The sequence below is a fragment of the Beta vulgaris genome, chromosome 8, assembly GCF_026745355.1.
Source record: "Beta vulgaris subsp. vulgaris cultivar EL10 chromosome 8, EL10.2, whole genome shotgun sequence".
Classification (NCBI taxonomy): domain Eukaryota; kingdom Viridiplantae; phylum Streptophyta; class Magnoliopsida; order Caryophyllales; family Amaranthaceae; genus Beta; species Beta vulgaris.
The window spans coordinates 56,235,381-56,295,799 of NC_079209.1; the positions used below are offsets into that span (position 1 = coordinate 56,235,381).

The 60,419-nt window shown below is 33.7% G+C and overlaps 5 protein-coding genes across 9 annotated transcripts; 4 read left to right on the plus strand and 1 right to left on the minus strand.

The window, feature by feature from the left end:
* Positions 1-7,601: 7,601 nt before the first annotated feature.
* LOC104902032 (TBC domain-containing protein C1952.17c) lies at positions 7,602-13,036 on the minus strand. 5 transcript variants are annotated; one of them, XM_010689689.3, is made up of 9 exons: positions 12,611-13,036; positions 11,850-11,942; positions 10,643-10,747; positions 10,426-10,560; positions 10,240-10,338; positions 10,007-10,135; positions 8,887-9,069; positions 8,562-8,678; positions 7,602-8,021 (listed from the first exon to the last, which is right to left on the minus strand). In XM_010689689.3, exons 1-9 carry the CDS (start codon positions 12,809-12,811, stop codon positions 7,845-7,847), a joined length of 1,239 nt encoding a protein of 412 aa, XP_010687991.2. In that variant the 5' UTR covers positions 12,812-13,036; the 3' UTR covers positions 7,602-7,844. The 5 variants fall into 5 exon arrangements, with proteins under 5 accessions (XP_010687991.2, XP_010687992.2, XP_019106964.2 ...); XM_010689690.3 differs by lacking the exon at positions 10,643-10,747 and having other exon boundaries at positions 12,611-13,035; XM_019251419.3 differs by lacking the exon at positions 10,643-10,747 and having other exon boundaries at positions 10,426-10,564; positions 12,611-13,033.
* Positions 13,037-17,892: 4,856 nt separating this feature from the next.
* LOC104902033 (ethylene-responsive transcription factor WIN1) lies at positions 17,893-20,485 on the plus strand. The gene is made up of 2 exons (XM_010689691.3): positions 17,893-18,065; positions 19,838-20,485. The coding sequence occupies exons 1-2, from the start codon at positions 17,986-17,988 to the stop codon at positions 20,406-20,408; spliced, it is 651 nt and encodes a 216-aa protein (XP_010687993.2). The 5' UTR covers positions 17,893-17,985; the 3' UTR covers positions 20,409-20,485.
* Positions 20,486-32,802: 12,317 nt separating this feature from the next.
* Positions 32,803-38,086, plus strand: LOC104902034 (SPX domain-containing protein 2). The gene is made up of 3 exons (XM_010689692.4): positions 32,803-33,426; positions 34,050-34,179; positions 37,448-38,086. Exons 1-3 carry the CDS (start codon positions 33,136-33,138, stop codon positions 37,885-37,887), a joined length of 861 nt encoding a protein of 286 aa, XP_010687994.2. The 5' UTR covers positions 32,803-33,135; the 3' UTR covers positions 37,888-38,086.
* An 8,338-nt stretch (positions 38,087-46,424) lies between these two features.
* On the plus strand, positions 46,425-49,744 carry LOC104902035 (peroxidase 25). The gene is made up of 4 exons (XM_010689693.4): positions 46,425-46,681; positions 47,475-47,654; positions 47,818-47,980; positions 49,113-49,744. The coding sequence occupies exons 1-4, from the start codon at positions 46,481-46,483 to the stop codon at positions 49,532-49,534; spliced, it is 966 nt and encodes a 321-aa protein (XP_010687995.2). The 5' UTR covers positions 46,425-46,480; the 3' UTR covers positions 49,535-49,744.
* A 2,212-nt stretch (positions 49,745-51,956) lies between these two features.
* LOC104902037 (carbonic anhydrase, chloroplastic) lies at positions 51,957-60,066 on the plus strand. The gene is made up of 10 exons (XM_010689694.2): positions 51,957-52,238; positions 53,128-53,180; positions 55,077-55,223; positions 55,350-55,398; positions 56,521-56,637; positions 57,012-57,065; positions 57,924-58,009; positions 58,257-58,362; positions 59,319-59,477; positions 59,807-60,066. Exons 1-10 carry the CDS (start codon positions 52,038-52,040, stop codon positions 59,846-59,848), a joined length of 1,014 nt encoding a protein of 337 aa, XP_010687996.2. The 5' UTR covers positions 51,957-52,037; the 3' UTR covers positions 59,849-60,066.
* Positions 60,067-60,419: the final 353 nt, after the last annotated feature.

The following is a 60,419-nucleotide window of genomic DNA, read 5'->3' on the forward strand; positions in this document are numbered from 1 at the left end:
CGGGCCCGCAATGCGCTGAAGAATTGGAGTGAAAAGCTTAGTCGCCCAATGCCATCGGGCCTCTTCGCCCGATCGGGCGAGACACCGAATTACGACTCGGGCGATCTCGCCCGACCGGGCGCGCAACGAAGTTTGGGGAAGTGAAATACCGCCCGATCGGGCGGCTGCCCGGTAAAGCGGAACGCGTTTTTCTGACGGGATATAAATACACTTTTATATTCTAGGGTTTTAGACTACGAAAATCACTTCTTTCTCTCTGTAATCTGTTCTTCTCACATAATAAAATATTCTCCCTCTCTCTGCCGTGGATGTAGCCAAATTGGTGAACCACGTAAATCTTTGTCTTTTTTATTGTTTTTGCATTCATAATTTGTTTCTCTCTCACGTCCGTTATAACAAATTGGTATCAAGAGCTTTGGTGATCGATCTGTGTGAGAAAGATGTCTGGGATGAATGTCAAAATTGATAAATTTACTGGGAGGAATAGTTTTAGTCTGTGGCAAATCAAGATGCGGGCTTTACTGAAGCAACAGGGGTTGTGGGCACCGTTGGCCAAGAAGGCAACGGATTCAGTTACCGCTGAGATGGAAATTCTGGAGGAGAAAGCCATTCAACAATTATGTTGTGTCTGTCTGACGACATAATTACTGAAGTTGCGGAGCAGGACACTGCTGCTGGTCTGTGGTTGCAGTTAGAGAGCTTGTACATGACGAAATCTCTAACCAACAAGTTGCTTTTGAAGCAACGTCTGTTCAGCCTGCGTATGCAGGAAGGTACGTCTTAAGAGATCATTTAGATAAATTAAATACCATCTTACTAGATCTGCGAAATATTGATGTTAAAGTAGATGATGAGGATGCTGCTTTAATTGTTGGTATCTTTGCCTATGTCATATGAGAATTTTGTGGATCCTTTATTGTTGGTAAAGATAGTCTGTCGTTAGAAGAAGTAAGATCTGCTCTGCATACTAGAGAAGTCCGTCACCAGGCTTCTGGGTCTAGTACAGAAAATCAGGCATCTGGATTAGTAGTTACTGGAGGGAAGGGACAAAAGAAATCTGGTAAAAAGAAAACGAACTTTAAAAATTCGAATTCTAAGGGTCCTAAAACTACTGATATCTGTAATTACTGTAAGGAGAAGGGGCATTGGAAGAATGATGTCCTAAGAAAAAGAAACAGCAGGATAAAAGTGAAGGTTCTGCTGCTTTGGCAGAAACTGGAGGTGATTCTGAGGAAGATCTGGCCCTAGTAGTTAATAGCCAGTCACATTGGGGATGTGTGGGTTCTTGATTCTGGGCATCGTATATAAGTCCATGCAGGGAGTGGTTCTCAATTACAAGCAGATAGATGGGGCAATGTTTCTATGGCTAACAGTGCTGCCTGCAAAGTAGTTGGGATAGGCTCTATAAGGGTGAGGACTCATGATGGTACACTCTGTACCTTGAACGAAGTTAGGCATGTTCCATTAATGACAAAGAATCTGATATCTCTGAGTCTTCTAGATAGTAGGGGTTCAGTTTTCAAGGTGAAGGTGGAGCTATGAGTGTCTACAAGGGTTCAAAGGTGGTTCTGAAAGGTATTAAAGTTGGTACCTTATATATTCTTCAGGGGTCTACTATGACAGTTCTGCTGCTGTTGCATCATCTGAGATTCACAAGGAGGAGTTGACCAAGTTGTGGCATATGAGACTTGGGCACATGGGTGAAAGAGGGATGCAAATTCTGTCAAAAAGGGATCTTCTATGTGGGCACAAGGTGCAGAGCCTAGAGTTTTGTGAACACTGTGTGTTTGGGAAGCTTCATCGCAGCAAGTTTCCAAAGGCGGTTCATACAACTAAAGGTACACTTGATTATATTCACTCTGATTGTTGGGGACCTTCCCGAGTTGCATCTATTGGAGGTCACAGGTATTTTGTGTCATGATTGATGATTATTCAAGAATGACTTGGGTGATTATGATGAAGCAAAAAGTGATGCTTTCAAAATTTCAAACAGTGGAAGGTTTTAGTGGAAAATCAAGTTGAAAGGAAGATCAAAAGGCTGCGAACTGATAATGGTCTGGAGTTCTGTTGGTCTGAGTTCGATGAGTTCTGCAAAATGAAGGGATTGCTCGCCATCATACTGTTAGAAACACGCCACAACAGAATGGAGTTGCAGAACGCATGAATCAGACACTTCTGGAGAGCAAGGTGCATGCTCTCAAATGCTGGGATGGCTAGGATTTTGGGCAGAAGCTGTAAGTACAGCTTGCTATCTGATCAATCGGGGACCCCATACAGGTATTGACTGCAAGACACCTTATGAGGTGTGGTCTGGTAAGCCTGCAGATTACTCTTTGTTGAGAATTTTTGGTTCTACTGTCTATTATCATGTAAATGAGGGAAAATTAGAACCTAGAGCTAAGAAGGGTAGATTTGTGGTTTTGGGATTGGGTTAAGGGCTATAGAGTATGGTCACCTTCTAAAATCGTGTCATACTTAGTAGGAATGTTATATTTGATGAAAATTCCATGCTTAACTCTCCTGTAAAGTCTACTATGGGGTCTGTCAGTGGAGATGTTGATAAACAGGTGGAGCTGCAAGTCACTCAGGCTGAGAGTGAATCACAGCACCAAGGTGGAGAAGATCAACATGAAGAAAGCATAGCCATCTGAAATTCATCAACCAAGCATAGCACTTGATAGAGCTAGAAGAGTTGGTGTGGGGCCTCCAAAGAGGTATGGTTTTGAAGATATGGTGGCCTATGCACTTCAGGTTGCTGAGGAGGTGGAGGTTGAAAATCATGAGCCATCCACCTATAAGGAAGCTGTTTCTGGAAGTGAGTCTACTTTATGGCTTGCTGCAATGGGAGATGAGATGGAGTCTCTCGATAAAAATCAGACTTGGGAGTTAGTCAAACGTCCTAAAGAGAGAAGATTGTGACATGCAAATGGGTCTTCAAGAAGAAAGAGGGTCTTCACCTACTGAGGGGGTTAAGTATAAAGCTCGGGTTGTTGCAAGAGGGTTCACACAAAGGGAAGGGGTAGATTATAATGAGATTTTCTCACCGTAGTCAGACATACTTCCATCAGGGTGCTACTAGCAATGGTTGCACATCAGGATCTTGAACTTGAGCAACTAGATGTGAAAACAGCTTTCCTACATGGGGAGTTGGAAGAAGAGATTTATATGACACAACCAGATGGGTTCCAAGTTCCGGGAAAAGAAGACTATGTTTGCAGATTGAAGAAGTCCTTGTATGGGCTAAAGCAGTCTCCTAGGCAGTGGTATAAGCGGTTTGACAGCTACATGATTGAGTTGGGCTACAACAGAAGTGAGTATGATTGCGTGTGTACCATAACAAGTTGAGTGATGGTTCTTTCATATATCTGGTTCTGTATGTAGATGATATGCTTATAGCTGCTAAGGCTAAGTCTGATATTCAGAGGTTGAAGGGTCTTCTCAGTGCTGAGTTTGAGATGAAAGATTTGGGTGCTGCAAAGAAGATTTTGGGGATGGAGATCTATAGGGAAAGAAGTCAGAAGAAACTTTTCTTTCAGAAAGGTTATATTCAGAAGATTCTTCAAGGTTTGGCATGACAACTGCAAAGCCTATAGACACTCCAAGTGCTTCAAATAATCATTTGTCTGTGGCTTTTGCACCCAAAACTGCTGAGGAGAAGGAGTACATGAGTCGGGTTCCTTATGCTAGTGCAGTAGGGAGTTTGATGTACGCTATGGTTTGCACTAGGCCGGATCTTGCACATGCAGTCAGTGTAGTTAGTAGGTTCATGGGTGATCCTGGTAAGGAGCATTGGCAGGCAGTCAAGAGGATTTTTAGGTACCTAAGAGGTACTTCTGATGTTGGTCTCATTTATGGGAATGATACCCAGTGTTTAGTCACTGGTTATTCGGATTCTGATTATGCTGGAGATGTTGACAGTAGGAGGTCAATGACTGGTATGTATTTACTCTTGGTGGTTCTGTCGTTAGTTGGAAGGCAACTTTGCAGGCTACAGTTACTTTGTCTACTACTGAAGCAGAGTACATGGCATTGACAGCAGCTGCTAAAGAGGGAATATGGCTAAAGGGACTAGTTAGTGATCTTGGGTTGCATCATGATCAGGCTACTGTTTACTGTGACAGTCTGAGTGCAATATGTTTAGCTAAGGATCAAGTCCATCATGAGAGGACTAAACATATTGATGTGAGATACCATTTCCTAAGGAGTGAGACTAGGATTAAGGTGAAAAAGGTAGGAACTGCTGATAATCCTGCTGAATGTTCACCAAGCCGGTTCCGCAGAGTAAGTTTCAACATTGTTTGGACTTACTCAATGTTCGTGATTGTTAATTGCCCTCCTTGGGCAATTCTGGGGTCCTTAGGGACTAATCTGGTCTGGTTGTCTTTTGGGACAAATCTGGTGTTTGGGAGATTCTGGGCGTTGTGATCAATGCATCTGTGTTTTTGGTTATTTGAGAGGATTCAAGTCAAGGTGGAGATTTGTAGAAATATGCCTTGAATCATTGTGCATCGAAGTGTTCGAAATGCGTCAAAAAGGCTTCGGTTCCGCCCGATCGGGTCGGCGAGGCCGCCCGATCGGGCCCGCAACGCGAAGAATGAAGTGAAAATAGTCGCCCGATGCATCGGGCTCTTCGCCCGATCGGGCAGACACCGAATTACGACTGGCGATCTCGCCCGACCGGGCGCGCAACGAACTGGGAAGTGAAATACCGCCCGATCGGCGGTTCGCCGACCCGATCGGCGGGCCTGCCACGGCGGTCCGTAAACGCGGACGCGTTTTTCTGACGGGATATAAATACACTATTTATATTCTAGGGTTTTAGACTACGAAAACTCACTCTATTCTCTCTTTAATCTTCTCACATAATAAAATATTTCTCCTCTTCTCTGCCGTGGATGTAGCCAAATTGGTGAACACGAAATCTTGTTTTTATTGTTTTTGCATTCATAATTTGTTTCTCTCTCACGTCCGTTATAGCAAAAATAGAATTGAAGATCAACGTCGGTCTAATGGTTGTAAAATCCTCTTTTCACCTAAAAGTTTGATTCTCACTCTTTAAGGATCTCCAAGTCCCCCCTTCCTTATAAGAAAATTCACCTTACTTTATAAATCAAATCATTATTATACTTCCTTCTTTGTTAAATAATTGTTACGTTCACTTTTTCATGTAACATATATAATTCACATATTTGATTATTAATATCTTTAACACAAGTAAAATTTATACTCCATTCGCCCCAAAAATGACATTATAAAACTACACATTAAGACAAATCTAAAAAGTTCCCACATGAATATCAGAATAATTTTTTTTATATATCTCAATGACAATATTTGGTCAAATATTTTATAGTTTGACCATAAAAAATAAAACGAAAACTATATTTTGGGAGGGAGGGAGTAAAAAGTTGGTATTTCGAAAGTACAAATTAAGATAAAACTAACAAGATCTCCACATAACTATATTTTTATTTGTGTAATAGCGAGAAAATAGAGTCAAAGTTAGTTAACAAAATAGTGTCAATTTACCCAATATAACACTTATTTAGAAATGAATGAAGTATTTATATTGATGAATAATCCCAAACCTAATTTTTATTTTTCCTATATATATATATGAAGTGTTACATACATACTATCAAAGTGGACGAATATACACAAACAAAATTGTTAGAATAAAATTTCTTTCCTAATAATATAAACCATACATTCTTATTTGGAATCCAATGGTCATGGTCATGGTGATGTTAAATTTGAAGTACATGAGCTTAATTAAATCATTTTAGATTTGAGGATTTGAATGTAATACTAGTAGAAATAGTATAAGGTGATTATTAATCTTTGATGAAGTCAATTATCAAAAGATCGATATTGACTGAGTACAGATTCACATCATGATTCATGTACCATATTAGTTGGACTAATAATTAACTAATTTTGTGAGTTTAATTTACATATATATCCCTCAATTGCAAAGAACTCACAATATGGAACAAAAAGTCACAAGTAGTAGTTGGAATAAAGCATTTTATTTCAACAATATTCCCTTGTACTTATGCAGAGATTGGGGATAACAAACTTTCATCATTAGATTAAGTGACTTGTGCATTATTAAATACTTACTACACGAGGATACAACTTGTAAAGGCGTAAAAACAGCCTCTGATAAAACGTATACATGTAAAACATTCAGGAACTTCCAGCTTTTGAGCTTATTATTATATGTGGCAGGTGACATTTAGGTGAACAAAGTATTCTTATCTTGCAGGATTATGATTAAATGCTTCATTATGCTGTAATCTTTTGAAAGACTAAAACTAAACTTTTTAGGCAAAAGCTAACAAGCGCTCATGAGATTTCAAACAAAGACGACATCATACTCGGGATCTTTAGCTTCATGTTTAGTCTTCCTTGAGAATGCGTTTAATTATGTTAGGAACGAAAGGTTCATGTTAATGTCTATGATGATATGCGTCCACCTATACTCATAACATATCATTTTCTCCATAAAAAGCTCTAATGATCGGGTAGGTATTGTCGTATTATTGAGTAGTAATGGAAGTCTATGAATAAGAAAAGTTTGTTTCGAGATAGAATTTCATTACTATATACTTCCTCCGTTCTATAATAAGTGAAACATTTCTCTCTTTTATGTAAGAGCTTTTTAAAAAAGTGTTTCACTTATTATAGAACGGAGAAAATATATAATACTCTAGGGATTTTTCCTTAATTACAAGTTGCACTATAATTTTACTACTATTGTCGTCTAAAACTACACACCAAGAAGATCGTGGACAATTTCTCTTCAATAAAATGTACTAGTGATTACAATGTTGAAGAAATGGCTTTTAAAGTCAACTTTTTTTTGAGGAGAACTTTTAAAAGTCAATTTCTAACTTGATCACAAAACTTGCCTTTTGCTTTGGCTAAAATTTATTTTCCTGTTTTCAAACTCTTTGCTAACTGCTATTTTTGGTGTTTAAAATTTCCTATAACAAGTTCAGTAGAGAACTTGAGAAAAGATGAAACTGAGGTCCACTTCAAAATGAATTTACAAAAATACCTTATTTTTATGTTTTCACATAACATTTTTGCTGAATAATCTAACACGCCATCAAATGTCCTTTTTAAAAACTACCGTTGGGCCGCCACTGAATGGTTATTCACTCATAACCAACCTAAGGTGGGTAAAGCTCCCAACACATCCTCTTCCACTCCCAAGCTCTCTTGGTCACCACCACCTCCAAATTTCCACGAAATATCAGGCGCTAGGATAATCTATGAAGGAAGAGGAGCGAACAAGTTAACGGACCATATAACTAGGACTGCTGAGGGGAGAGCGAATGGACTCTCTATCATATGTATTTTGCCGACCCCTCCCCCGGATTGTATGAATATTTATACTATGGATCGTCAATGTTGTAGCAACGTTACCAACTTGGATTCCCATATGGAATCCCAAAACTCTGTAATACTCTTTTAGTAATTAAATCCCCTCTTTCTACCAAAAAAAAAGGAGTTAGAAAAGCTTTTGACGCAAGAAAAATAATTGTCCGTCTTTCCAAAAAAAAAAAATGGCGTGCAAATGAAATCTGATAGCGTAAAGAAAATTTAATGCAGTAATGACATTGGGAAATACTTGCCATCCGTTGGTTATGAAGGAAAGCTTGAATTGTCCAGGTTGACATATAACATATGGCTTTCATAGAAGTTCTGAATCACTTGATGTTGCCAAACTGATGCAGAGTCATGTAAATACAAAATAGAGCTTATGCACAAGTTCTGTTTGGCGTGATGCAAGCTATATCAAGACATAGAAACAGGTACGTACAAGGTATTCATTGCTAAGAAACACGATGCGTGGAGGTGTCAGGAACGACATCTCTCGCTACCTGAAGAAGGTGTTCAATGTCAACCTCGGGATAGTGCAATAGAAGATACAAGTTTGCTGCAAAATCGCCACTCAGCAATCTATTCTTCACGCATATTAGCATCGCACAACATACACATAGAAGCATGTCCTGGGCAAAAAGAAAGCAGCATTTTATTAAGTAGGGTTGGACTGTTGGAGTGCTAGACATGGTCACGGACACACGGGAGAGGATGCTTAAATGCATACTTCCTGTTTCATCATAATAATAATGGGAACTTTGTTTTTCCATGGTCCCCACTCCTCGTCATACAACTTTAACCATTGATATAACCATGTAATTAGCATAACATCATAATCTTTATTAGAAAAGGCCCCTATATTTCCACGAGCTCCCAAAAGAGCCCTTAGCGTCACCTCCTAAATTACAAAGATGCCCCGATCTGTGGATTCTAATCCAATTATCAGTGTGGGTTTATCACCCATTACATGGATAAGATGATTCGCATGGATATGTTTGCCCTTTTTTCCCCTTCTTTCAGTCAGAGTGTCGTGGTAAGGGAAGGAAAGTGAACAATTCATGTTAACAGGAAGGGCAAACATATCCAAACAAGGGCTAGTTCCTGGTATGAATATTTTTGCCATGTATAGCCCACTCGTTACTTGAAAATGAGAAAGAAATAGTACAAACCTGAATGCCAGACGGATTGCTTAAAAGCGAGTCCCATATTCTCAAAATGGTATTCAATGGAAATTCTTGAGTCAATAGCAATGTGATCCATCTGAATGCATAAAATTGTGGATCAACCTGCCCATTCAGAAGCTCAAAATCAGTCTATAACCTCATGCTGGTTACTCAACACATATTGACATATTATACACCAAAAGTTGTTTTTCCCACTGTAAACATCCATCAAGTCTAAAACCTTACGTCTGGAGTATAGCTTTAATATTTTCATAAAAATCTTCTTGCAATATTTTTCAATCCCCTGTTGCAATTTATCAATATAGCTTACCTCGGTCGTCAATTCAAGATGCTGCCAGAGCTCTTCATCGTTGGCTTTTAGCATCTCTTTGAATCTTGATAGGGTCGAGTGGATTCCCACGGAACTATTATTATCTAACTGTTGGCAAAAGTGATCCACTGAATCACTCAAGAGTCGAACAAAGCAAGCAAAACTATCAGCTTCTGCATTTTCCTGCATGGTAAGATATGACATGATACTCAGAATATGTGAACTTCACCAGCAAATCAGCAATGGGAATAAAGAGGTAAAACAATAAGCACATCCATCAAGGCAGTGAATAACGGACTCTAAGGTCTTTGTAATATGCTTGAGCCATCTTCTACGCTTATAGTAGTCAAACCCCAAATAGCCCATATGCACAATGTGGGGACTCCAGAACACTAGTTAACAGTTTGGAGAATTCACTACACTTTTCTCCCTCAGTTTCCACCGTGTCTTTCACTATGACTAGAAAGCCTTGGCAATCACAATTAATTACAGCCTTCATTCCTTCAACATTGGATAAATCAGGGCCATCGGTGGAGATGTATCATATGTGGTCTCACCAACCAAAGAGATGCCATGTAACTCTTCTTGCGGGCCCTACTATTTCCTAAACTTCCTCATCAATTTTGAGGAAGGGTTTTCAAGCATGACTTGTGAGATTGGCAGAAAATGATAAAACATTGGTGTCATAATAGAACAGGGCCAAAACAGGGATGAATGAGGTTCTCGTCATATTTCCTGATGGACCCATAATTCTATCAGATCATTTTGGCCCTGTTCCATTATTAAGTGTGGCTGACACTTGCAAGCTGCTAAGAAGTAGTAGGGAAAGTAGTAGGGATTTCACTCTACTTATATTAAATTGAGACTTTACCAGGATGGATACCTTGAGGATAACTTAAAGCGATTGTATAAGACTGAAAACCTTGGGTTGGTATCATATAAGGACTTCTGTCATTAGCCATCCCCACTAGACCTAGATGGTCCGCAAGACCACCTATATAAAATGCTCAATGCTTAAAAAGAAGATCAAATGAAAGTGGTAGAAAAGGTGCTCTTTGCATTAAACAAGGTTGACAACAAAAGTGCATCTATATCAAAAGAAAAGGGTAAATGTTCTTACAGCATTTTCTGCATCAGGATCAGTACTAAATACATAGTACATTGGTGCCAAAACCTCATTCATCCCTTGCACATAATGAGTAGTAGGATTGAGCTTAGCGAACAAAAGAAGAATATTCCTCATTGACTCCTGAATCAAGTATAGACAAAAAAAAGTATATGGCATTTACAATGATTGTTCAAGACAGGTTAAGAGGTTATAAATGGGAAGCATAGAAGAAGGGAGGCTCATACCTTATTTTTCTTGCTCGATGACGAATCACTCGAGAAAAACATCAACTCTGGGTGTGTACGTTGCAAATCCCGATCAATTTGCTCTGCAATCTCTGTGTACTGAAAGCATACAAAGATATCAAAATCATAAAGCAATAAGCCCGAGCATGAAGTATATCAATCTCAAAACATCAGTATGGCAGTTACCTCAAAGTATTTGTGCCAGACACTAGCTTCTCCAAGGCTAAGTGGATGGTCTTGATCAGATACATCATGTCGTCTAAGTGGTCCATCTCCATGCTCTCTAGAACTTGAAGTCTCTTTTCCACTTGAAATTTGTGACTGACTACATAAAAGCGAAACTGTAAGTTTACACTTCACAGTATGCTGTTTAAACAAAAAAAACCTCCAAACAGAATCTTACAGGACTTAGTAGATATTCTTCTTTTAGCTCTAAATATCTTAAACGATGTTCAGCTAACACTTTCTTCCATAAGTGTCTGGAGGGAGGTAGATAGCCCAAGAGCAGCTGCAAGCAACAGATGGGAGTATGAGGCCTATTCATATTGGCAACTTGAGGGTGGGGGGGTGAAACACACACACACAGAAGAAAAAAAAACACAGCTCATACCATTCTAGTGCTTGTTTGGTTGACTAAAAAAGCATTGGAAGTAGAAGTTCCTGGTAAGTGAAAAACTGTAAAGTTGTTGGTTGAAAAAAATACAAGTGCAACTTTCTGAGAACGAAGTTAATCCTAGGCCGGCCGCCCCCTAGGTAAGTGGAAGTTCTTATGGGAAGTTCTATTTCTCATGATCGACCAAACAACGTCTCCAATTTCCTGGGAAATAGAACTACAAGTCAAAAACAATTTCCCAGGAAGTATGACCTCCTATTCTCCTATGTTGAACCAAATGACCACTTGATATTATAAAGATGCAACTTAGACAAAAGAAAAGAAGTAAAGAAGTTATTACAAGCAATTCGACATTTTACAATTGCTAAATTAATGAAGGGACCTCAGCGATGCTGTCGAAGAGCCAACCAATTAACACTGTAGAACATTATTTTTGAAAACTACAAGTGTCAAAAAGTGATGAACATATTCTAAGATAAGTGTCAAACAAGCACCCTACTCTACCTGTAATGAATCAAGACTATAAAAGAACGTATTCCCAACAACTAATTAAATAGTCCATGCCTATCAAGAAGTCATAGCTAAGATGATAAGATAAGACCGAGCTACAAGCCTGCACCCAGTGATTGGTGAATGGGTAACTAAATCTTAAAATTTACCATAAATTACTAGCTAAAGCACAGCACAAAATTTTCTTTTACTGAATGAAACCTCATCTTCCATGACACAATTACCAAGTTATGGAGAGGAAAGAGAGTTCAAACTACCAACACTGAAACAAGAAGAACCAAGACATGCTAATGGTCAAGCAGCAAATTAAACAGCATACCTAAAGTACCATTACATTAGATTAAGAACTTTCTCGCTTTAAGCTTAGAAAAAGGATTAGCCTATCATGTGAGCTAGCTAAAAATTTCACTTTCACTAACTATACACTAAAATTATACAACACCAAGTAATAACAGGTAAATGTAATCAGCATGTCTAAAGCTCTAACCTTCCAAGTTGTTGCACGAAGACTTCCTTCATCCGGTATCCCTGTACTAGCTATGTTTTGCAATTTCTCCAAATTAATTACCTCTTGTGTCAACTATCCTTCAATATAAACAACACCCTTGATCAATAACACAAAGAAATGTAAACAGAAAAGACACATTTTCACTAACAATCTAATATCCCATCTTTCGTGTAACGTGTGGGACGTACAAATGATGGTATGCAGCATCACAGTAACCCCATATATACATTATCAATAACTTCATTGTTGATTTTTGCTTGTCAGTATCCCATTACAACTTTAATAACCCTAATCAATAATCTCATATATGCATTATCAATACCTCAATTGAACAGTTTAACAAGAAGTTTAAAAAATACCCTTCTACATTACTAAAATTTCAGCAAAAACCATCATTTTTCTCCTTAGGATATAATTGTCCACTCAATACAAACAAAACCCTCAATCAATCCCCTAAAACAAAACTTCTATCAAACTCCTAAATCAACTCATTTGATAAATTTCAACCAAAAAGTACAGTAAACCCTTAACATTAATGAACTCCCTCTATTTTTTCTATCAATCTCACCTTCCTGTGGGCTCTTCCAATACACATATTTAAACTTAAATATCTTCATTATACATTAAAACAATAATAATTAAATATTAATAAAGTACCACGAAACAAACAATAGCCCAACACGACTCTATGATTTCTTATAAATTGAAAAAAAAAACACAAATGTGATTTAATTTCTGACCTCGTACTCAAGATCAGACCTTTTGTCATCATCCTCCACAAAATTTTCCAAATTAGAAGCAGACCCGGGTTTATGAACCCGGGTTCGAACCCTAACACCTTCACATTCCTCCTGATGAGGTTTATATGTGTCCATCTCGAACCCGGGTTCGGATCCTGAGTTTCTGGGTGGATTTGAGAACACTTTACGAGCTTTAAGCATGACTTGGTGCACGACTCAGTGAGTCAGTGTTGGGTGAGCGAGTTAGAGGTAAACAAACAAATAAAAATGGGTTTTTGGGTTCTTGTAATCCATCACTCGGTTCTTTACACACTATCTCTCTGAAGACTGGTAGGTTTTTCAGTTGAATGGTAGGACTTGGGAGGGAAACTTGTTTTAGTTAACGAGGTAATGTTGGATCATGGATGTCATTTCGTGCAATTAAGTGGTATTGCTCTTACTGCGATAAAATGTGCAGTCAAATTAGAGGTGATCATGGCCGGTTGGGTCAGGCCGGGCTTTAACCGGAAAAAATTGTTCGTTTCGGGTCAAAGTGTGGATCGGCCCAGAAAATCCGTGCAAAAAATCGATATTTTGGTACAGGCCTAGCGGGTTTTTCGGACCGGACCATGATTTGGCCTATTTTCCAAACCTAGTTTACCCGTAGCCTAGATTTTTTAATCCAAAAAAGCGGATCGATCGGGCCCGGCCTAGCCGCGGGCCAAAAAAATTTGGCCAAAATTGGGTCGAGAAAATCTTGATCACCTCTGAGTCAAATAAATCGTATGTGCTCAGATTTTCGTTCCATAATACTCCTTCCATCCTATAATATATTGTTAACTTCTCATTTTTCACAGGAATTAAGGAAAATGAATTGAGTAGTAAGATTTCCAAAAAAAATGCATCTAATGAAGTGCTTTTTTGATACTTTTGTATTGAAACTAGTTCTTTATTTTCTTTTTCTTTTACACAAAATCAAAAGGCGATAAATGTTGCTTGGAATGGCGTAAAGTAATATATGGGGTTACATGTTTTGAGAGAAAAGTAAGGATATATTGGAAGTTTGTGTATAAAATAAGGATAATTTAGTCCAAACAAATTGATAAAAAAGAAGATAGACATGACATTTTGGGACACCAAAAAAGAAATGTGAGCATTATATTATGGGACGGAGGGAGTATAGTATTTGTTTCTTTTTTGCATGGTTTTTTAAGATATACCTTCGACCTTTAATATGTTCAATTTCATATTATGAAACTACATATTGAGGCGAACCTAACAATGTCCTTAAAGTTTGACCTTGAAAGAGACAAACAAGCACTATATTATGGGATAGATGGAGTATTAATCTATGGTTTGTTTGACAATTAGTGGATTATTGTTAGCTGTTAGCTGATTGTATTAGTCGATAGCTAATAGCTTGTTGTATTAGCTGGTTGATTTAGTTATTGTATTAGTTTTTCGTATGAAGGTGTTTAGTAAGTAACTCATAGTTAATGGCTACATAATTGTGTAAAATGACTAGATGTGAATATGTGATCATGGGCTAGGTCAAGTTGGGCCAAAAAAGGGGCTCAATTCGGGGTAAAAGCCTAAGGTCGATCGAAATTCTCTCGTCAAAACTCGCTAGTTCGGGTTGGGACAAGCAAGCTTTTCTGACCAGCCAAAATTTAGCCTAATTTTCGATATTTAAGTTGTCCGTGGCCCAGTTTTTTGCCTCAAAATTGGGTCAGACTCGAGCCACGGGCCTAAAAAGCGTGCCCCAAATCCACCCGTTTTCGAGTTAGGTTGGGCCCATGTTGATCACCTCTAAAGATGACCAATAATAACATGTACATAATCTATTGTTGTACTTTTAATTTTTTTTTTTGGTTAATGTAAATTTCGAAAACACTAGGATATAAATGTAATTTGGCAACTCATTTTCAAAGCTTCTCCCCAACTTTTTCAATGAACCCAATGAGCTACTTGAAATCCTCTTTACCAAACACTCGAATTAGAGGATTGACTAGACAAATCCTCTAAGGTCGTAGTGTCTTGGAAATGTTATTCATTTGAATTCCTGATTTTAAATTTAGGAATTATAAATCCCAATATTGAATTCCAAACCAAGTGTTCGAGAAATTCATAAATTTTCAATCCATTATTTCAAAACCATTCATCAAATTGTATAAAATTAAATCCAATATGAAGATAATTTTGTGATTGAAACAAAATTAAAACTCATCTTTCATTGTTACTTACATGAATTTTTTGACCCATTTGATAAATTGAAATACAAATAAAAATTAAAAGCTTTGAAACCAATATAATAATTGTATCAAACTGCTTCGTTCAAATATAATCGTCAGCGAATCCAGGTGGCTTAGAGAATAAAATGGAATATAGGGGTGAGGTATAGAGAGAGATAGAGCTGGATGGTGGTGGAGTGAGGTGGCAGAAGACAGCTGGTGGTGGGGATGGTGGTTTAAGGAAAAAAGAAATAAAAAGTTATAAATGTAATTTTAATTTTTTTAGGCAATTTCGATCAAATAATTTTTGAAATGATGAATAGAAGTTCGGTTAATAAAATACTTGATTGGCAAAGGTATTACATTATTTGCACATGTGGTGGAAAAGTTAATATTTACTTTGCTTCTACCTTTTTTGTGGTGAGACAAAATTATATAGCTTAAATTGAAAAGATCTTGACATATGATGCCAAATGAACAAGTACCATTCGAAAACTATTCTAATAACTGTAAAACTTTCTTTTTCTTTTGCATTTAATGTATTTCATAGAATTGTACATTGAAAATAATAATTTAGATGGAGGACCATTTACTTAGGTATGTGTGTATGTGGTAGATACCATTACATATATTGTACTAAGATGGGTGTATGGGGACGTTGTTGGCTCACAAGGACATCCATAAAGCTTATAATTATAGTAACAACTTGTTTGTTTGGAAGTGTGTACTTGCATGAGGGTTACTACACATATAGTTTGGAAGAGAGGTTAATCATGCCAACAAGAAATAAAAAAATAAACTAAAATAATTGAGACACGAATATATTAAGATAAACGGGAGAGTGTAAAAAAATGAAATTGATAGAACGAAGGAAAAGAGAAAGAGGTTTCAAGTATGATAAAATGATTAAATTACTCTTATAGAGATGTAATATTATGCTGAGTAAATTTTATCTCCATCTGGCCATGTATGATGTACGAATATTCTCTTTAGGTCAACGTTTCTCCTTTCCAACACTAGTGGAAACTTTCGAAAACTTTCATAAACTTTGAATTTTCTTTTTAAAATAGATAGTGGATTGAAATGAGACCGACATAGCTTTTTGTTTGAAGGTTTGCAAGGTACTCAAGAGGGCGTGAATAGAGTATGTAGGAGAATTGGTGCAAAATTCAAATTCTTTCAATTTAAAGAAGAACTAGTTGGGCTGGCTACTGATCATGGAAACAACATAACTTAAATGCGATGAACAATTCACCAAATTTAACGACGTTCAACCAAACATGGGCCTATGTTCTCCTATCCTAGTTCTCTTATTAATCAACTCAGATTATACCATGAAAAATGCTCACATACCTATTTCCCTTACTCCAGGGAAACAACTCACGTCACACTTACTCAAGTTAGCTATTTCGCACTTGACATCTCAAGCACTCGCGAATGCAATCACTAACGCTACCCAATCTCTAGTGTTGGAGATTCAATACAATGAATTTATTTTAAACACACTTTCTTACCAAGCAATTAAAGAGTATTTTAATAATCTCTAAGGAATGCACACTCTATATTTTAGGAATATGCTAAGTTTTTCTTTCTGTGAAAAGCCTTCAAAGATGCACAATAAAATTAAGGAGACGTCAAAAGTGAATTATAAACCCTACTTAGAATTTATAGGCAAAAGCTTGACCATAAAGCGTGCCCTAGATCAAGATGCCTAAAAGATAGGATAATCTTGAGTTACGGGAAGTATATCTTGAATAATAACTTAAAAAATAAGATATTATCTAAGATATGCCCACGTTTTAAGGTAATAAAAATATTGAATAAAGGTTTCTAAAAGCTAGTAATTTTTTTAACAAAAAATATCTTAAAAAATAATTCTTCGAAAATCTTTTTTGAATCAGCCAGCTCAATTACTCGACAAAGTAATTGGTACTCCGGACCTGTTACCCTATTCAGTATTGTTCTTAATATACAATCAATTGGTTCTTATATTCAAAACTACTGTTTCACACTAAGAACAAGTTAACAATGGAAGCAATATAGTTCCGCTAGAATGTTACACACAAACATTTCATGGAGACCTAAGATAAACTCATAAAACATCCTATATATACTATCTTCATATACTTCAAATTTTGAAACTTCCCCTGAATCAACAAATCAACACTTGTCATTCTTCGAACATCTTCAAGAGGGCCTCCGACCTTTAAGTCTTGGAATGGACCCGTTTGCTACACAAGTAACAATATAGCATAACAAATAAATAGTCACTGATTGTTTAAGTATACAGTCATGAACAATTAATATCTCAGTTGTTTCCTAACAACTCATAAACACCTATAAGAATTAAAAAATATTCCTTGCTTGATTGTCATTATTCAAAACTCATAGACTCAACATTGTTATTTGTTACTCGAACTCTTCCTTCTAATAACTTACCTTTTCCTTTTCTATGTATTTAAATCTCTCAAAGTAAAGTCTAATCTACTTTCACAACTTTAAAATATTGTGATTCCCTAACATTCTCTCGAATTTTCTCGATTTTAAAATTTGCATTAGTTTTCCTTTGTCCACATATACTACCTCCGTTTCAAATTAATAGTTACATTTACACTTTTCACGCATGCCGATGCACTACTTTGAGCCTTTATATCTCTAACTTTGTATTTGTAAAAAATATAAAAAGTCGATATTCTAAAACTACATATCAAGACAAATCAAACAAGACCCCACATGACTATATTTTCTCTTAACCATAACTCACAAATGATAGTCAAAGGAAAATGTATAAATAGTGTCAAAAGTGAAAGTGTAACTATTAATATGAAACGGAGGTAGTATGTCCCATTTCCGTGCGACCATCAACTCGTTGAGCTATCGTTTTCTCATGAAAACACATAAAATTTCCTTTGCGGGAATTTGATCGTCTATATTTCTTACGACTGAACTATCATAATTCATAATGGACAAGAAACTTCGTACTATCCAACCAAGTTGATAGTAGTTTTTGGCCCTCGTCAAGGAGTATAGGAGAATCCGTCACTAGTTTTCTTATATATACTCAGTACTCTTGTATGCTCTACCCAAAACACGTCTACCAAGTTATTCATTTTTCTATGAACTTTCTACACTAAATTTAAAGTAATAGTACTTAAAAAAAAGAGGATGGTACCTTCTCAAAAATATAGAGGAGTTAGGCAACGACAATGGGGAACTTGGGTATCTGAAATTCGCCATCCTTTACTGTAAGACTTTCTTTTACTTTTGATAAATACTCCCTATGTATGTCCTGATGTAATTGTTACGTTATTTTTCTATCTTGAACAAATTAGCTTTTTTAGTGAAATTTTTGAACTTAATTCAGAACATAGATGAATTAGACTAGGATCTTCTTCACCTGTCAATAGTATTGCATTGTGATCAGTTTAGTAAAACCATATAGGTTGTCGTAATTTGTTCAAAAATTGGTAGTCCGAGAGAGTGTGTGTGTTGGTAACAGTATTTGGAGTATTGAAAGACTCCAACCAAATAAGGGGACGCTTATAATTTCACAAATAGAAGAGTAAGTTAGTATCAAAATACCGATAAGTTGGTACTAAATAGAGTTAAGTTGGTATTACATTAGTACAATTTTGTTATCAACTTGACTCTATTATTTAGGTACTATATTGTTGGTACTAAAATCAAGCTAAACTTGACCTAGTGGTAAGTAAAGAACTTTCCAACTTCAAAGTTGGGGGTTCGATCCCCCACTAAGAGCATTTTGGGAGAGGGTTTTCCTTTACTATCCCCCAATTTCAAAGTGTTTGTCGCCAAACCCAGGCCTGGTTAACCTACGACAGGTGCCAGTCTGGTAGGGGACTTCATCTTACCATGGGGTCCCCCTCAAAAAATATATTGTTGGTACTAAAATACTAAGAACCCTTAGATCCAATGGTATGACTTTCTATCTCTCACTGTCTCACATGGAAGACCAAGGTTCAAATCTTGGTGGAATAAAAATTTAAATGTTGGAGGGAAGGGGAATTGGAATTGTTGGGCCTTTGAGTGAGTGACCTATGCGAGGGCGACCCACAGTCCCAGAGGAAATTCTTCTTACTAAAAGTTCCGAAAGAAGGCCCCCGAAAAAGTTATTGCTAATACTCAAATACGATTAAGTTGGTACCAAATTATAATTTGATACCAAATTGACTCTATTTTGTTTCCAAGTTTGTTGCCAACTTTATTATACATTAAGTTAAATTACGAGCATGTCCTTGTTAGAGTCTTTGGAGACTCCAACAAAAAGACGTTCATATAAGCTCTCATAGAAGTAATAATACAATTTGTAAGCCTTCTTTCTTTCATATACTATTTTATTTAGATTGTATCTTGGGTGTACCATGTCACACCATAATGTGTTGTGTAACATATGTAATGACATATATTTTGACAAGAATAATGACATGAACTATATATACAAATAATGACATGAATCTCATGAAATTTTGTCATATATTTCATATCATTTGATTTTTTTTTTTTTGCAAAATAAATGGTGGTTTGTAGATTATTACACTATAAATTATGGTGTAACACTTTCACCCAAGAATTTATGTTCTACCTATCCGAAATTGATTGCCACGTCAACCGTTTATTTTGACTTTTGAGGTGACATCTTTATTTGGACGGTATGCACATGTGAATAAAATTAGGATATTCTTCTTAAAATAATATTATAATATGTTATATTACTATATAATTAAGCTAAGTATCTATTAGAATAAATATATATTTCCTGTAAATAGCTCATTGATATGGAATTTTGTTGCATGACATTATGGATATCTTCATTGAGCATGCATGTGTAGGCTAACTTTTTGGATATCTTACACTTATCAACAATCTTACTGTTTTCCATTTGATAATGTTTTGGAGTATGTCTCTTAACTTTAGAAAAAGGTACATGAACAAGTTATGGAGTTTTTTTCCATGTACTTTAATTAATGTCTTTGTTTCTTGCATGTGTCTCGTCAAGTAAGAAGAGAGTGTGGCTAGGCACTTTTGATACAGCAGAAGCAGCAGCAAAAGCATATGACCAAGCTGCAATTGTTATGTGTGGAAGAAATGCTAAGATCAATTTTCCACCCTCTCAAGAAATTGGTGTACACAAAGGGCTTAATAACCTAGCATCATCTTCCCCCACTACTCATGAAAGCTTATCCCAAGTGCTTCATGAGAAGCTCTGCAAGTCCAATGGGATTCCATCCTCTTCGCTAACATGTCTAAGGCTCGACATTGAGAATTCACATATCGGTGTTTGGCAAAACCGCATTGGTCCAAGTCCTAGCTCGAAATGGGTCAAAATAGTTAAATTTGCGAAAAATAAGGATGTTGAAGTAGATATTGATCAAGAAGAGAGTATTAACAAAGAACAAGAGAAACAAGAAAAACGAATAGAAAATATGCCAATACTTCCATCAACTAATGGTGCTTTTGGGGGAATTTATGATCAAGGTCATCATTTGTCAATGGATGAAGAGGAGAGAGTTGCATTGCAAATGATAGAGGAACTCCTTAGTAGAAATTATTGCTCTACTACCCCCTAATTAGTATTAGGTCTTTTACTTTATTGTCATATACTATCATTATATATATATAACTTAATGGGACTTTATTAGTTTCATATATGTCTATAAGCACGGGGCAGGTATATAGATTTAAGACTTAAATTAAATCACAAAATGCATTAATGCACTTACTAGCATTGAGTTATAGGAAATAAGTTTATGGTTGGTCTTTTTCAAATTGCTATGTAATTGTATATATGGAGGATTTCTTTTAATAAAAGAAAAGGTAAGGAAAAAGAGAATTAAAAGGCTCTCCAATCTTTACACGAGAGGAACTCCTAATAAATTGTTAGCAAGATCCTATAAACGGCCCATGTTAGAATGGAGTTCTACCTTCTTCCCTTTGTTGGCTAATAAACCCATGGCCATAAGGATGTGAGATTTGAACTTTTATCAAGTAAATTCCATGGTTGGGCTGTAGAAACAAAGAAACAGAGGAGGGCCCAAGAGTTGGTCTTCTGAGAATAAAGAACTACAAGGCAATTGCAAGGATCCAATCAAATATTAAGGCCTGGTAGTGCCAAGTCAAGACTCATGAGTCATGACCCAATTCACTATCGCAACCCAAAAACCCAATAAACTTCCGGGGATGGACCTACTTTTCTTCAATCCATCGATAGGAAACTTATGATCTTCTATGCTAATCTAAGGATATGTTTTCTTCAATATAAAACAACTGAATTGAATTGAACTGATTGCAACCGAATCAAACTGAAATAAATTAAATCATAACTAATAAAAATGATAATTGAAGTTGAACTGAACTGAATTGAACCGATTGCAACTGAACTGAACTGATTGCAACTAAATTGAACTGAACATAAAATAAATCGGAGAGAACAGGCCCTAAGAATCCATGATCGACTAACACACGCGAATTCTGGAAAACTATAGGCATTTTTTTTACCATTGATATCTTTATATACATGCATGACGATATTAGCAGTTAGATGTTGCTCTTAGAACCTTGTAAAAGCAATTGTCTCATGTACAAATTCAAGCAACATAAAACGATTATTTTATTTAGCTAAAACTTTTTATATAATATCTCACATGCATAAAGTAAATGATGTAATTAAAAAGGGAACTAATGAGTAAGCAAATTAATATCAAACGTAGAATATTATTCTACGAAACTTAACAAAAAATCATTATACAATACCCTCATATTCTACCTCTCACTCACGTGCAAATACTCTGAACATTTGTGAAAGGCGGAATTTTAAAAGGTACAAGTTTACATCCAGTTTAATAAACATCTTGATAGAAATTAGAAAGTATAGTCATTTTCCGACCTTTACCCTATACAACAGGTTTTAATTATCTCAATCAGATAGAGTATTTAGAATTTTAGATACAAATATAGACATGTATAGGGAAAATATTAACTTATATATGGACTAGAGTATCCCATCATTTTGCATCTTACCAAATGCCTAAAAGATTTGTTGTAAAAACTTTACTTAACCGCCCAAATTTGAAAATATATAACCATCAACATCATGCACCGCAAAACCTCAGTCATTGGTGAGTGGTGACACCCATTTGGTTGATAAAAAGCGACAAAATTCAAGATCCTATAGTAGTATTTTATAATGCTTGATGCAATTATATGATATAGTATTACAGAGTATGCACCTCTTCAACAATGCAAAGAGCCGGTTATTACTTATTAGCAATGAGCCAATGACCCATTAACATTTTTGTGTATGAATTATGATTAAATGATTCATATGAATGAATGATTACTGAAGCTAATATAATGACAATATGTAGATGTAGAACTTTTATCATCTTTTGATATAGAGTCTAACAAACTGATACTACTTATAAGCTAGAGCGGATCATTTTGGCGTGGCCCGATTTTGGGCAGAATTTTTTGGACCGCGATCGGGTACAGTCCAGCCCGGTTTTTTGGCTTTGGGCAAGCCAAAATGATTTTTTAGTGTTTTTTTTGTCCGGTCCAATTTTGGCCCAAAAACCCCGCTAATCGTGGCCCAAAATAACGGGCTTTGGGCACAAAATTTTGGCTCAGCCCGAACCCGACCCATGATCACCTGTATTATAAGTCAATTGGGGTATTTTTCAGTTTCTAATTGGCTGAGTAGTTTAACTAGTAGCTTTGATGCTAGTCATGCGCTTCTTTTTCTTCCACATTTTTTTTAAAAAAAATTGATAAGAATAATTCCTTTGTGCTGCCCTCACACAGGACCCCCACCAAGAGGCTCATTACAAGCCAGACACCCCCAACCTCCCTTCCCCTCTTAAATCCTAAACAATGATTGAAGTAGAAATTGAACCCTAGACCTTACTAGAGAAGATGGGAAAGCTCACCACTTGAGCCAACCTCAATTCCTCCTTCTTTTTCTTCCACAGGTGGCAATCCGTATATAGGGTTTTTCTTAATATGAAAACTAACTTGCATCTTGTTCTCTCTAAAAAAAAATGTGTATCGCGGATTTTAAATTATTTGATTCAAAACTATACGTGAAACTATATATACAATTCGATTTTCACCATTTTAAATTTGCTTTGATCTAAATATTACCCATCTCAAACTATCCTACCAAATCAAGTTGGTTCCTCGCCGTATTTATATGTCAAAAAGAGGTATTCATGGTATTCACCTAATCCTAAGATTCCGTTTGCCACCTTTATAATACAAGTATGTTCTAACTTCTAATGATGCATTAAGAGTTCCCCTCTCTCGAACAAAAGAAAAAAAAAGTATGTTCTAATGATTCTCAACTCATTTGTTCAAACCACCATTCACATGACATTATCCTGTCTTCATCCTTTGCACAACAATTGATATGATATATTGATATTATAAGTTATTTATGTCAGCAATTTTGCTCTTTCTTTTCTTTTGTAATGGAACCTTTATAACACTCCTCATAACATGTCATATGTGTATAGTATGTCATCAGTTCTTGCCTATAGGAATGTAATTATGAATTAGTTCATCTAATTTTGATTACTTCGTTTCGCACATTCTATCAACATCCTTGAGAATAAGCTATAACAATAAGTATAATAAATTGCAGCAAAAGAAAAAGAGTTTAAATAAGTAAAATAAAATGAGGATAAACCTTAATGGACTAGCCCCAAAAGTCCAAGAGAATTTCTCGCAAGAGCCCAGCAATAGAAAGCCAACTCAGCAAAACCAGTTCAGTTCAGTTCATGGGATTAGCCTTATCATTTTAAGGTCACGGGATCAAACTCCACTAGAGGCTCTTTGGGGTTGAGGTTTTCCTTACCATCATTTTATTCATTCCTCTCTTTTAAGGAGTCTGACCTGCAAGTCTGATTTGTTAAACTTGAGTGAGATGCCTTTTTCAATAAGACTATTCATCTTACCTACTTTTAAAAAATATATATACTTCCTTTGTTTTAATTGAAACGTTCGCTTTTTTTCATGCAAGCCAACGTGCTTTTTTAATCATTAATATATTTAGTTGTGTACACGTAAAAAAAATAAAAAGTTATAATTTGATAGTATACATCGAGACGAATCTAAACACGGTCACACTTGACTATGTTTTTCTTTATATAATTGCGATAAATTGGAGTCAAAATTGATTAATGAATAGTGTCATTTCACCAAATGTTTTATTTAAAACAGAAACGGATGAAGTATGACAACTTTTAATATAAATATACGGTTATTTCACCAAATACCCCTGACAAAAAAAAAAATCACCAAATACGTACCCTCACTTTCTCAAAATTCACCAGGTACCCGACCTTTAAAAAATTCACCAGATACCCCTAATCTTTAAAAAAATTACCCAAAGTGTTCTTTTGACTAACGGATGTTAGTGCTCCCGTAACTAATTAGCTAACTAATCCTAAATAAACCTAATTAAACATAATTAAATCCTAAATTCTCCTTAACCCAACCCCAACCCCCAACCCCTAGACCCACCACCCAACCCCATCCCCGCCCACCCCTCCTCCTCCCCCTCCCCGGCAACCCCCATGCAGACCCCCTTTCCCGGGTGTGGGCTGATGGTGGTCGGGTATGGTGGGGGATTTGCATGGGTGGAGGGAGGGGTTACGTGGGGCGACAACAGGAGTGTGGGAGGGGTTGCGTGGCTGCTGTGGGGGAAGGGGCTGGTGGGGGTTGTGGTGGTGGTGTTGGGGTTGGGGTTGGGTGGGGGCCTGATGGGGGGTTGGGGTTGGGTTAGGCCTAGTTAGGGTTTTTAGAGTTATTAGGGGTAACTTAAGGTTTTCTAGTGTTAATTAGAAATTTTTAGGATTAATTAACGTTAATAACTAACGGAATTAACCGTCGTTATCATTAAGGGCATTTGGTGAATTTTTTAAAATGTTAGGGGTATCTGGTGAATTTTGAAAAAAATGAGGTATTTGGTGAATAAATATTTTTGTGAGGGGTATTTGGTAAAATAATCGATAAATATAAGATTAATTCAGATCTAGTACTCACATAAATGTATGAATTAATTTTAATAGGAGAAAAAGAAAAATACACAAAGGCAAGCCAATTGAGAATGTACTTTTTAGAGAATAAAGAAGTGGCCCTCGAGTTAAAGACATGCATTTTGGTCCTTGGAGAGAGAGAAGAACAGAATCAAAATAAGCATATCCCACAAAATGCCTTAAAAAGGCACATTTCATGCGTCCAAATTTGGTCCAAGTACAGAATTTCTTATTTGTACCCGCATTTTCATATGTTTATGGGCCTGGTAACTTTAAGATATGCTTCTCGCTCAAGGCCAAAAAGACATGTTTATTATCTAATCTTTTATTTGTTTTTAGAACTTTTCTTTTTCATTCCTAGACCCTAGTCCTTTCAAATTTCAATCCAAGCCATTGATCTAAATTTTTGTTCTTTAGGGGGATGATCAAGGTCACCAAATCCACATGACTCATGTGATAAACTTAAAATATCTACATATTTATTGAATGATTCTATTTTGTTGAAAACTAATGAAGATTGTAGGTTGTATTTCTATTTCCTAGCATGTAAATACACAGATATGTTCGACAAAATTAATTGTTGAAATAATTGTTAGTTTTAGGAGTAGTGTTAGTAATGAAAGTAGATGTTGGATTAATTTTTCGAGATAAGGTGGCATGGTGTTTTAAATTTAATTTTGGTAGCTTTTATCAAACACTATTCTAAAGTTACTTATGTTGTCATTCTTGAAACCCTATTTCAAAAGTTATACCATTCGTCACTACTATTGTCAAACACTTAAAACTACCCCCAAAAGTGATGTCGAAAATGGCTATAGTGATCCAAAACTACGCACAACCAACAACCTAATTAAAATCCCACATTAATATTCTATTAGAAAAGCTCGTTTAATGACCTAAAATTTGAGTTTCTAAACTAAGTCGGAAACAAAGTTGATACTTAAAAAAAACACCTATTAAATATTAAAATTTTAATTCCGTATAGCAAATATTTTTTATGACTACTTCCACATTTATATTTCTTTTTGGAATACACTCAAGGCAATTAATATTGACACTATTATACTTCATTAGCATGTAATATAATATTAGTACAAATATGTAATTTAATTATTGTTTTGAGATTTGCTAAACACTATCCGTAATTCATTTTTAAATTTTGCCCTATAAAAAAGATTATATATATATTGCCACATCCTAAAAATAAGATTGTCATGTAACAATTAACACTTGTAGTTAATAAGGATGGCCCACATTAAATGTTATAAATTTCCTTTTAAACCATCCCCCCTCCAAAGAAAAAAAATCAACTCTCCAAACTTCCTTTGTCTCTCCTACTTTTTTTTTTAATAATGGGTAAGGAGAAATGTCTTATTGGATCTCGCAAGTTAGGCTATATTCAATTCACCTTATTTTTGTTTATTTCAGATCTAATCAGATCAGATCAGATCTAAAGAAAAAATAAGTTCAGATCAGTTCAGATCATGCTTATATTTAAAAAGCATTATTAGTATTAAATATCTTTCATTACATATTAGTAAAAATTATAATAATTGAATATTAATAAAGAACTCATTGAGACGAATCAAACAAGACCCCACATGACTATATTTTTTCTTATATATTGAGAAAAATCTAAAAGATAAGATCTTGTAAATCAGATCAGATCAGATCAGAAAAAATAAATTCAGATCAGATAAATTCAGATCAGAAAATTTCAGGTGAACTAAACATAGCCTTAATTCAGTCCACCTAATCAGACAAGACTCTTGAGAATGAAAGAAAGGATAAGAAAATTTTAGTAAACCTTATTATTACTCTCTCTCTTCCAAAATATAGTTCCCATTTCCATTTTTGGTGTCTAAAAATATAATTCCCATTTTCATATTTAGTTTCACATTTTTTCGTAATTTTATCTAGAAAAATCGTGTCCCATCATTGATTTGCTTCTTGAATTTTGTTTTTCCTTTGTTTATTTAACCAAAATGTTACAATTAATGCTCTTTCACCAATTATTCTCCACTTTCTCTCCTAAAATCATTTTTTCCATACAACATTTATTTATATAAATAAAAAATGTTTATTATCTCTCTTATATTCTACTTGCATAAATTACCGTGAAAAAAGAGAAATGAAAACTATATTTTGCGACGGAGGAAGTATAATACTACTATTATTTACTAATACTCACAAAAAAAATACTTCAAATAGGAGTCTAACTAGGAATGATTAGTATTTTCACCCCATACACCATTACACACCTTCACACCTAAAGTGCACGTTCAAAAACAAGAAGAAAGAGAAAGTACAAGTTCAGAACAAGAAAGAAAAGTGCAACTTAAAAATTTTAAAGTGTATCATGCCAATTGAATATAATATTTCTTCCACGTCATAATTTTGCAAATGGAATACAATACCTTCAATGTATTGTTCCAACAAAAACATATATGTACATCAAAAATGAATATGTTTCGAATATACAATTATTATATTATGATTTATTCCAAGTTAAAAACTATTTTTAATATATTGTCATATAATATAAAAATGGCCCTACTTTGATTTTATCAACTATTCCATAAATTTAAATTATTTGGCTGAAAAACTTTGAAGCATTCTTCTTTATAAAAGCTCATTATTGAAGCATATTCTTTGATAAATAAACAATTCAAATTCAATTCACTACGTAAATCTGCATGGCATCGAGTATCCTAGTACACTATATATTCAAATCTAAATATAACAAAACTTTAAACTTTCAATCATGCACGTTACTTGTCAAATCATAGCAGAAAATATCCTTAACAATTAAAAAACATATAATATATCAGTCTTACACTTATACTCGAGCTTAACTTAAGCGAAACACTCTTAAAAAGTCAGTTCTCTAATTAAATTCATATTTGAACAATTCTTTCTTTCAACAACTACTCTTGAATTTCCTCTCTCTTAATCATAATAAAGACAACGAAAGTTCAAAGTTTATAATGAAAAAAAGAAAGGTCAAATTGACAAAATTTGAACATAAAAATGTGGATTTTTGTGGCTCAATAATCAAAGATTCCTTAGTTGATCCAAGAATATACCAAGTAAAGATCCGCACCTTCTTGAGTTTTGTAATAATATGCCGATATGCTCTTTATTACATTGCGTATAAACTTTCGTGCCTTAAAATATGCCCTTCAACATTTTAACTTTTTATTTTTTTTTTATTTTTATCTTCACTATTTCTTTTTATTTCTTTAATCTTTCTTCGTTGAATATGTCACTAACATTTTCTTATATTTTTATTGGTTGTGTACAAAGTCAGCATATTCTTATGCCCATAGAATTATACCATACTTATTTATTATACAAAGGACAGTCTAATCAGCTCGGCTCGGCTCGGCTTGAGCCGGTTTGTTCAAGCTGAGGTTCTTGGCTAAATCTTAATAATATTTTCTTTCTAAAATGACAAAAACTCTAGATTTTAGATGATATTTTGTTCAACTTTTTGAAGGATTTCAATGATGGGATAGTAGTATCTTCATAAATCTTTGTATGCAAAGTAGAAATGTCAGATGTGGATATATTAACTGGCTTGAGTTTATATGCATTATGATCAGCTTGAGTTTATATGCATTATGATCAGCTAGACTTCTATATATAGATGAGCCGTTTAATATATAATATTACTTCATCCGTTTCAAAATAGATGATACATTGTCTATTTATGGATGTTTCAAAATAGATGATACATTATTTTTTTTTTCCTTATTTAGTAACTTTTGCCTTACACTTTTACCAGTTTACTTAATTAATACATGTGGTCCCCAACTTTTTCTTTCTCCCTCCTTTTCACATGGGACCACTAGAATTAATCTACCTCCCTTTATACTACTTAAACATACTTATGAAATTTTGCCTAGGAGTCCATTTTAATCACAATGTACCATCTATTTTGAAACGGAGGAAGTATAAGTATATTTTATTTAGAAAACTTTATTTATATTATTATTTCTATTCGATAAGTCAAGGGGAGTTATACTGTCCATAATGAAATGTCTTTTTTATCTTTAGCTAAATATATATACTTAATTGGATATTTAGGATAAGAGTTAGCTCAAGTGGTTAGAACGCTCCCCCTTGGCCCCTGAGATCAGGGGTTAGTCTTTGGGCTGACTTAATTTCCTAATTAAAAAAATTATCCTTTCCTAATTAAAGATGGGTCAAAATTTTCAATAATAAACTTGACATAATGAGAAAAATGGTACGGTTGCTCAATAAAAAAAAATTACAAATTTAACTTGACTACGAAACTTTACATCTAAATGTTTATCTCAATTTCTAAAAACTTTATAGACCACAGTAGTTTGTATAACGATAATTATAAATCACACTTCTATAATTATATTTTGATGAAATTTATTAAGAATAGACCCAAACAATCGACGTAAGCATCGCGTGCATAGAAGACTAGAGTTATTTATCATCAAGATATTATATGAATATGAAGCACAATATATGTATGTGTTTTTTGATTTTAACGTTGAATTATATTTTCTTTTGGCAAATATTGTTGTATTAGGGTGGTTATTCTAGGCTTCTAAAATATCTTGATGATAAAGATATATAACCTTTGGAGGGAAGTATATGATGATTCAGTAATCACATCTGGGACCATTTTTTTTTAGAGTAATATGAATGACAATCATATGCAAATCAAATTTTTAAGGTATTTAAGAATATGAAATATCAATAAAGTAGTAATATCATGATATATACTCTATTCGATTCAAAATATAATTCATATTTCCATTTTGGCTATCCTAAAATATAATTCTTGTTTTTATATTTAGTTCTACATTTTTCCGTAATTTATCTAGAAAAATCGTGTCCCTATCATTTATTTGCTTCTTGAAATTTGTTTTTTGCTTTGTTTATTTAACCCAAGTGTTACGATTAATGCTCTTTCACCCATTATTATTCTCCATTTTCTCCCTAAAGTCATCTTTTTTCATACAACATTTATTTAAATAAATAAAAAATCTTTACTATCCCTCTTAGATTCTACTTACCTTAATTCCCGTAAAAAAAAAATCGAAAACTATATTTTGGAAGTATTATATATTGAACTAGTGTTTGGTAATGTGACATTTTCGTTAAAATTCGTAGGAATAACTTTCACAATTATAGCTTCCTTAATATGGTCGTAATTTGTTAAGTATCACTATTTTTTAAAGGCAAGAGCTAATGGACGTCTCGGGACGTTAGATAAGAAATATATTGTTCTACTTAATCACTCATATTTTTATAAAATAATATAATAATTTATAATCCAATTCCTCCTACCCAATGTTTGGGATTTAGGGGGGGGGGAAGGGTTAGGGGTGTCTGGATTGTAATGGGCCTCTGGGTGGAGGCCCTGTGCAAAGATAGCCTAGAGGAATTCTTCTTACCATTTTTTTTAAAAAATAGAATAAAGAGCAAGGAATACAAACAATACAGTTTGATCTCATTATTACTGCGACAAGTAAATTTTTTTTAAAAAAGGTTGGTAAGATGAAGGGACCCTACTGAACTGGCACCTCGTACAGGTACAACTAGCGAGATTTGCAGGTCAGATTCCTTGGAGGGAGGGGAAATGGTAAGGGAAACCTCACCCCCAAGGAGCCCCTAGTAGGATTTGATCCCATAACCTTGAAATCATGATGCCAAATCTTTACTACTACACCAAGCCTTGCTTGGTATGCGACAAGTAAATTGGGAGAATATGTACCGCACATCATCGGGGTGAAATGTATTCCTCTATATTTTGACTATATGAAAATCTCTATTATATAAGCCAAGGGAGGAGGTGTGGTGTCCTTTTTGAAGTGACTAAAATACCCTTAATGATCTAATTAATGGAATGAAAAAAATTACAAAAGCAAATCATTTAAAAATTATCATTCCAACTTGCCATTTAAAACAAGTTTAAAATGATATATGCATCAAATACTTCAATCAAAAATTAAATGGACAAAATATTTTTACCTTATAAAAAAAGATGGCATACATAACATGCACATGAAAAGTCTGAACATTCACTACTTTTGATACTCTTTAATTTAGTTAAACCAACTCATTATTTTTGTTCTTTGTCATTCACAAAAAATTAATGTTAACAATCACTCACAACCTTTTTATTTTTTTACATTAGCGAATTAATATATCTAAATTCATCTAACTGTTGAATTTTTCACATTTAAGTTTAATCATAAATAAAGTACGAATGGAGTATCTAATAGAATAACAAATTTTGAAATTAACGCACGCATCGTGTGCATATGAAGGCTAGTAAGCAATAAGCAAAGGAATAGTCTTTAATATACAATGTACATGCAGATGTATAAAAACCTTAGAAAATTTGGAAGAATAGAGTATGCTATAACAAACTGAACAAAAAAAAGAGTATGCTATAACAAAAGTAACTCTTGGAAGCACCTAGCATAATTTATTAAAATTACTTTCACATTTATTTTTCACAAATCTACACTGACATTTATTATTATTATTATTATTATTATTATTATTATTCAGTTAATTTGACCGTAAAAGAATTATATAATACGTAGTATGTTATTACTTTCCTATTTATAAAATAATGTTATTACTCAAATCAATTTATGTGGACATAAAATAATAATTTGATCATATAAAAAGTTCAACATTCGAGTTCTACCTTTGTTAGTGACTTAAGTTTATTGTGTTTCAGGGTATTTATTTATTTTTGTCTTTTGGTAAATCTTTTGTGAACCTTGTTAAGATGTTTACACTTGATCCTAAATCAATGCTTTCTCTCTCTCTTCTTTTTATTATGTTTTTATGAAATATGAGAGTTTTGACAAAGCAGCCAAAAGAATAGAAATTACCTAAAATTTCAAAGTACCACATAAATTTTGCTTTTTAGAGAAAATTCCATACCAATAATGACTCTACATGTAACTAAAAAGCTAGAGTCCCGAAAATAATATTGCACATTTGTGAAATATATCTGTTTGCATTATATTGATCTGCAACAATATTATTCAACTAAACTCCTTTTCTTCTTAAAGGAATTGTTTTATTCCAATTTTCAATTCATAAGTAATCTTTTTTCATACATGACAATGACATATGTAAATCCTGGTTGAACACGATCTTAAAAAGAGTACGATTTATTATGCATATATATTATAACATATGTTTCCGTTGAAAATTATAAGATCTTATTGTAGTCATACATTTTGATGGTACAAGTCTTCAGGAGTCACATATACAGTGTAACAGCATATACTAATATTTTAACATGAGGACATACTAAAAGAAGAATAACACTTTAATATTGTATTCATATTTACTAGTGAAACTACCCATGGTCCTAGACTAAGGGCATGACCAAGATTGCCCTTCATCCAAGAGAAGCTTCCTTTTTCAAAAGAAGTCCACCAAAGAACAATAGAAATGCTTTTACATATAATAATATAGCCTCATTGTTATTGACAAGTAAACCAATATGTTGAGACAACCATTACATGCATACAGTAAGAATATACGTTACGTCCCTTATTTAATTAATAAATGACATTTTTCACAGGATATTCTATTCACTACATTAAAAAGCGTTCAAACATACTACTCACACTAAAATGACAACAGATCACACATACAAATATACTCACACTCTTAACACTACTTTTTAATATTATACAACCTTGCCAAGATTTGAAGACAAGAATCCCTTAATTAAGCAAATTATAACCTTATTATAACTATAGAAGAAGGAGATACCATAACACCAAAAAGCATATTCCCATTGATAAAAATCACACCACTATTCCAACTAACTAAACTAACCCCTAAATTCAAGTCTAGTGAGCCAAACAACACCTTAAGCCATCTCACAAAAGCCACTTTTTTTTTTTTTTTTTTTTTACATTATGCCAACTATATTTTATATATTTTTACAAGAATGGAATTAAACCAAGAAATATACTTCTACCACATCAATATTAATTAAAAATAAAGGATATTCGGACGAAACAATTTCGAATATTCTATTCTTCTCCGCCTATCTTCATCTCATTTATATTACTCTCCTCCATTTAATCTTTCTTCTTTCTCTACCACTTTCATCTTCACTTTTGCTTAACCTTATAATTTTCATTTTCTCTCTCCTAAAAAAGATTGAAAATATTCCTGAATTTTCTCTCTCCTCTTGAATTTTTCTGCGAATTTTTTAGGTTTTTTGTGTGATTGATCGATGAAGTTTGGGAAGAGTTTGAGCAATCAGATCGAAGAAACTTTGCCGGAATGGCGAGATAAGTTTTTGTCGTACAAAGATTTGAAGAAAAAATTGAAGTTGATTGTTCCGAAGAGCAACAATGGCGGCGAGGAGAGTAATAATGACCGTCCGATTAAGCGACAGAGGATCGACGGTGAGGAAGGTATGACGAAGGAAGAGGTTGATTTTCTCACGTTGTTGGAAGATGAACTTGAGAAATTTAATACGTTTTTCGTTGAGAAAGAGGAAGAGTATATCATCAGATTAAAGGTATAAATTCATATTCGTGATTTTCTGATTTAGTTATGGTGAATTCAGCGAAATTGAGATTATTTAAGTTGAAGTTTGTTTGAATTTTAGGTTTTTGAGTTGTTGATTTTGTGTATTTAGAGTGAAACGAAGAATTTTGTTGCAATTTTTGCTTGAAACTACGGCGTTTTTACTGTTTGATAATTGATGTGTTAATAGTTTGCGAAATTTCCGATTCTTCGCGTAAGATGAAGGTCTGTGAGCTGTAACTTTTGGGGATTTTCTGCGTATTGTGATTGATTTAACCTTTTTGTGGAATATCCTTTCTTTTCCGTCGTTTCAAGTGGTATGAAATGTCGTTTTGTGATTATTAGTACCTCTTGGTTGATATCAGACAGTAGGTCCCACAGTTTAGGGACCGTTATGCCAGATTCTATCTTTACTGTGAAGGTTCTTTCCTTGCCAGCTGTCAACCTATTATTGGTGCTCTATGTTAGCTAATCTGAGTTTGATCAATAATGAATATTGTAACTCTTGCTTAATAAGGATGAAGTTTAAATTAGTATGACTTTAGTTAAATACTTATGAAAGTATTTGGAGAAATTGAAGTTGGTACTTAGTTTGTGTTTATTGGTCGAGTGTAGGAGTTACAAGATAGAGTGGCAAAGACAAATGCTTGTAATTATGAAGAGATGCTCAAAATTAGCAAGGAGATTGTGGATTTTCATGGAGAGATGGTTTTGTTGGAAAATTACAGTGCTCTCAACTATACAGGTACTTTCCATCTCTTAATAACTTAATTTCATGCTAGTAATATTGTAATTTGTAATTAACAAAATGAAGAACGAAAAGAAAAGGAGTACAAGTTTGCTAAAGATAATGGTTTAGTAGCTGGATGATAGTTGCAGTTTCCAGTTTCCATCTCTATATTTCCTGCTAATAACGTTGTAAATTTAGTTCAAATAATAAGAAATCAAGATGTGCGCCAATTGAAGTTTGCTGGGAACACTATTTAAGGAAGCTTTTTGATTGATGCTTTATTTTGCAAGAATTTTCCTCTTTAGCTAAGAACGAATAAATTGGGTAAGTGTTGAATGTGGAAGTCAAGTGGTAAGAGTTGTCCCTTTCTTGCTTGGATATCCATAGGCATATGGAATATGGTCCTTTAATATTGGGTACTTGAAAGTCGAAATGACGACCAAGAGAAATTACGTAGTTGTTTTTGACAATAGTAGCTTCTTTTATGTGGTGAATGAAAGCCATCTTGTGTCAGTTGTGTGCACTAGTTGGGTAAATGTATTGGTTAATTGGATGAAAGTTACATTTGCTTTTCTTTTTCACTAGTTTGATGGATACATAAAAGGAAGATGAGAATAGTGATTAGGTCGAATTTTGCATGTTTATTGATTGAATGGTTCTTTTTTTTTTTGGTTGAGGATATTTCTTAGATGGTAAAGTTGTCTCATGTGTTAATGAGTCAAAGTGAGAAGAGAAAACTCGTTATTTTTTATTTGTTGTGGTACTTTCTTAGGTGACTATGATTAAGTGTTTGACGTGTCTTCCAATATATAATAGAATCAGAAAAACCTAAGCATATATTGTTTTAAAATTTTGTAAAATTGAAATGTCATTAGATTCGATTCAGTCTCAATTTTCTTACACGTATTACATTCGTGTTTTAAATTAAAATAGAAACATCTACGTACATATATGGTGTTATGATTCAGAGTTCTTTGAACTTTTCCATTCAGTTGTGTTTAAAGTTGATTCTAGTCAAGTCAGAATAATGTGGTCCCTGTTTTACCGGTATTTATTTTAAAGATACTTTATTTTGAGAAAAAGTACTATACCTTTTTCCTTTCTTTCTAATTGTTTTGAACTAGTTAATGCTAGAACTTCAAGGGAAATAGAATGTGAGCAGTGAGACACTGTTGACCCATTTTTTTGTTATTGACTATACTTCAAAGATTGTTAAATTAAAATTTTGTAAAATTGAAATGTCATTAAATTAGATTCAGTCTCAATTTTCTTACACGTATTACATTCGTGTTTTGAATTAATATAGAAACATCTACGTAGATATATATTGTTATGATTCAGAGTTCTTTGAACTTTTCCATTCAGTTGTGTTTAAAGTTGATTCTAGTCAAGCCAGAATAATGCGGTCCCTGTTATACTGGTATTTTTTTTTTAAAGATACTTATTTTGAGAAAAAGTACTATACCTTTTTCCTTTGTTTCTAATTGTTTTTGAACTAGTTAATGCTAGAACTTCAAGGGAAAGAGAATGTGAGCAGTGAGACACTGTTGACCCATTTTTTTGTTATTGACTATACTTCAAAGATTGTTAAAGAAGTATTGAATTTAAGCAATAAAATATGTTTGAAAGATATATTTTAGGATAAATTGAAAGTGTTCAAGGAACTCTGTGCATGCCTGTAATATTCTGTGAAAGTCACATTCGTATCATGGATGCTTTGGTTGGACTAGATAATGGTTAGACCTTTAAGTCGTGTTAGTACCTCACATTTGATGTGCAGCTCAGATGATAGAATAAACCTCACAAAAGAGGAAAAGAACTCGAGGAATAAAGGAAGCTATGTACCAAAGCAACTTTTTCTTCTTTTTTGCGTCTAAAAAAGTTGGTAGTTAATTGACAAGCCTGATACTTGAACTTTAAAAGATAAAACATTGGTAGGTTACTCTTTTCCCTTTTTCAAGGGGAATCAGGCATGTAGCTTAAAATAGCTTAGAACATGTAAAGTTGGATTAATTAAGCTTGGACTATTATATCTTCAATAATGAGATACATTGCTTGAAACTCGTGTCATCTCGTCATGTACGACTGTATGAGCTGAACTGTGGATGTTTGCATAGTCCGTCTGTGCAGTCATCTCACTTCAAATCCTTGTATATCAAATTTTGTGATGAAATTGTCCTAATCTACCACCATTGCTAAAACAATACCCTGTAACTCTGCTCTGCCTTTACGTAAGGGTTGGCTGTTGGATGTTTTTCTGAATCCAGGTTGGACACCCTGATCTGAATTCAAATCCATTATTAGAAAAGGGCAACTCTTGATGACCAAATTGTAATGTAGTACACTAACAAAAATTAAGAGTGGTGGTCCCCGTAACAAGTGTAATTTACTAAACTGGTCCCACAAACCCATCTTTTTGAAGCCTAGTTATCTAAAATGTAGCCATTTTCTATTGTAAAGATTTGTCTGGAAAGAGAGTTTCAAGGGTATGGTGACCTTGTATGGCTTTTGTGTGTATTATTCTCTCGATGTCTCTACATAACCTGAGCTGTTCCTGGCCTTAGTTGATGTGGAAGGGGGTTACTGGAAGCACGAAGCACACAAAGCTAGGAGATAAGATCATGAGCTGCTTTATGAATCTTTCTTACATCTTGTTTCAAGCAATGACTTGCTCTTTGAAATACTAGGCTTTAGAGTTCATTAAGGAGTATTTATGGAATCCTAAGGACAAATTGGTGGTATTTTGGGGAGGTTAGGGGATAATATGGGGGAAATTTTTATGTTTTCGACATCATTATGGTAAACTTGGAGTTTCTTTCCTCGCCCTCTGTAGGCTTAATGAATACCTTTGGAGTTTGGACCCAGAACAAAATACATCAGGGAGATATTTAGTAGTTCTCTACTATGCTGTCTTTAAACGAGATACAGTCTCCTCTCATCTTACATGGACAGCTTTGTGTGATACTTGAGTTAACTACATTATCAACATACCACTCTCTTTTGATGAAGTTCCTGAGTGTTGACCAATGCTCATGCCAATCTTAAGTGTAGAAATTGACATGTAGTTAACTGGAAATGTCTTCAAGTCAAGTCAAAACAGAATTATAGATTGTGTAGATGCTTCTATTCGTGGAAAATAAGCAAATCTTACTCTAAGGTTTAGCATGTGCGCTTAAACTGCAGTATTGGCTATTTCTAGTGACTTAATATTATATGGTTAATGTACCCCGTATGAAAGCTTATGTTTCCTCTGTTAAATCTGAACCTTTTTTTTCTGTTACAGGTCTGGTAAAAATTCTCAAGAAGTATGACAAAAGAACCGGGGCTCTCATACGCTTACCCTTTATTCAGAGGGTCTTACAACAGCCTTTCTTCACAACCGACCTACTTTACAAGCTCGTTAAAGAGTGTGAACGAATGCTTGACCTTCTCTTTCCCACTAATGACGAGCCAACAACTGCTCCTTCATCCCATGAGGTTGATGAAACTTGCGACTGTACTACAACCAGTACCACGGCCAACACTAATGGTCTGCTTAAATGTCCCAAGGAACTTGCAGAGATCGAGTATATGGAGAGCCTCTATATGAAGAGCACTATATCGGCATTAAGAGCTTTGAAAGAAATTAGAAGCAAAAGCTCAACCGTAAGCATGTTTTCGTTGCCTCCCCTTCAACAAGAGACATGGAAGAAGATACCTGTTCTTGAGCAAGTAGCTAAATAATCAGTACTTGTTTGTTGAGGGGACTAGGGAAAGAGACGTGAACTCTGGTCTCCTTTGTGTAAACTTTTTCATGTAATTCTTTAGATACTAACACGAGATGTATTACTCTTTAAAACTTACTTAATTACCACTATCAGGTATACTACCGTTACTACGAGCATGAATTTATGCGCTGTATGATAAAGTTTATGTTTTGGCATATTAGTTCGAGTTTCACACCTTTTTAATAGCTGTTGAAAAGTCACATAATTAGATAAAACATGTCTGACGAAGATGTGGTGTATATGGAGTTTGTTCTTACAAAACTTCAATGTATATGGAGTTTGTTCTTACAAAACTTCAATGTTATTCTTTCCTATGATTATTTTCTTCCAAATTAGAAATGGTTCCGTGGCTAATGGGCCGGGTTGGTTCAAGAGATGAGCTAGTATGGGTGAGCTGTGAACGACCCATGAAGCAATCTGGGCCAGGGAGCCAGAGTTGTACTTGTCCATTCTAGTTTGGCCCAAACTCACTAGACAAGATCACAAGATTGGTCCATGCAGTGCTGGACTGGCGTGGCCTGACTGACTTGGTAGGCAGGCTAGTATGGGTGGGCTCAGCCCACTGGGCTATTCTTCTCTGAATAAATAGAAAGACATGGACCTAGTACAGGTGTACAGTATAAAACGTCGCGGTTTTGTAGTCGTGGTTTACAGCATACAAATTGCGAAGCCAAATAAGGCAAATATTATTCTAAAGGCTTTTTAGCCCAACTATAAAGGCTACGAGCTACCAACTGGGGTTGGCGTGACTCGTAAGTGGTTAAGGGTCTTTCACTTCTTAATCAAGATCTCGGGTTCGAGTCTTGGATATGTAAAAGATCTCAACTGGAAAGGATGCTATCTTTTGAGGTACCCATGCAAACTCTCGCAGGAGATTAGTCCACTCACCGAAAGTGGTGGGAAACTCTTCGTAGTAGGACCAACAAATAAAGGCTACGAGCTCAATGATGCCATTGTGGTTGTGTTCACATCACATTATTTACCTTTTTATTAAATATATAAATCTTGCTAATAAATACTCCAGAACATTAGATAAATACTAAATATATTTTCTGAAATAATATAAATTTTAAAATGCATTTCAAAATCACGTGTCAATCAGTATAATTAATGTCTAGATTCATTTAATATTTCTGTTTTTAGTTATATTATCTAACGGGCCAGAAACGTTTGTTAGCTTTTACATAAATTTATTTACATACTTGTGTTTATTTCAATAAAATTTATTTATTTCACTTCACTTTTCGTTCATTTTTGTATGTCAGTCAATAAGCACTGATATATAACCATGTTAAGACGTCTCTTAAGTGATCTTTATTATTTGATGGTGCTAATATTTTGAAAAAACCGTAATGCTATCTAATATCACACAATCTTATACATGACATGTCGCACTATTATTATTAGTTAACCGTGAGACACGTTCCAAACTTCCAACTGGGTTATTGACAGTACTACATGCTAAGCTTATTAATATTAGTAGGCTTGTAATGGGATGTTGTATTGGTCCAATTAATTTATCGAGCAGAAAAAGATTAGGAGGATTTATAAATTATAATGACTTAGTGTGGTTTTCTAATCATATCACATCATCATACAAAAAATCTAATCAATATATATATATAAAAGAGGAACTTTTCGGGAGCATAGAGCGCGCCACCTAGGATTGCCACGTCATCTTATTAATTTAGAGATAATAAAATTTAGAGTTTTAGAGATAATAAAAACCAAAAAAAATTATCTTTTAGGGATCTATTATAACTAGGAATCTATTATAAGTACTACTCTACTATATATTCACTCTACGACTATGATTCACATATAAAATCACAAAATAAAATAAAAAAACCTTTATTAATTTAGAGATAATAAAATTTAGAGTTTTAGAGATGATAAAAACCAAAAAAAAAATTCTTTTAGGAATCTATTATAACTCGGAATCTATTATAAGTACTACTCTACCGTATATTCACTCTACGACTATGATTCACCTATAAAATCACAAAATAAAATAAAAAAACCTGATTCTTGAGATTTGCCTAAACCATACGATAACATCTAATGAACTGCTGCAAATCTACTAAAGTAGCCAACATTTTCAATGACAGCTTCTTTGCATTTGTAGCCATTCAATATCTACTTTATTTTATTTTTGAACTTTTATTATAGTGATATACTGATATACTCTGATATGTTAGTTGACAATACCGGTCAACATGCCTTCACTTATTAGAGATGGAAACAACCATTGCAATACTAACTTTATATCAACTTTTTATAAACTCTATTAATAGATAATTATAGATATTAAAGATAATCTAAAAATAAGGGTATAATGACAAATATTTTATCAATTCTTTTTCTACTACAATAATGGGTTTGGGCATGATTTTTAAGAAAATGAAAAAAATGTGTAGTTTAGCATAGAGGTACTCCTTTAATTAACAAGTCTAGGGATAAGTAAATCATTAATAAAGTAAGCGCAACTTTATGAGGCAATTTGATGAATAATTAATGATGATTTTATTAACATAAAGTAAAGGTAAGATTGACAATTATAGTTGTTTTTTTTTACATAAGGTTGATTGGTCCAAATAGATAATTAACAGATGAAATATGTAAATAAAATCGTGTTGAAAAATCTCATTTTACAGTAACACAAAATCAATAATGTTAACAAAAAATTATAAAAAAAATAATATAAAAAACAACCCGTGCAACGCACGGGCTTCAAAACTAGTTTAATATATATAATACAATAAAAAAGAAGTCTTGTTTCTTACTTTTACCAATCTAAATTAGTGCAATTTTCAGTTTGTGTCGCCATTATAATTAAATTAATTGTCTAAAAATTTCAAAAATAAATAAACTAAGTGACCTGAGATTTTTTTTTTTAATTAGGTAAGGAGAAATCTTGACAAGTTACGGGAATAGAGGAAATTCCAACGTGCTAAGGCCTAAGGGTGAGAATCAATCCCAAGACCTCTTGAAATCGGAAGGAAAGCTCTAACCACTAGATAATCCCTCACCAAAATGATCTCAGAAAAATTGTTGGCTCTGATATGAGACAAACTCTGTAATTTGTAGAATATATATATATATATATATATATATATATATATATATAGGAAGTGGATCTTGTGAAAACCACTTTTAGGCTGAAAACTGAAAACATCAAATCTTGACCGTCCGATTTCGCTTGGTTTTATTAACCGTCAGATCTTTCATTCTCCTTATCTGGGTCATTGGCGATTTGTACCTCTCACCCTCATTTCTACCTCTCCATTCAAATCTTACCTCTCCATGCAAATCCTTTCTCTCTCTTACCCCATCCAATCTCACCGGCGATTTTCTCTCTCCATCCAATCTCACCGGCGATTTTCTCTCTCCTCATTCAACTTCCATATCTGACCTCTCCATTCAAATCCTTTCTCACAAATATAACTCAATGGCGTCAACAATGGCGTCGGATCAGGAGCTTCTAATGAAATTCTCTCTCGTCTCCTCTCGCTTCAGTTTGACGAGCTTGAGCTTCTATATTCGCAACTAATTTGCTGCTTTTAATTTCTCTCCTCAATTTGAAGCTTAATTTTCTCTCTCCTATCTTGGAATGCCGCCAAAGACAAAGGAGGTAATGTCAAATGTTTTTCGAATATTTACTTCAATTCACAAATTCTTGTTTTTTGAACCCATAAACCCTTCTTTCTCAATTCTTCTTTATACCCATTAACTCTGAATCAAAGAGAAAGAAAATGTCTGAAATGGGTTGATGTAAATTCCTAGAAACAACCAAAGTTTGGTTCTTTACATGTTGTTGTTGCTGCTGAAGTTGAGTTTGCTGAGACTGAGGAAGAGGAGAGAGAAAGTGGTGGTGGTGTTGTCACTTTGCCTAAGTCTACTAAGCTTAAGACTGGCAAAGCTGCTTTGTCTTTGAAGAGAGACAAAGTATCACTTTTCTACACTTTTATATGTATATTCAGTTTTGATTTTGTTGAATTTGCCAATTTGGTGGTTGCTGATTGATTCTGGTTCTGGTTTGTACTTAATTTTTATTTTTGTTGATTGTTGTAATGTGATGATAGGGTAATACTAAACTAATTAGTTGGTAAATTATATCTGGAATTTTGTGTGTTCATACACTTCCTCCGTTCTATATAATTGCAACTAACTCCGTACTCTTCTCAAACGAAGAATTATCTCTGTTTTGATTAAATTTCTCTGGTTTGAGAGTTATGTGTTTTGATGAGTGTTGCGAAATTCGTTGAATGTTATTGCAAGTGTTGATAAATCGAGTTATATATTGTTGTTTTGATTTTTTTTATAGTTACCTTAGAAGTGGAAGAAGTTACTCTTATAGCATATAAAGTTACCCTAAAAGTGCTAAAAGTTACCCTTGAAATATATATAAAATTACCCTAAAATTGCTGAAAGTTACCCTAAAAATGATAAAAGTTACCCTAAAAATGATAATAGTTACTCTTATAATAAATAAAGTTATCCTTGAAATATATAGAACTACCCTTAATATAATAAAGTTACCCCAAAACTGGAAAAAGTTGCCCTAAAAGTGTTAAAAGTTACCCTAAAGGGGTTAAAAGTTACCCTTGTTTTCAGTTTTCAGCTTAAGAGCTGTTTTCAGCAGATCCCACCCCTATATATATATATATATATATATATATATATATATATATATATATATATATATATATATATATATATATATATATATATATATATATATATATATATATATATATATATATATATATATATATATATATAGAAGTGAGTTCATATGAGAATGCATACTTACATGAGAAATGAGAATGATATTTATGCGCTATAACTCTTGAGTTTGTCTTGTAAGAGACCGCCTACTTTTAAATTAAAATTAGGCAATGCTAAGCCCAATATTGAAGCCCAATAGTTACTAGGTTAATTTATTTCGGTCACTAGTTTAATCTATTTAGTTACTAGGTCTACTTTTATATTAAAATTAGACCGTCTCTTTTAATAATTTTTGATAACTCTTATGAATAAGTGATGTAACTCTAATGAAAAAATGATGTAACTCCAAAAAAAAGTATATTAGAAATAAAAACTCAAAATTCAAACTTTTTTTTTGGCTCTAATTTTTTTTAGGTGGGTATAACTCTAATGAACAAGTGTTGTAACTCTAATCCAATCGTGTGGTTGAGATTCATTCTCATTTCTCATGTAAGGAGCATTCTCATGTGATCTTGCCCCTATATCTCTATTATATAAGCCAAGGGAGGAGGTGTGGTGTCCTCTTTTGAAGTGACTAAAATATCCTTAATGATCTAATTAATGGAATGAAAAAAATTACTAAAGCAAATCATTTAAAAATTTTCATTCCAACTTGCCATTTAAAACAAGTTTAAAAATGGTATATGCATCAAATACTTCAATCAAAAATTAAATGGACAAAATATTTATACTTTATAAAAAAAGACAAAAATTATTAAAAGAGATGGTCTAATTTTAATATAAAAGTAGACCTAGTAACTAAATGGATTAAACTAGTGACCGAAATAGATTAACCTAGTCACTATTGGGCTTTAATATTGGGCTTAGCATTGCCTAATTTTAATTTAAAAGTAGGCGGTCTCTTACAAGACAAACTCAAAAAAAGATGGCATACATAACGTGCACATGAAAAGTCTGAACATTCACTAACTTTGATACTCTTTAATTTAGATAATCCAACTCATTATTTTTGTTCTTTCTGTTCAATATTCATTCACAAAAAATTAATGTTTAACAATCACTCACAACCTTTTTATTTTTTTACATTAGCGAATTAATATATCTAAATTCATCTAACTGTTGAATTTTTCACATTTAAGTTTAATCATAAATAAAGTACGAATGAAGTATCTAATAGAATAACAAATTTTGAAATTAACGCACGCATCGCGTGCATATGAAGGCTAGTATATATATAGTGAAAGTATTGAGTCAGACCGTCTGACCCAATATTCTCGTCAGACGGGCTGAGCCCAGTACTATACAATTTTAGTTTCGACTTCCCTCCACAAAACTATGGTAGATTCTCTATCTCACAACTTTCTCTCTGTCGTTCGCACATTTTCTCAAGTATACAGTGGGTTACTTGTACTTCTTAGCTAAACAATTTGCTTCTCCTGCAACACAAAATGAAAGATTTGTACAAGTGTTGGAGAATTTCTTTGTTGATTATATTGTGGACGACATTATTGCTGGGTATTATGTTGATGCCTCACATTGCGAAATTTGCGAGATTACCCCGACGAGTGGCTCTCATTCTTCGTTCCCTTGACATCACATGTTTACATATCAGAAGTCCTGATGACGTGGATACTCCCAGATATTATATGAAGGTGTTGCGAAAGAAACGTCTAAAGACATTTGCTACCTACTTTTCTCCAATATGAAAATATGAAAACAAAGTCTTCTGATTAGCCATATGAAGATGGCAATGCAAAGATAACTATAATACATGCACCAAATACACAAAAGAACTCCCAGGTGCGTCCAAGGTATAACGCAGATACAGTAATCAAGGACTTTGTGGCAGAAGAGGAATGAAAAAGAAGGAGAAAGTGAGAGAAAGTAGAGGTTAGTGTTTTGTTTTCTTTTCAGTTGGACTTTGTTTTCTTTCAGTTGGACTTTCTTTTCTTTCAGTTAGACTTTCTTTTCTTTCAGTTAGACTTTGTTTCTTTCAGTTAGACTTTCTTTTCTTTCAGTTAGACTTTGTTTCTTTCAGTTGGACTTTCTTTTCTTTCAGTTAGACTTTCTTTTCTTTCAGTTAGACTTTCTTTTCTTTCAGTTGGACTTTCTTTTCTTTCAGTTGGTCAAACTGAAAGAAATAATGGGCCAACTGAAAGAAATAATGGACTAACTGAAACAAAATGAAGACTACCTGAAGAAAGATGTAGACTACCTGAAAAAGAATAAAGACCAACTGAAACCCAAGTAAGTCTAACTGAAGCACAAAAACCCACTGAAAAACAAAGAAGACTAACTAAAAACAAAATGAAGACTACCTGAAAAAAAATTGGAACCACCTGAAAAAAAATGAAGACTACCTGAAAAATCATTGGAACCACCTGAAAGTCGTCCGACCAAAATTATGGTCGGACGAGTCCGACACAATACGTTCTCATATATATATATATATATATATATATATATATATATATGTATATATATATATACACGAGAACTAAAAGTTCATGTGAACTGTTGCAAAAAAAAGAGAAAAAGGTTCATGTGAACATGGATATACAAAAGGCGCATAAGGAAATGGATGGGAATGATGAAATGCTAGTAAGTATCATAAAAACGCGTTATATATACAAAGTTAAACAAATAAAGATAACAAAGCCGACTTGTATTATCCTCCACTCCACTATTCTCCTTTTGCATTAGTTTTACATGCATGATAATAGTGGCATGTCATATTTCATATGGCCTAAAGAAGCTCATATACAAATCTAATTACTCTTTTTAAGCAAATCCGCAAATGTATAATAAATAAATAAAATTTACAATTTCAACGGTTTTTTGTTTGTACGTATCTTCCTAAAAGTATACATGAACTGATACATACTTCTATATAACTTAAATAGTTAAATTCATTTGCTAAATAACGCCCTAAAATTTCTTATTTACACCCTAAATACGTATACAGTGTACTGTATTTTTATATCCCTTTTCTACTCAGTTTCCTTCCTCCTTCTTCTCTTACCACCATTGTGAACTATGAACAGTGTCACTGGAGCCACCCGCCCACCATCATCAATTTTTCGGCGAGCTTGACATTATCACCGACAATCCAAAAAAAATAATTGTTTTGTGTGAGACAAAGAAAATGGTGGAAAGTGATTGTACTCCAAAATCCGAAAAACTAGATTTGTAGAGGAGAAAGTGCAGAGGTTACTAGTAATTGAAGACTTCATCACAATCTTAAATGATATTAAGTGAAAAATCATACAGTATGCCCTAAAGTGAATGAAGAAATCTGAAAATGAGAAAATAGGAAAGTGAGTAAAGGGAAGGAGAGAGAAAAATACAAGTATGTAAATACGGTATAAAAATATCGTATTTAGGGCGTTACTAGGAAATTTTAGGGCGTTGTTTAGCAAGACCCAACATTTGGATTTATAATTCTTTAGGTCTATTTTTCATATTTATTGTAGATATCATATGACGTGTGAGAGCTACATGTTTTCATATGGAATACCAATACAATTTTATTCTCCTTCTAAGCTTAGACACTTCTTATTGTATATTTGTATTAAACCTTTTCACATTTAGTAATCAATAATTAACCATATACATTATACAAGCAAGTCACATCAATAACCATATCCATGCACCGGTACCATTTATTTAAGTAAACACCAGCTAGTGCATAATATAGTGGAAGCTTAGTAGTTAGTGAAAGACAGCATGTTTTATTAGTTGGGTATGTACCCCAACTTGCTTGGGATTATATATTTAGGATTTGAATTGGTTTTTGTTTCACTTGTTAATATAACACAAAAATGGAAGCTAAAGTTGTATGTTTTTCAGTCTTACTTATGCTGGTTATTTCTGTGAAATCTCAGCTGAGAAATAGTTTTTATGCTTCAACTTGCCCAGGAGTAGAGGGCATAGTAAGGTCTACTGTGCAATCTCACTTCAATTCTGATCCTACTATTGCTCCTGGCTTGTTAAGACTCCACTTTCATGATTGTTTTGTTCAGGTTTGTTTTTGTATTTTTTTCATGCACAAGTTAGTTTTACTAATATCTCAAAATAAAGGAACATGTTTTTGTGCTTGTTTAACGAGAACAACCTCCTATATTTTTTTTTTTATAGTAGTGTCATTCAAGAGGAAGACTAGTGACAAAACTAAGAATATAATTGATGAATATAAAGGTTGTTGTATAAGCAAAACATATTGGTTTCAAAAAAAATATTACATAAGGTATAAAGTCGCTATACATACAAGGGCGGAACTAGAAAAATATTTTAGAGGGGGTCAAAAATGTAATTTGTATATTTAAAGGGGGCCAAATATAAAAATTTAGGCTATTTTAATTTTTAAAAATTACATTTTCGACCTTAATTTTTAGAAAAATTCAAAAGTTGGTTGGGGCCAAGGCTCCGGCTTGTCCCCATGATGTTCCGTCCCTGGATACATAGCCTATAATATACATACATGCAGAAAAACGTGGACTTCAATTCTTGTTAGTTATCCTGTTTATATATGAGAAACTGTTGAGTGACTATAGCCCTATAAGAGAAGAAATATTTACTAAACCGTGCCAATAATGGAATTCGTACTAAAATAGTTTAGGTTTTACTACTTCTTTCGCAATAGAGACTGTATGCAACATCGAATATTTTATACCTCACGTACAAATAATACCCAATTATTGTTGCATTATTCTTTCTGTTACGGAGGAATTATAAGCTTACTTTCAAGAGCACTAGTCAACTTGGATTGATCATGTAATAAGGTTGTAACATATGTAATATGTTATGGTCCTATAGGGTTGTGATGCTTCTGTGTTGATTACGAGGTCTTCATCGGAGAGAACTGCCTTTACTAACACTGGATTAAGAGGTTTCGAGGTGATTGATGATGCAAAGGCACAACTTGAATCAATGTGCCCAGGAGTTGTTTCTTGTGCTGATATTTTAACTTTAGCTGCTCGTGATGCTGTCGATTTGGTAATGAACTTACTGAAAAATACTAGTACAAATTAAATATATATGCATGATATATTATACTTACTACATAAGTATATATATGTCTCCTTAATTAATTAGTAGATTGACCTCTAATAGTACGTGTACGTCTTCCTAACTATTTGGCATGAATTTTAATGGATAGACTGGTGGCCCAAGTTGGGGAGTTCCACTAGGAAGAAGGGATGGGAGAGTGTCTTCTTCATCAGATGCCTTAAACTTGCCTTCTCCTCTAGAATCTATTGCTTCTCAAAGGCAAAAGTTTGCTGCTAAAGGTCTTGATGATCATGATCTTGTTACACTTGTTGGTAAGATCTTGTCTTTAGCTTCTCCTAAACTACTACTCCCTCCGTCTCAAAATATAGTTCCTATTTCTTTTTGCACAGTTTCCAAGACATATTATAAATGTAAATATTGAGATTCGAACTGGTGACCTTTTTTTGTCACGCTGGCTCTTGATACCATGTTTAATGACCAACTCAACCAAAAGGTTAAGCTGATGGTTGGAGTCTCAAGAATAATTTTATACTCTATCAATTCAGAACCCCCCACCCGCCCACAAATGTTTCACAATATACCTTTAATACTAATTTGATTTTTCTAATTTCTTATCTTCCTATACTAATCCTAGACGATAGAGAATATATATTTAGGATATTATATCTACCTATATAAGGATAATACATTCTCTAACACTATATATCTTCGGATTGACTCACAATAAATTCAACTTTGGAGTTTATTCTTGTAATAATTATAAAAGAAAAATTGACAATAGAGGTCTGAAATTTAGGTGATAATTTTTAAAAGGTCTGAACTATTGATTAACCTGTGTAGGTCCCAACTTTAGGGGGTCTTAACTTTTAGCGGGCCTCGACGACTTAAAACTGAAGATTGTTTTTAAATCTCACCTAGTTCCTACATCCCTCCTTCAATTAACCCTTCTGACGTGACCCAAGTTTTACAAGTGATGACCTATTAACCTAGTTTTAAGTCACTAAGGCCCGTTAAAAGTTAAGACCCCATAAAGTTAGGACCTACACAGGTTAATTAATAATTCAGACCTTTTAAAAATTATTACCCAAAGTTCAGACATCTATTGTCAATTTTTGCAATTATAAATTAACACAAGCCCGATTTGCACTTTTAAGACTATATATAAGAATTACTATATGAACACGACTCTTAAAGTTGAATCCATATCACTAAAATATAAATATATAAAGGTGTAACTTTTTTTTTTTGACATGTTATAAGTATGACGAATCTAAAAACAACGTCAAGATTAATAGACTACTCATAATAATTTTTCCAAACAAAAATAATCAAACATGGAGTATAGTTTTACAATCCATATAGTATGAAATTTCACAATTATATTTCTTTGTAATAATATGTATATATATATATATCTTTATCTCAAATTTGTGTCCTCTTTAGGTGCACATACAATTGGACAAACAGACTGCAGATTCTTCCAATATAGGCTTTACAATTACACATCAACAGGAAACTCTGACCCTTCAATAAATCAAGCAGTTCTAACACAACTACAAACTTTGTGTCCTAAAAATGGCAATGGTTTAACCAAAGTGGCATTGGATAAAGACAGTCGAACAAATTTTGATGTAAGTTTTTTTAAGAATGTTAGGGATGGAAATGCTGTGTTGGAATCTGATCAAAGATTATTGGGTGATGATGCAACTCGTGCAATTGTGCAAAATTATGCTGGAAATTTTAGAGGATTGTTTGGTGTTAGATTTAATTTTGATTTTCCTAAAGCTATGATTAAGATGGGTAGCATTGGTGTGAAGACTGATTCTAATGGTGAGATTAGAAACATATGTTCAAAGTTTAATTAACTGAGTTTAAATTTGGTATCACTGTATCATCTTTAATTTAGTGTTAGTTCTTGTCAATTGTCATAAGATAATCGAATTGTAATCTCACATGTTGTACTAGTAATTTTCATTTCTCGTTTTATGCCATGTAACTTTTTCTTGGGAACTCCCACATTTGTGCGTGCCATGAATTTTAGAAATGAGACTTTGATAAGTGCTTGATTATATATACTCCCTCCGTTTAAAAATAAAAGAGATTCACGTTTTATGAAAATTTATTTTGACCACAAATATCTATCATAATATAATAAATAAAAGTTATATCATTGGATTCGTCTTGAAAAATACTATAATAACATTAATTTTTTTATTTTTTTATCCACATAAATTAAGAGTAATTAACGGTCAAAGTTCAACCTTGAAAAATACAAAAATAAAATTTAAAAATAAAAATTTCACCAACGGTCCTATCTTTTTGAGATCTATAAATAGACATTCATTTTGCTATATTTTGACACACTTATGAAATTAATTATATTCTCTCTAAATTGTACGCACATGAATAATTATTTCTGAAATTTTTTATTATTGAAGAAGTTTTTTAATCAAAATTAATTACAACCAAATGAATTTATTTAGGATCGTTAATATAAAAAATAATTTATTTATACTCTTGTATGATATTATAAATAATATCAAAAGGTATAAATATGTATTGATGTAAGAGAGAGAAAATAGGATGGAGTATAATAAGAAATGGGATAAAGAAGGATGATGTTATTTTTTTTGGGACATGAGTGGGGTGCATTTGTCAAAATGCGTCATAATTCCTGACAAAATTTTTGTAAGATGAGAGAGAAGAGTTGATGAGGGAGAGGGATGACATGTTTTTCTGGAGCATGAGTGGCCATGCTCGTAAAGGTCCAGTATTATGGTCTATAAAAATTATATCTTGTTCCCTTTGATAGAAAATCTTCCGAGACCTATTCTGTAATTTTAGAGGAGAAACCTCATAACTCTTGTAGCGTGACCTATTGATTTTTGCTTTTTATGCTATTTTCCTGGCTTTGCATATAAAAAATCGGTGCAAGGAAATATAATCTTAGAGATGATCAACATAGACCTAATCCGGCCCGAAAATGGACAGGTTTTGGACACAATTTTTGGTCCGTTGTCGGGTCTGACCCAGCCTATCCAATTTGTTGGGTAGAAAAACCGAACTATAGGTGACTTAAATATGAAAAATAAGGCTATTTTTCGGCCCGGTGGTATATGTATTTCCACTTATTCGAGGGAAAAACTATGGTGTAAGGGGGCCGTCGCTCAAAGTCAGCAACACTTCCAAATGCCACTTCTTCCCGTCGCACCCGTCTTCAGGATGATCAGCAGAAATTTTGGCCCAAAATGGCAACTTCTTTTTGCCAAAGCCCGACTTGAAAATGGGCGGGTTTCGGGCACAATTTTTCGACCTGCGGTCGGGCTCAACCCAGCCCTCCCCGATTTGTTGGGCAGAAAAATCGGGCCATGGGCAACTTAAATATGAAAAAGCATGCTATTTTTTTGTCCGACCTAAAAAGTCTGCATGGTCTGTCCCGAATTAGCGGATTTTGGCACGTTTGTTTTGCCAAAGCTCAACCCGATCCATGATCACCTCTATGACACAAGTATATATTTGAACGAAGGATTTCAAATATGTGAAATTATACTAAAGATCAAACACTCAATGTTTGTTGTTTAGGAATATAAAGCACTTAATTTTAATTTGAAAAATTACTTAATTGCTAATTTATTACTTACAAATTTATTGTTAAAATTATGAAGAATATGTGTTGCATACATATTAATATACATATTTATATTCTTATCTTCAATGAAATTTAGTAAGAGATAAATTAATGATCTGAAGTCCAACCTCAAAATACATATAATCATCTCCTAAATTGTAACTTATGGAGTGTAACGTGTCATTATATTTGTTGGTCTTAAATCTCTATCCTCAATCCACAAGATTTTGGGGGCAAAAAGACATCGTCCATAAGCATACACTTCCTTGAAGTATTATCTACATCTTCATCCATAAGCACATAAAACCAATAAAAAAACAAAAACAAAACCTTCCATACCTTAAAAATATTATTCTATAAAAATCACATACATACAATATTCATCCAATATATGAGGTACAAAAATTCACATAACATTATTTAACATCACAATAAAAATAATTTGGTAGAAATTTTCTTTCTCACAAAAATTCAGCTTCATCAACATTATCAAGATGGGTACCAAAAGTATTTGAATCATAGCCTCTAAATTTTTTTTTAAGAAGCTCTGATTTATTTATGTGTCATTTTCATTATCTACCTAGGACCCATTTTTGGGTGGTGATGGTTTGAATTGAAATATTTAGATAAAATCTTTAAATTGAGGGGTTGAATGTTGGTTGAGGCAACACTTATAAATCAATTGTATACCAAAGAAATAAGGTAGTAGATTATATTGAAGTGAGGGTGTTTTAGCCTAAATGTCTACTACTTCTTCATCTATTAACGGGTGGAATCTCACCTCTTTCACTTCTACCCGTTCACAATTGAAGAAAACAGCCACTTTAAGGCCAACTTTCTTTGCTAACAACAAGCTCAACTCTTCTTCACCTGTTCCCCCTGCCCTTATTAGAAACGAGCCTGTTTTTGCTGCTCCTACCCCTATCATCACCCCAACTTTGGTAAGTTTTTTATGACATTTTCGCCTCGTTTGGTTTCTGGTCATAAACAGTGGTAATGGTTATCAAATTTAGTGTATATTTGTAGAGAAGTTCTCGTGTCAATGACCCTAGAATGAAACTTTATCACAAAATATGGATTTCCCGCTATAAATTTCCATTACCACCCAACACCAGCTTCCCGAGTAGTAATGGATAGTAATTAGATTTTAGATAGAAAATGGATAACTTGGGATGAAGTAGCATTACGGTAGGTAATGCCATTGAATTACTATTCCCACCATTTATTATCTCTTATCAAACGGACCGTTTATATTTTTAACATAAGATTATTCCTAATTACATTGTTAGTTTAATTGGGTAGTATTAATATAGTACATGAAGAGCTGAGAAGGTCGGTGGATGAATAATAAATTACATTACCTTATCATATTGGGTTCGAAAGTCTTTACTCCCCACTTCTCCTAGGGTAGTAACCCATATTGTATTTATAGAGATGATAAAGATATATACCTTAAAAAATGATTCTAAATAAAGATGATATTGTCGTACCGGGCCAGGGCCTGGCCTAAAATAGTCGTCAAAAGCCCAACATTGCATGTTATTTTCGATTCGGGATTAAGCCCACTCTTTTTTGGGCCTAGATCATGCGGCCCGTTCATCTTTGTCCTTTTGAAGTTGTAACCTTTATTTTTGTTTTACATTATTTTTAGAAAAGTGTTACTTCTATTTTATTTTTTTAGTAATTAGACAGAATTGCGAAACTAAAGAAAGAGAGGCAGCTTTCTTTGTCATATGCATTTGACCCTTATTTATAGAATTTACTATTGATATGTCTTTATATTAAATTCTTCCATGAAATAACTTTACAAGAATATACAATAATTTACAGAAAGAAGATATGGCATATGAAGAATCCATTGCTGCTCTTAAAAGGCTCCTAATGTAAGTCCTCTTATGCTCTTGTTATGATCTTATATTATTGCTTTTAGTTGATCTACATGATATTATTTTCTTGTGTTAATCTAATAAAACAGTGTATGGAAGATCATATCATCGTCATTCTTTATTATGGACGCCAACTATTATGGGGTCCCATCTATTAATGCCTGTGTGAGTTGTGACATTCAAATGTTGAATATACCAATATTTTCCTCAACGAGATAGCAATAGTGTGGATAGTGCCATAGTGGTGGTTAGCGAGGAAAAGAATCAGGGGCAGCCATATTATTAGACATTTTATGGACCAAAATACTCCCTCCGTCCCTTAATAGAGTGCCCATTTCTTTTTTGGACACTATTCAAAGGTAAAGAAAGCCCTCAAAAAATATTTCTAATATATAAGAAAAAACATAGTCATGTGGGGTCTTGTTTGATTCGTCTCATTACGTACATTAAGAAAATCAAACTTTTATAATTTTTACTAATATGAAATTAAAGATATTAACGATACAAAACATGCATTGGCAAACGTGCATTGGAGAAATGGGCACTCTATTAAGGGACGGAGGGAGTATATGTTACACTTTAAAAAAAAATGAATATAGGCGGGAAGATTAGGTACACATAGACTACGAATTAAGGGTGGTTTGTTCCACGTAAAATAAATTGATCTAGCTAGAATCAATACAACACTATGCACTAGGTAATCCCTAAGGGCCTGTTCGTGTTATCGTATTTTCTTTTCAATTTTTCGTATTTTTTAAAGGGTAATGTTATATGTAGCCCTTAGGGCTACATATAAGCATTAAATACATTTCTTTAAATGGAAACAATTTAAGAATTTAAGACACATTTTCACATCAACTGAGGTAATAAATGCTTGAATCAATATTTTATTTCCATTTTAAGCACCTTATACATAGCCCTAAGGGATACATATATCATTTTCCTTTTTTAAAAATTTAAAAAAAAATGGAAACCAGAAAAAGTGATTTTCACTTTTCAGTTGTCATTTTTCAAAATCATCATGTTCCCAATAAGTTTGACTAATTTTTCATTCATTATAGAATATATATCATATGACTTTGAAAAAAATAAAAAACAAAAAACAGATCTAGAAAACCACATTAATACTGAACGGACCCTAATTAAGTGACGCTTAGTTTTTAAAAGTAGTGGAGGATTGAAACCTACTTATAATAAATGATTTTTTTTAAACAATTATCAAAGGACCAACTCAACCAAAATCTTAAGTCGATGATTGGAGACCGAGGAATAGTTTCATACTCTATCATTCCCCCTCATGCGAGAGCCCATTGGGTTTGAAGTGTGGATGCATCACATGCCTCCCTAAACCCTAATACATGACGGTAATGTTGGTAAGTATTCCAATCAGAAAAGAGGGGTGGATGAGGTTTGAACTCGTGACCTTTATGTTACACTGACTCTGATAGTTGAAGTCCCAAAAATAGTTTCATATTCTATCAACAATCGATCATATAAAAAATTAGTAATAAGAAATCAAAACTAAAATTTTAATGCCAGTAATATTTAGTTAATGCTTGTCAAACACAATTTTATATTTTCAATGCGGTAATTTATCAATATTATTGGTATATGTTTAGGAAGTAAACGCTAACAAGTCTATGTATTATACACATTATCGTTATGAGTCCTAGAGCCAATTGTTTGGGAGGTTTTCTCCAAATTTTCGAGTTTCTACGTTAAATTTTCTTGTATGATCCATGATATTATTGTTTGCTATTTGCAAATACCCAATCAAGGGAACCACCTATCGAAACAATTGCTCTATAGATTGAGATCACAGTACTGGTCCTAGACCATATAATGTTATATTGTTATATGTTTAGTGATGCATAACATGTTAATTATTTGCAGCGAGAACGGTGAGCTTGAAAATGAGGCAGCAGCAAAAGTTGCGCAGATAACAGCTGAGTTAAAAACCGCCGACTCCAAACCAGTGGCGTCTGAGCCGGTTGAGAGAATTAAGCAAGGGTTTATCCATTTCAAGAGAGAGAAATACGAGTAAGTTTAGGTCCACGCAAGACTAACTCGTTTTGACATTAGATGTTATATTATGTCTATTGTTTAAGTAACTGGTAGCTAAACCTAAATTAAATATAAGTTATTCTTACATGTATTTTTTTGTAGGAAAAACCCAGCATTATATGGTGAACTAGCCAAGGGCCAAAGTCCCAAGGTAAATTAATTTAAGTACATTTCATTAATAAATAAGAAAAGCTTCCGTCAAAAAAAAAAAAGAAAAAGAAAAGCTTAATTGAGATGTCACATGCTTAATATTGATAACATATAAATAGTAAATACTACTCCCTCCGTTTCATATTAATCTACACACTTTGACATTTTACACTATTCACAAATTACATTTTGACTCTCATTTGTGATTTATAAGTGAATAAAAACATAGTTATGTGAGATCTTGTTAGATTCGTCTTAGTATGTATTTTATTAATATGTACTTTTTATAATTTTTACAAATACAAAATTAAAGATATATGTTTTCAAAGTTTTACATTGGCATGCGTGAAAAGTGTAAGTGTGTAGATTAAAATGAAACGGAGGGAGTATTAGATTGTATTTTTTGGTCAACTTTTTATTTTTTCAAGAGTAAGAAAAAAAATTATGATATGAAAAATTAAAAGCAATTCATCAATATAAAATTTTCGCCTATAATATTTAATTTTTACTTATAAGCTATAACACAAATTATTAGAATAGGCGGTCTAATTTAACATAAAATTAGACAAACCTAATAGTGAATTTTTCTAACAATCCCATTGCATTTCACTCTAACATAACACTATTCTAGGTATTCCTTGTCTTCTCCTTTCTTTGTTTTCTTGATTCTCGAACTACCGCAAACAATTTTAAAAAATAACTCGATCGTCTTACGAAATGGATTAAACTAGTCACTAAATGGATTAAACTGCTAGTCACAGAATGGGTTAAAGAATATCATTACTGAATCGATTAAACTGGTCACGAAATAGATTACACTAGTCCCTAAATATATTAAACTAGTCATAATATTAAAAAAAGCTACATGTTCTCTTCTTAATATTGGGCTTTGATCGTGCCTAATTTAAAATTAAATAATAGACGATCTCTCACAAGACCAACTGAAGTTATAATCGTTGTTAAATACTTAAATCCACATCTACTAAGCATCTTACTGAAGCAATTAACTGATTTAGAGATCATACTATACAAAATACTGTCATCTATCTATTTTACACCTTTCTTCGTTCCTACCATTTTTATCCCTAGCATGCATGTTCTAAGCTTGTAAGAAATGTTGCAGTTTATGGTGTTTGCATGCTCAGACTCCCGAGTATGTCCCTCGCATGTGTTGGATTTCCAACCTGGTGAGGCCTTCGTAGTTCGTAACATTGCCAGCATGGTGCCACAATTTGACAAGGTAATGGTCAAATTTCGGACTATTCCTATTTTATTATATACACACTCCGAATATATTGTGTACTCTATAACTCTAGAGACTACATTATATTTCCTCCATCTCAAATTAATCGATAATTGGTCAATTATGATTTTAACCATCAAAATACGACCTTCTTTCTTTTCGAACAAATGAAATCGATCAAAAGTTATAATATGAAAGTAGCATTTATTTCTTAATTTGTGTTAAGAAAAAAATTAGATGTTTATACTTCACGCTAAATGACAATAATAACGTACATGGACTTAGAATAAGTTGGAAGACTATTATTTATAGAAGTATATGTTTCAGGATTTCTAACATGTTGTTTTATCGATAATATGACGCTGCTACAGACAAGATATTCTGGAGCTGGTGCAGCCATCGAATATGCAGTTTTGCACCTTAAGGTAAAAAGAAAGTGATTACTTTAATTAATTCCTTTTATGTCAAAAGGCCGATTTTCTTAATTGTTTATATGATTGAGGCAAAATATCAAGTTTAAGAAATATTATTTGCATTACGTTGATAGCTAGTCTAGTGTGCAGTGTAGGTCTTGTTTGGTTGGGATTTTTTTATTGTCTGGAAACAGATTCGGTAATCGGTATCCATTAATTTTTTGTTTGATTTGGGTAGTGGGCTAACCATTATCACCCTTACGGCCTTACTTGAAGTTAATCAAACATACAAAATGTTATTCTCCAAATTAGAGGTCGGGGCAATGAAATCATTTCCATTCCCTTACAAGTGATTCTTTTTCATTGTTGAACCAAATTAAACACTCAATAAAAGTAACAGTTATTGTTACCATCCCCCCCCCCCCTACTTGATTCTATTCCCTTTCTGTTCCTCTATTTGATGCAAACATCCCAAAAAGGTGTACATAAATCTGCATGTCATAACCAAATGGTATTCACATAGTGGTTACTTACTTTGTCCCTTAATCAATTGGTCGAGGTTCGATCCTCATTCTTTGAGAACGGAGAAAAATTCTTGACCATCTCTTTACCCTTAAGTGAAGCACCCAGGACGAGGGGATTAGTCACTGCTGTCAGCGGTGAATACCTTAGTCATTCACAAAAAAAAAAGTATGCATGTCAAGTCTGTGCACTGCACGCCTTCTTAGACCTATATCCTCAATTGTATACTACAATATAATCTTGAATGGAAATTTTATAGATATCTTTTGTCTTATGATTTTTGCAAACCTCTAAATTTCGTTTATTTTGTAAAGCTCTAATACTAACAATGATGAGACCAAATTAAAGGTGGAGAACATTGTTGTGATCGGACACAGTGCTTGTGGTGGAATCAAGGGGCTTATGTCTTTCCCAGATGAAGGACCAACCACAACGTAAGTGATCATACCATTAATAACTTTTATGATACATCAATTTTGAAACATATAAATATATAATTTATACATATATTTCGGAGTAAGAAAGACTTAAAGAAGAAAATAAAAATCTCTTATAATTTGGAAAACCCTTTTTTTCTTCTTTTCGACTACAAATTAAACGTTGGAATCGTCTAACGCGATATTATTGTGTGTGTGATGTGATTCATCTAATATTGACTAAATATGTGATTACTTTTCCTAGTGACTTCATTGAAGATTGGGTTAAAATCTGTTTGCCTGCCAAGCGCAAGGTGATAGCTGAGTCTAACGGTGCGGCTTTCCCTGATCAATGTACCACCTGTGAAAAGGTCAGGCCTTGTTTGAATTAATTACCTTATTAACAATGAAATATAATTAATTCTAAATATGCATGCTTCTTTATCTAATTGTTATTCACAAATTTTATCATACTCCTAATTAGGAAGTGGAGTATTGGGCGCATCACACATGTGTGTGCTTGAACTTCAAATGAATTTGTTACGAAGTTCAAACAATAATAGTTATTGTTAAGGGATCAACTCAACCAAAAGTTTAAGCTGAGGTCCCATGAATAGATTTATACTCTATCACGCCATCTTAGACAAGAGTCATTTGGGCTTGAAGTGTTGATGCAACACAAGCCTAACTCCCTCATACCTGGCGCTAAAGTCCACTAAGAAAGGAGGGGTGGATGAGATTCGAACCCGTGATCTTTTTGTCACATTGGCTCTGATAATGTCAAAGGACTAGCTCAACCAAAAATTTAAGCTGATAGTTGAGGCCCCATGAATAGATTTATACTCTATTAGTTATAAGTATATTGAATATACTAATTAGCTTCTTATCTCAGCCAAAAATTTAAGCTGATGGTTGAGGCACCATGAATAGATTTATACTTTAATTAGCCTCTTATTATTTAAGGTCGGTGAAATGTGTTGAAGCTATGATGTATAGCGCACACCACATGTGAGTGTCCCACATTGATTAAATAAGATAGATGAGTTCACTTTGTAATGCAAAGTGGTTACTCCCCTTATTGCCATATGGTTTTAAGGTGGAACTTCCTTTGTGTTGTAAACACTCTCTCCTTGTGATGGGTGCAGCCCAGACCCATATTTAACATGGTATCAGAGCCAGGCCCATAGAGGGTCCGTTAATTTATTATGGGCCAATTGAAAAAGGGACCTCACATGTGATGGGGAGTGTTGAAGCTATGATGTAGTAACATGCACATACGTTTATTGTATATATGAATAACTGAATATATATACATTCCATATTACAGGAAGCTGTGAATGTATCTCTTGGAAACTTGTTGACATACCCCTTTGTAAGAGATGGTTTGGTGAAGAAGACTCTTTCCTTGAAGGGAGGTTACTATGATTTCGTCAATGGATCATTTGAACTATGGGGACTCGACTTCGGCCTTTCGCCTTCTCAATCTGTATGAACAACCATTTGATTGCATGCTACTGATACATCTACCTTGTTCTAATCTTCATCTTTCTATCATCTTTTGTATCTCTAATTCGCTAAAATGCATATGTGATGTTGTACTAGACCATCCATCTCTGAGCAAATAAGTGTGTTTAATAACAACAATGCTATTATATATATATATATATGAGGATATATTAAGGGCTTTATTCTTGATCAGTTGATTTTCTACATTTAAGTTATTGTTTGAAGTGAGTGATTTAGTTTAAAGATGTAGATAAGTAATTCATTCACTTTATTGCATTTTCCTCTTTGTTTTCCTTAATTTATTGATAGGTCAAAGATGTGGCCTCAATACTACATTGGAAGCTCTATTAGCATTCATAGAGATGGATTTGCAGCAAAGAAGGGCAATGCTTATCTTTCTACGTACCTTAGCTTGTTGAAATTTCATTACTATTCTCGTTTTTTGGCGGTTTCAACTAGCTAAAAACCTACGCAGGACGTACGATCGTTCATGTATATGATAACGTTCCCAAAAAGATGATGAAATTTCCAATTTTGGCATGTCCCAATAATATCCACTTCTTTTTACATTTTTGTTTTTAGTTTCAAGGTCAAATTAAATCAAACAATCAATATTATCACAGTATTTTAAAAATTAAAAAGGGTAAGTTGTTTGATACGTATTAAAAGACTATTTATGTATTTCATGAAAACATTTCTTTTAAAAAAACAAACTTTTCCTAAGAGAATTTTGAAATCAAGACCTTAGACCTCCTAAAGCAAAAAATAACAAGTATAATAATAATTAGATTGATGGGGCAATTAAAACATTACTCCATATAATCGATCACTCGATGTGGAACTCAAGTTTTATACCTCAGGGAAGTGTACGTAGCATTTTATATCTCAACACTGCTAGTCAAGTCATGGAACATGAAAATAA

Excerpts from the sequence above, each read along its gene's own strand:
- LOC104902032 (XM_010689689.3), bottom strand. The coding sequence starts at position 12,811 with ATGCTTAAAGCTCGTAAAGTGTTCTCAAATCCACCCAGAAACTCAGGA. Across the intron at positions 10,748-11,849 it reads TTCGTGCAACAACTTGGAAG|CTGCTCTTGGGCTATCTACC; the intron begins GTTAGAGCTTTA and ends TGTTGCTTGCAG. Across the intron at positions 10,136-10,239 it reads CATCGAGCAAGAAAAATAAG|GAGTCAATGAGGAATATTCT; the intron begins GTATGAGCCTCC and ends TACTTGATTCAG.
- LOC104902033 (XM_010689691.3), top strand. The coding sequence starts at position 17,986 with ATGGTACCTTCTCAAAAATATAGAGGAGTTAGGCAACGACAATGGGGA. Across the intron at positions 18,066-19,837 it reads GAAATTCGCCATCCTTTACT|TAAGAAGAGAGTGTGGCTAG; the intron begins GTAAGACTTTCT and ends TGTCTCGTCAAG.
- LOC104902034 (XM_010689692.4), top strand. The coding sequence starts at position 33,136 with ATGAAGTTTGGGAAGAGTTTGAGCAATCAGATCGAAGAAACTTTGCCG. Across the intron at positions 33,427-34,049 it reads AGTATATCATCAGATTAAAG|GAGTTACAAGATAGAGTGGC; the intron begins GTATAAATTCAT and ends GGTCGAGTGTAG. Across the intron at positions 34,180-37,447 it reads CAGTGCTCTCAACTATACAG|GTCTGGTAAAAATTCTCAAG; the intron begins GTACTTTCCATC and ends TTTCTGTTACAG.
- LOC104902035 (XM_010689693.4), top strand. The coding sequence starts at position 46,481 with ATGGAAGCTAAAGTTGTATGTTTTTCAGTCTTACTTATGCTGGTTATT. Across the intron at positions 46,682-47,474 it reads TTCATGATTGTTTTGTTCAG|GGTTGTGATGCTTCTGTGTT; the intron begins GTTTGTTTTTGT and ends ATGGTCCTATAG. Across the intron at positions 47,981-49,112 it reads TGATCTTGTTACACTTGTTG|GTGCACATACAATTGGACAA; the intron begins GTAAGATCTTGT and ends TGTCCTCTTTAG.
- LOC104902037 (XM_010689694.2), top strand. The coding sequence starts at position 52,038 with ATGTCTACTACTTCTTCATCTATTAACGGGTGGAATCTCACCTCTTTC. Across the intron at positions 56,638-57,011 it reads TGGTGCCACAATTTGACAAG|ACAAGATATTCTGGAGCTGG; the intron begins GTAATGGTCAAA and ends ACGCTGCTACAG. Across the intron at positions 58,010-58,256 it reads GATGAAGGACCAACCACAAC|TGACTTCATTGAAGATTGGG; the intron begins GTAAGTGATCAT and ends TACTTTTCCTAG.